The sequence below is a fragment of the Coturnix japonica genome, chromosome 1, assembly GCF_001577835.2.
Source record: "Coturnix japonica isolate 7356 chromosome 1, Coturnix japonica 2.1, whole genome shotgun sequence".
Taxonomy (NCBI): domain Eukaryota; kingdom Metazoa; phylum Chordata; class Aves; order Galliformes; family Phasianidae; genus Coturnix; species Coturnix japonica.
The window spans coordinates 23,816,739-23,888,827 of NC_029516.1; the positions used below are offsets into that span (position 1 = coordinate 23,816,739).

General features: G+C 37.8%; 1 long non-coding RNA gene across 1 annotated transcript; it reads left to right on the forward strand.

The window, feature by feature from the left end:
- The first annotated feature begins 28,912 nt into the window (after positions 1–28,912).
- LOC116653003 lies at positions 28,913–47,892 on the forward strand. The gene is made up of 3 exons (XR_004306327.1): positions 28,913–29,036; positions 43,897–44,023; positions 47,672–47,892. It is a non-coding gene; the product is annotated as an uncharacterized LOC116653003 (long non-coding RNA).
- Positions 47,893–72,089: the final 24,197 nt, after the last annotated feature.

Consider the following 72,089-nt stretch of genomic DNA (forward strand, 5'->3'; position numbering starts at 1 on the left):
AATATTTCATCTCGAATTCAAACGCTGGTGACTCCAAGAGGTGGCATTCAGCTTGCCCCTCGCTTTGTGTCTCTTTCTGGTTCAATCTGGGTGCTGCACAGATTATTTCAAAGCATCCTTTTGCACCATGACTTTCAACATATTCTAAAAGAAACTTTGGAATTTATATATTAAATTTTGAATATATTCTGAGAGTTAAACAGAACATTTAGGAGCTGTTGCAGTGCCTACTAATTTGTAGGTGCCCAGTTTCTCTTTTGGCTTTTTTAGCTGGAAGAAAATACTTTTACAGAAGTCTTGGGAAATATGTACATAGTGTGTGTTTATGGACGCTCCTGTCTCTGTCCAAACTGTCCCCAGAGCTCAGGCATTCTGTGTGCTAAGAGACTTGGATGGCTTCCAGGCCAAAGCTGTTTGTGTCTGGCTAGGCAGGTGAAACCTGTGGGCAGTCTGCACCTACTAGCATAGATATGCTTGAAGGATTTTATAGCCATCTTTATTGGATGTGCATTATAGTGAGTCTTTTACTTATAAACAAATCAACCTTTTGATACCATATTTCAGTAATCCCCAGCTGCATCTAGTCTGTTTATGGTCTTACCTGTGCTAATTATATAGCTACTTGGATCACCCAGTTCTTCTTAAAGTATCAGTTTATCATTAATGTTTTTAGTCTGTGCAATGGGATATTGATTGTCTCTGGCACAGTATTTGCCTGTTTCTCAGCTAGGTCAACACAGGTCTACCAGAAAGTTGTTGCATGGATTTTGATACCAAAGCCAACATGAACAGCCCATTCTGCACTGTGCGGTGAAGACATTTCTTTCTAAAGACATTGTTTTTAACATTCCTGACTGCAGTTATTTGGCCCTGAAGACACAGGGACATTATGTTGTTTAACATGCTCCCCCGTGACTGAGAGAATAAAAACCATGATATATAAAAAGAAGTAAATTATGAATTCATTAACCTCCTTCTTTCAGAACAGAGGAGAAATATTTATTAATAATTCTTTAGTATTCTATATGAGAATGATTTGCTAGTGAAACTCCGCCTTTTGTTCCTAACACAGTTATTCTTCTTTATTACTGAAACTGACCATATTATCTTATGCTAGTACCTTTAGCCTCCCTCTTCAGTGATCTACATTCCTTATCTTTAGATTTGTATTTTCCCCATTTTCCTTCATACTACACTCTTGGACTTGAAGTTTTCTAACAGATTTTTCATTGTCTTTGTGGATAATACAGAGCAACTCTTCCAATTATTTTGCTAGTTGAAAAGAAGAAATGCCATAAGGATATATAAATCCCATTAAAGTGTTGTGAAAATACACAAAAATAACAAAAGAATCCACAAACTGTTATAAAACTCGTGTGTTTGAGAGGAATTTTGGCCAGGTGAAAGTGGAAATATCCTTAAATCAAAATATGGACTGAGAACACGAGATATTTGTGGGTGAAGATGTACATTTCAAAAGTGGGAAGACCCTCTAAAAGGATTTCATTCTGACATTTAAATTCATGGTAAGCTGCATAAACACGTAGATAACAACCAACTGGAGCCAATCAACCAGTGGTATTTCCCAAATAACTGGTTGATCTCTTCAGTTTGTTTCCACCAGCTAGAGTGACACTGCAGACAGCTGCACATACATTAAATACTCTCCTCGTATTACTTTTCTATGTGAGACACTGCTGCAATTGCCGCAGGGATGTTATTCGCTCAGTAAAGGGAAGGGAGCTGGTCCACAAAATGTCAAGTGGGAAGCAAAGCAGCTTGTAAAGCTGCTACTGCTAAGTAAGTGGTGGCCTCCCCTGTAAAGTTCTGGAAAACTTCTCACCTACGGAGTTTGATACGTATTGTAGTTGCCACAGAAATAAACTAAGAACAAGGAGAAAGCTTTATGTAAGGTATCAATGAACATAATGAGTTTCAATCTTTTCTCTCTGAAGTTAGATTGAATTACAGCATGAAAGGCTGATTGCAAGCACTTGCTATCTGTGAGTAACTTCAATCGTATGGAAAGTCCTTGACTTCTGTGAGATGACTCTCAGTTATTTGTTTTTCTCACGTCCATCCCCTTTCAGTGTTTAGACCATTTTTGATGGCTTTACTTCCAACAGCATTTGCTTCACAGCAAAGATCAGAAACGAGTTCTATCTAAAACATTTATTTATGGCTCTGGTTCTCAAGACTCAACGTTTGTTACTATGTTTTAAATTGTGTACTTAATGATTATTTTTCCTATTGTTTTCAGCCAAGCAATAAGAATCAGCCAAATTAAGTCTCTGGAATTATTTATTTCTCTGAAATTCTTAACTAAATGAGATTTCTAGGGAGATACAATGCAAACAGAGAAATGAGCACATGAGAGATAACACTCTCTGTATAACACTTGTATAACACTCTGTGGAGAAAAATGTTGAGTACTGTAAATTAAAATAATAACAATTAAAAAGAAAAAAAAGAAAAGTAGAATCTAACTACATATCAATAAGTTGATAGCCTGCAATATATAGGTATCTCTTTTCACACATAGATTCTGATTTGCAGTTTGAACAAGAAAGGTTGTAAATACCATACAGAGCACATTATAAGCTATAGGCAAGGGTATAAAACATTTCTTGTATAAACTCACACAGACTTCCTCACTTTGGCAACCTCATGGAAGTCAATGTTAAAAAATCCAGTTTTGTGTAGCTGAATGTTAAAAACTGTGCAAACTTAACATCCTTGTGGCTTTCAACAACACAGTAAAGAGCTTCACACCAGTGAAAGCAGCTCGCTGTTGAGTTCTATTTTTTGCTGGTGCACCTGCTGATCTGGGGGATTTGTACTAGCCCACCCATGCACACAGGTGCACTATATGTCAGACTCACTGGAACCAAGGTCCGTGCAAGTTGCTCATAAAAAGCATAGCTGGTAAATGCAAACCAGATTTGCATTTCATTCTTTCACTGATTATTACCAGTCAAATTGTGTTAGGGCCATGTTCAAGTGCAGAAAACCTTACCAAACCTTTACCAAATAGTTGAATCTGTGATCACTCTCCCAAAGAAGCTTGGTGATAAGAGCTCTTTCTTACATCCCTACTAGCACTAAGGTCCTTGAAACCTTGTCACTGATTTATTGATCAATAAAATATATCTGTTAAGTACAGCAGCAACAGCAAAGCTATATTGCTCAACAACAGGGGCAAGTAATGAACCCACACAACCCTCAGGTGCATCTTTTCCAGGAGCTTTGTTCTTGAACATGTATTTTCACCAAAAAAAAAAAAAAAAAAAAATGTCTGGAATGCTCCAATGACAACAGTGTCTGTCTTTCCCATGATTTTAGCAGCCACTGGATTATATCCAGTGGGAACACTTTTTTTTTGCAAAATGAAATTGCATCAACACTTCAAGTGTTTCCATTTGATGAAGTATTAATATGGTTTCTTACACGAGATTCACTAAAGATTTTGTAAATATAAGATAAAAGGCAAATATTCTGAAGTAGGATAAGAGTAGGATGTCCTCCTAGAAATTTGCATATCTCATGTCATAGTGATAACGACATACAAACGCATAAAGAAATTGGATAAATATTAAAAAATAAATAAATCAAAAAAGATGTTGAAGAAGTTGGCAAATGATATAAAGAAAAGGGACTAAGGAATGATGAAAATAGCAATCTGACTCTTGTTGATGATATGTGTATACACAGAATAAGATGAATGATGGGTGTCAGGGGAGGTTCAGGTTGTATATATGAAAAAACTTCTCTGAAAGAGTGGTCAGGTGCTGGAACAGGAGTCACTGTTCCTGTTCAAAACATGTGTAGATGTAGTACTTAGGGACATAGTTTTGTGGGAAATATTGCTGTTAGGTGGTTGATAGGACTAGATGATTCTGGAGGTCTCTTTCAACCTTAATGATTCTATGATTCTATGTTTGTCTCATTGTCATCTAAATACATAATTTTTCCTTCCTATTTAAGATTGCTTCTGTTTTATATATATGTCTTCTTAAGCGCTATTTGTTGTTTCTTTTTTTTTCTTTATTTTTTATTTTTTAGCATGAAAATGAAAAGTGAAGATTTATGAGTTCTGCAAAACAGCATTTAAAATATCTCCATTGCTTGGCAAGTTACAGAATTTAGGCCTTTTTCATCTTTTTCTTTAAGGAGGGCATTGTTAGCTGGCTATACACCAGGAACACCAGGGCTCTTACATGGGGAACACTGAAGGAGCAGCTGAGTGTGCAGCTGTGAGTGCCTGGAAACACAGGGAAACTGGCAGCCCTTGGCATGGGCAGAGGGGAGCTTGAGATGGAGGCAGCTCATGAAGCCAGGCAGGCAGCCACTGCCTGACTGCCAAGCTGGGAACACACAAAATTACTTGATTCCCTCTTGAAATTGTTGATGGAATTGACAGGTTCCAGTAAAATGTTTCAGATCTTTTAAATTCGAACTTCATGATGAAAAAACATTTTGCTGGCAAATTTCTGTCCAACCAGCAATCTCAGCATTCTTCCAGTGATAGGTCCTTCAGAATACCTGCAATTTGGGGCCAGATTTTCTTCACCACACTCTTATGTTCAGTATCAGATCTGGTAACTCAGTGAAGATAGTTTGAAGAGAATGCTACCCAAATCAGAGATTACTTGGGATACCAACCACTATCTTCATTTTCTAATTTATATATAAATAAAACATAGGGGGATTTAGTTTTTATTTATTTTTTAATTGATAGCCAACATAAATAATAGCTTTAAAAGTTGTAGATCATTTGCAGAAGCTGCATTATAGCTCTGAATTATAAGCTTGTGTTGCATCCAGCTGTCCATCAATAGGACATCCTGCCTTCTCTCAGTAGCTGCAACTTCTCAGTGCACCTTCAGAGGGATCTATCCATGTAGCCACAGCCTGAATTAGGTAAGTGAGCTTACATATAGGCAAGTTGTTTGTTTTGGGAGCATAATTTCAGCCACCTAACAGCTATGCCACCTAACTCCATGGTTCCCTGGGTTCTGGATCAGGAGTGAGGGACAGACATGGCAGTAGCACAGACATGGACTAGCAGGCAACCAGAGTAAGTAGCCAATAATAACATCTTGGCGGTATGGGTCCAAACCTGCATGCACATGCAAATACTTCAGAAAATTCACCGTCACTGTCCAGAAAAATAAAATACTCTTCTAGAAAAAGTGACTGGTTGTATAATTTTAAATATTTGCAGCATTCTTTGTTTTTCATCTCTTGGAATGCAGTGGCACAGGTTCTTACAGTTTCTCAAACTAATGGCTGTGATTGCAGCTGGGATGATTATTTATTATTAATACTGCATTTACTATCCCACTAAATTCTTTAAGACAATGGACTGTTAAGTAGTATGAGCCTGACTGAAGTGCCTCAACCATTTACAGGTTGGCAACTAAACGGCATTATATAATTTGAGTCAATTTCTCCCAAAGATTCCAGGGAGTGAACTCATCAGGATTAGTCATTGTTAAAGGAGTGCCTCAGGGTTTAGTACTTTGACTTTATTATTTTTTCCTTTAGCTATTCAAAACCTTGGTTCGTTTGTAGGAAATGTTAATTATCCTTTCTGTGCTGATATCCCACTGCTGTTTTATAAGCAGAGCTTTGCTTGTACAACTTCAAAAGAAATCTTCAAACTCAATATTACCAAGTTTGAATATTATCTAATTAACCTCCCAGTCTGTCATGCCTTGTTGGTTATCATGAAATAATCACAGCCCCTCAGGTGTTGAAGCTCTAGATGCAGCTAAGTGCCTCTAATTCCCTAAGGGGGTGATTAGCTCATGATAACAATGCTCCCTTGAGTTGTTTTATTGCTTTTATAAAAAGACTTTATTGTGGGGGAAATGTTTATTTTTATGCAGGAGGAAGATGGAGCTGACAGTTGAGGCTGGTGAGTGACTGTAGCTGTTACTCCTGAGCTGTGGTGCAGACCTTGATACATGTGCTCATTTCTGATACTCCTCAGCTAATCACAATATACTGGCTGGTAATTAAGCTCCTGCTGAACTCACAGTGTGAAGAGAGAAAATAAATACTTCTGGTTCTGCCAGAGGTGAGCAGTTAAAACAAAACAACCGAGCCAAACAAAAGGTTCCTTCTGCTGCAGGGACCGTAACCTCAAGAGTCTGGAGTACCTCAGTGCTCTGGAGTCACCAAATGAATATCTGAGCATGATTTTCCAACAAACATCTTTCCTTCAGTACAGAAAATGGAAACTTCAAGTCAGAAACATTTCTTATAAAATCAGTATAGTTATCAAAATTTCTGAGCATTAAAGACCCAGCACAAACATTTCAATCAATATTTTGTTTGTAAGCCTATGACCACTGATTTCACAGCTTAGGTATTCTAGACTTTCCTGATCACTGTTTTTACAGTGCCTCCCAGTAGAAATCCTGGTAAGAAATGCTGTGTTTTCCTGGTAAGTTGTCCAGCTCCTTTTCATGTGAATAAAATGACTTTTCACTTGAGTCTGTAGGTGTGTACATGAAACCTGCTTGATGATAACTACATGGTTGTCGAATCGGTTCATTAATGATGAAAGGAAAAAACAAGCCATTATTTGAGTAAACAAGAGTAGAAAAAAAATGACCACAGAGAAAAGTAAGCCAATTTGCATAAAAAATACACAGTGAAGAGCTGCTTGTTATAGTCAATAATATAAAACTTTGTCAAGGATGGCTAATGTGGTCAGAATGTCTTGTTCCGGGCATCACTGTGTTGATTTTTATACATAGAGCTAAATATTCTAGCTTATTTTCCACCTCTTTTAAGTATGAAGAGTTCCTGTGAGGATTTCTAAATGCTGTTGTTGGCAACTACATTCACCATTGGCGTATGCTCTCATCCTCATTTTATGTTTTTGTTTTCGATTACTCTTTGTTCTTTTCTTATGGAGTCATAGAATCCTTAGTTGGAAGTAACCTTGAAATGTCATCTTTTCAAACTCCCCTGCAATGAACAGGGACATCCACAGCTAGACCAGGTTGCTCAGAGCCTGGTCCAGTCTGACCATGGAAGTCTCCAGGGGCAGGGCATCCTCCACAACTCTGGGCTCACTGCTCTCTCTTTAAAACACTTTTTCCTTATATCCAAACTGAATCTCCCCTCTTTAAGTTTGAAATAATTTTTCTTGTCCTGTTACCACAGACTCTACAAAAGAATCTATCTCTGTCATGTCCTTTTACGTAGCACCCCTTTAGTTACTGAAAGGTTGCTATTGGGTCACCTCGGAAACTTAGCTTCTCCAGATTGAACAGCCCCAGCTTTTTCAGCCTGTCCTTGTAGGAGAGGTTTCCACTTCTTGCATAATTTTTGTGGCCCTCCTATGGATGCAATCCAACAGGTCCGTGTTTCTCCTGTACTGAGGACTCCACATCTGACAGAGTACTTGGGGTGAGGCCTCCCAGTGCAGAGTAGAGGGGCAGGATTACCTCCCTCAACCTGGCCATGCTTTTTTCAATCCAGCCCAGGATACAGTTGTCTTTCTGGACTGCAAGGTCACATTGCTGGCTTATGTCCAGCTTCCCAGTCACCAATAACCCCAGCTCTTTTTCAGCAGGGCTGTGCTCAACAATTTCATCCTCCAACTTGTATTGGTAATGGAGTTTGCCATGACCCAGGTTCAAGACCTTGCACTTAGATTTGTTGAACCTCATGAGGGTCTCCTGAGACCACTGCTCAAGCCTGTCTAAGTCTCTCTGGATGGCATCCTGTCCCTCAGGTGTGTTGACCACACCCCACAGCTTGGTGTCATCTGCAAACTTGCTGATTGCAAGTTCGTGAATTGCACTCGACCCCACTGTCAATGTAATTGATGAAGTTCTTAAAGATTATCTTTTCTGAACTGATTCCTGCAGGATATCACTCTGTTTCTGATCTCCATCCAGACTGACCATCACTTTCTGGGTTCAATCCTTCATCCATTTCTTTGTTCATCGAATAGTCCACCTATCAAATCCATATATTTCCAATTTGGAGAGAAGAATGCTGTGGGGTACTGTGTCAAAGGCCTTACAGATGTACAGGTAGATTACATAAGTGGCTTTTCTCTTGTCCTTTGATACTGTTACACCATCATAGAAGGCCACTATGTTGATCAAACAAGAGTTACCCCTGGTGATGCCATGCTGATTCTTCCGTATTATATCCATGTCTTCCATGTGGCTTAGCGTAGCTTCCAGGATATGCTCCATGATATTTCTTAGCACAAGGGTGGCAATGACAGGTTGGTAACTCCTAGGATCATCCTTTTTACCTTTCTCAAAAATGGGTATGATGTCTTTTTCCAGTCACCAAGAACTTTCCCTGACTGCCATGACTTTTCAAATATCATAGAGAGTGGGTTGGGAACTGCATCAGCCAGTTCCCTCAGTACTCTGGAATGCATCTTATTAGGATGCGTAGATTTTTGTATTGTTCAGATTGCTTAGGTGGTCTTGAACCTGATCTGCACTTACAGTGGGAAGGACTTTGTTTCTCCAATCACCTCAAACATTTGTTTGAGGTTTGTGTGATGAGCAGTTACCAGAGAAGATCAAGGCAAAAAAAGTTGTTAAGTATTCCAGCCTTCCTCTTATCTGTTGTTACCAACTTGCTTATGTCTCTCACTAGGGAGGGTCCTCCTGGACTTTCTTTTTCTGGTTGAGGTGCCTGTAGAAGCCACATAGATGTCTAATATCTACTCATTCTACTGCTATAGGTTTGTGAAAAGCTAAGTAAAGAGAGATCAGGTCTGCATTTATTCATACTCATGTACTATTTTTTGGCCTAAGATCACACCAAACAATCTGGAAATTTCATTGCCAGATTCCCCAGTTCATTCGTGACTATTGTTTTGGTGATATGTACAGAATGGTTTAAGTGTCAAAAAAGTCTTAAAATATCTTGGAATATTAGTGGAAAAGGTAACTCTAAAGAAACTCCTACATAGCGTGTAAGCACATTTTGTTTCCTAGGTAACAGCTCTTAGTGATAAGAGTTACATATCATACATGGATGCATCAAGCACAGCATTACTAGCAGGTCATGGGAAGAGATGATCCCACTCTCCACAGCACTGTTGTGGCCTCATCTTGAGGCACTTTAGAGTGCCACAATACAAATATGACAGAAAACTATTAGTGGGTGTCCAAATGGGGTCTACAAAGATTGTAAAGTTTTTAGAGTACAGGGTATATGGGGAACAGCTGAGGTCCCTTGGTCTTTTCAGTCCAGAACAGAGGGGGCTGAGGGAAGGACTCATAGCAGCTGCAGCTTCTCATGACAGAAGCAGAGGGGCAGTGCTGATATCTGCTCTCTTATGATGGCAGCAGGGCCCAAGGGATCCACGTGTAGCAGGTCAGGGTCAGGTGGGTGTTAGGAAAAGGTTCTTCACTAGAGGCATGGAACAGGCTGCCCAGGGAAGTGGTCAAGGCCCCAAGTTGCTGGAGTTCAAGAAGCATCTGGACAATTCTCTCAGACACCTGATCAGATTTTGGGATGGTTCTATGTGGGGCTCAGAGTTGGACTCAATGATCTTAGTATGTCCCTTACAACTGGAGATATTCTATGATTCTATTATTCTATGTAAGTAGTCACATAGGGAAGCCATTTGCAGTGTACAACATTCACTGGTGAACAATACTGCCAATTTTTGAATGCTGTTATTTGGCTTATCATCTCTTAACAACAGCATAGTATCCATTTGAAACAAATGAATATTGTATCATAAAAACTATGACAGAAAATTCTGGTCTAATAAATTACATTGTATAATTTTATTCCATTTTACCATGAAGTTCTCATAGCACTGTTTCCTTAAAAATCACTTTCCTTTCCAACTACTATATTTAAAATATTTTGCACATCTTATGATCAGAATTAAGTAGTTCAAATAGTTTTTATCCTATCAATTTAAAAGAGTGCTTTACATAAGGTTTGTTTGGTTTGTTTTTGTTGGTTTTTTTTTCTCTTCCATATTTGTACTCAAGTTTGCATGTGTATCTATGCTTCTCCTCTATAAATGTAATATTATGGCTAACATTAAAAAATGGTATGCAGATATTTTTGTGATTTTTACAGTAATGAAAAAATCATCTCTTAATGAACCTTAATGAAACAGTACTTTACATATGGTGTGAAAAGTTGCCAAGAGGTGTAAAACAATTATTATGACAAAAAGCATGAGTTTTGAAGAGATATTTCTCTTGTGAAGATTGTGTGTCAGAAAGTAAAATGAAGAAGTCCTTGAGGAAAAAAATTAATTTTAAGAAGCTGTTGTGTATGCTTAAAGGTTGTATAAATCTAGGCTCCAAGTATAATGTGTAATACCATAATAATCTAGAAAGCTAACTTGAAATAGGAATCCTAAGCAATTGTCAATCCATGACAATCCAGACATTCTTGAATGATGGAATCTTCAGAATGGAGAAGGCTCAAGTGAAGGCTCCTGCCATGTTCCTCTTGCAAAGGTATGCGCTTTCTACACCAAGATCACCAAGCTTCTTTGATTTAATTATTGCTTTCATATTTCGTGGTGTGCTGTACACTGTCTTTGCCTTTTTGTCATGGTTTACCCTCAGGAAATGCAGATTCAAATAAACACAAATCCTTGTTAAAATCAGTGCATGTAATTAAGTAAAAAAATAAGAAGAAAAATCATTTCTAGAAATGCTGATGCTTTTAGTCCATAGTATGCTGTATCTTCTTTTCAGGTCCGTTACTATGCAGCATCAGCCAAAAAAAAAATTATGAGAAGAAAAAGGACATAATTGCTGGATATGGAGTTACTGGGAATTAACTGGTCTAACTAACTGTAGATGTCTCTTTTCATTGCATGGTAGTTGGACTGGATGGCCTTTGAAGATTCCTTCCAGCTCAAATGATTCTAGAATCTGTGATTCTAAGTGATATGACTGTCGTGTACCTGGCATGTTAAACTATCCCATTTGCTGATGCCTGAAGTGCCTACGTATGAACGGATACTGCAAAGAAGTTGAGATGTGTGAAGTTCAGTCCCATGAACAAATTTAAATCGTGTGCATAGTTTGGTTCATTAAAAAGTAGTTTGGGGAATTCTGACTGGAGAGTTTACTGACATAATGCTACATAATTACTACCTATTTTTTTTTGTCAGTGTATATTCCTTTCCAAACCATTGGGCAGTGGCAGAGAGCTGTTTCTTCTGAGGAACTTCTGTCTGTCTGTGCTTTTTGTAAGTTCTTTATACATTAGAAGCAGTTCCATAGCTTTACACTGATAACAAGAACAAGAAAAGCAGTCAGGTCCTTCCCTTTATACAGTCATGCAGGAGCAAAATGTCGGCATCATAATATGTAGAAAGGACACACTGGAAATACCTGAATAATTTTCCAGTTTAGTCATCAACATGGACTATTCAGTAAGTGGAAGACAAAAAGAGAGGAAAAACAAAACAAAACAAAACAAAAAAAAATAAAAAAACCACAAAAAACAGGTAAAAATCAAAATACAAATTAGTGTTCAAATCCCAATGCATTAAAAATAATAATAACATATATTTATATATTTTTAAAGTTCTGTTTCAGCACAGATCTAGACATCCACTGAGAGGAGGTCACAACACTTCTTTTTTTAATTGTTATTCAGTTCCACCATCATAATGTACTTATCTCTCTATCTGCAAAAACCCTCCTTGCAAAGCTTTAATCATTCTTTGCATAGACTGCCAGGAAGAAATATTCCCTGCTCTCTACTTATCTTCCATATATTCAGTGAGATTGATAAATTCAGAAGTAAACCATAATACACTCCTGTGTAGTGGTGAAAGGCCATACAAGTAGATCTAGTCCAGCAGTAGATTACTGTCTTAAGTAACTGCCAATTTCTTGGAGTTTCAGCTCGCAGGTTTTAAGGCACAAGGAACAGTATTGGGGAACACACTCAATATTGTTCCTTCAATTTACATAGCGCTTGAAAAGTCCTGTCTGGAGCTCAGAGAGCCTTGAAGGCAGCTGATCAAGTACATCCAGTTTATCACTAAAATTTTTAGCCTCTAATTGTAGCGCTTAATTGCCACTCACATAATTTGTGTGTTTTCTGGCCACTGTCCTGCTGCCAGGCTTCATAAAGAAGATAATTTTTTGTCTGTGTTTAATTTTCACTATCTAGTTGTACTTTTTCACTTCCCTTTAATTCATTTTCTTTAGCTTTTTTTCTCACTCCTATCTACTCATCTTGTATGTGTGACTAATTTTAATTATTGTGGTATTCCCAGCTGGGAAGCTAACAGGAGGCATGGTATTGCTTTGGAATGGTGCCCAAAAGGGCTGCAATCTCATTGGCCACTTGTGTATTTTCAAATAAGACGACAGAGCATTAGCAGTAACATAAGCAAACCCATCTGAGGAACACAACAAATTGGAGGGGAAGAGTGCCCCACACATTTCTCTCATAGTGTGTGAGCAGGATGGGAAAACTTCAGCTACTCTGCATTTAATGGGAGCAGCTCAGGAAGTGGGACAAATTCATTACAGTCCTTGACTAGGCTCTGCACAGCCATACCTTCACAAGGCTGCAGTGTCACCAAGTCCAGAGTTTGGTTAACCAGAGTGGTTAGGCCCTGGAACAGGCTGCCCAGGGAGGTTGTGGATGCCCTGTCCTTGGAGGTGTTCAAGGCCAGGTTGGATGGGGCCGTGGGCAACCTGATCTAGTAAATGTGTACGTTTGGTGGCCCTGCTAGGCAGGGGGGTTGGAACTACATGATCCTTGAGGTCTCTTCCAACCCGGGTCATTCTGTGATTCTGTGATTCTGGTTTCTCAGGCAGGGACTTCATTGCTCTGTATCATAGGATGTTGGATCCTTCTAGGAAGGCCCTTCCCTCAGTGGCATGTCTGTCACTAACTGGTAGTATCACTGCTGTTGCAAAGGAGATGAACTTACTGGCAGAGCACAGATGGCTTGTTGGGTGATTAATTTACTTGGATGGGCACATAATCCATCCTTCCAGCAAGGGTACTGGGGTAAATCTGTAGTTCACTTCAAAGGAAAAATATCTCAGAGTAACATCTGGATCAAAAAACATTGTTTTTATTTGTCTTAGCATATTTCTCATACATTCCAATAGATGCTTCACATTAAGAGCAGGAAACCTCATCTGCATACAAGAAGCACTTGAAATAATGAGAATTAAGATACACACACTGAAAAAAAAGCAGAGCGTATAATATCAGTTTTGCTATATTAAAGTGGAGAGGATTTCTGGATATGTAAGACTTAAAGGTTTGGAATAGCTGGGAAACAGGCAGATGAGGCAGCAAGTAATTAGAATGTCATAAGCAGCCATATCCTAGAATGCCATTGTCATTGCTAATCTATTACAAAAATAACTAACTTGTAGTCCTTAAGAGTCTAAATTAATATGATATACTTATTAACTGAAATAAACGTTATACAGTGGCAGCAGTGCTGGCTGATTACTTATGTAACTATCTAAGCTGTTCATGAGTGATGATTTTGTTGCTAAAGGTTTCACTGTGTTTTTTCCTTGGTCAGGTTACTCTCTAAATGATACCACGTATGTTTACTTTTTTGAGGCCAAGCTATTAATGGCCAGACTCAGAGCTGAAATGAAGCTTTGGCTCTCCTTTCTCTTTACCCTCTAGTATGCTTAAAACTTGTGTGGTATCAAAACTAAATGTCAGCATTTTCTGCAGCAGAATTTCCCAGATTATTGCTGTTCTGCTGCTGACCACAGCCAACCCCAGTTTGGTGCTATGCAACCTGACAGCTCTTTCATGCCTGGCCCATGAATGATTCTACATTCACTTTGTCCTCAGACCATCATCCAGTAGACTGTTAGATCAAATCTAATGAATCAGACTGAAAAAAATCCTGCCTGAAGTGGTCCTCCCAAAAGCTCAGTGGTTTCAGTAGTCATTTGCCATGTGGGAAACATGCACTCAGTTTTGTCTAAGGGGAGATGAGCCTACATTTCCCAAGACACTTTCATAACCACTGGATTGTCAGGTATCTTTAGGTGAAATATTCATCAGAACAGTCTTCTCTGTCCTTAATATCAGCCTCTAATGTCCTTGGGCACTTTGTGTCCTAACCACTAAGTCACACACACATGAAGTCCCACTTTCTCTTACTCCAAGAATATATAAATAGTCTGCACAGACAGAATCAAAATGTTCCTGTGCCCTCTGTCATAGCTTGATTAATATGTGCTTTCTTAGGACATGATGTGAATTTAAATTATGAATGCCAAGGTTAAAAAAAAAAAAAAAGACGTGTCACTATTTTTTCCTACGGTATTTTGAAAGAGAAATTTATCTCAATTTCTTAAGGGTTTATGTAACTAGAAAAAGTTCAGAAAATCTGGCATGAATGAATGAATTGGCATCTTCTGTCAATAGAGTTAGGTATACAATGAATGCAGTCTGAAAAACTGTCACCATCCTTCTTCAGTATTTCCCTGAGGGAGTTTTAAAATACAGAGATTTAGCAGGTGGCCCTTGTCCTAAGACGGTGCTAGGTAGCATAGACAGAAGGTGTCCATGCAAATTTGTACACCAGTGCATCCCCCGCTGTCATCATAATTCTATCTACATTAAAAATCACTCATGAGAAGACTGGATGAATCATGATTATGTCATTTGAAAAGAAGACTAGTCCAGGTATGAAAAGGGGTGCTCTGAAATACATGTAAATTTCCTTTATAAAAAGCTGACAAACTGACATTCTTAGCAAAAAACAAACGAAAAAACTCCACAACACCAAGCAACCAACAAGACAAAAAAAACAAAAGAAAACGAACAAATATCAGCAAAAACATAAACTATAAGGTAAGGACAGGATTAATTACAGATCTTAACTTAGTGTGCACCTGTGAGGAAGCTTTCCACCCAAACAAACAAACAAACAAAAAAAAAAAACAAACAAAACGGGGGGGGGGATCACAATGTAATTTATTGGTACTAAGTGTTATGAAACAAGATGTTAATAAGATGAAGTTGTCATAGAACAATCTGAGATTATGTGTGCCAAACTGCACGTGTAACCACAGAATTCCTCCTTCTTAGCAGCCTAGTCATCAGAATAGAGGTTTGGTCATTCTGTGTTGGAAATTTGAAAATGGAAATAAATAAGTACTGATTTAAAATGGTTAATAAGTAATGAAATACTGGTTGTAGAGGAGGTAGGCATGACTGTTGTTTTTTGTTGTTGTTGTTTTTTTGTTTGTTTGTTTTTTGTTGTTGTTGTTTGTTTTTTTTTGTTCAGATGCTGTGAAGCATAGTTAGCTCTTACAAAGAAACAGTGATCTCAGAATGAACGAGGGCTGTCTTCAACACTTGCATTTAATACTGAAACTGTTGAAGGATGTGGTTCATACAGAGAACTGCTGAGTACAATAAAAACTAATTTTGTCCCTGTAGGGAGGATAGGAAAAGCTGAAGAACTGCTATCTGATCTGATCCACGTTTTTTATATGTAAACTAATTTCTTCATGAAAGAAAAAGGAATGTGGGGCTTCAGGTGACACATGAACAAGCATTCTAACAAATACTTTGAAAACACAGCAAAAACCTGGTGAGATTTTATCACTTCAGTGTCACTTGAATAAATACTATTACAATAAATATATATAATATATATAAAATATATGACATATAGTATATATAAATACTTCTATTACTATCAATCATTACTGATTGTTGATTATCACCAAGCAAACATCATTGAAATACCGATTTAGTAGTCTGTTTTATGTTTTTGTGCTGAATACCCAGACACTGAAATTTATGGGAACCCATTATTACAATGATGTTTTTTGCTTTATTTCCCATGCTGTCTGTTCTAGGGGCAAAATGCCATATTTCATGCCTATTGGTTAAGCATTACTAAGAGGGCCCTGATCCAGGAGTTGAAATTATTTTTCAATTCTTATTATTGTTATTCACAATCTCATATTTGTTGCTCTTTATACTAGCTTCTTAGGTTTTCAGCACAGGAAGACAAAGTTGCCTGCATGGGATGATTCCTTCTAAGTTTTACAGTCAGTTGGCTAAGGGCTTCTGTCGGTTTTGGTCTGGATGTTCTGCTCCCACTAAAAATCCATACATTGACCTTGAGCACTCATTTGCACCACAGAATTAAATGGCTGCCTTCCAGCGATAACAGATTTTCAAATTCTGTAATTCCTTATTTGAAAATCCGCTAAAACATAAGGAAAATAAAAAGTGCTGAGTAAATGCAGCAGGATATTTCAAAAAGTCTACAACAAGATGGTGTTAATCCACACTAGTTATACATTAATTTCTGAAATGCTCATTCTCTTTTAGTCAGATTAAATTCCATGAGTCACTTTTAAAGCTGTGTGTTTTCTAGACTCATATCTCCTTATGTTTGTGGGCCTCATTTTTCCCATTGCAAAAGCCTATTTTAGGTAACCTGAACTCTCTCAGATTCAGAAGTGTCCCTGCTATTGTGTACTGGTGTAGCTGAAAGAACATTTGGATTTGTTGTGTAAATGTGAGAACATGCCATCTGTTTGGCAACGGGAAGCTAAAAACTGAGAGAAAACATTAGAGGTGTTAGAACACCTACCAGCTGGAAACTGAGGGAAAACATAGGAAGAAATAAAATATCTGCCAGTTGGAAAACAGGAAGATACAGCTGGTTGCAAAATGCCGGCTTAAGGGATGCAAATTCAGGAAGCATGCTGCAGAAAGACATGCTGGGAAAAAGTTCCTAGAGGCAGCCTTGAACTAGGAAAGTAGGAGATGTGAAGAAATTGCTGAGGAAGGTGATCTTGAAAGTGTTTCCTATTGCAGTGTAGATATGACTGTTCTGTCACGTTATACATCTGTGATGTTTACTGTTCCAGACAAAAGTGAGGAAAAATGATATTAAGGGAAGGAACAAAATAATTTCAGTTGGAAAAATTACAGTGTCATTGTGAACTCTGCAGTGATCTCTGTGTGGTTCTGCAATTAATAACTTCAGAAGCAGAGATAAAAACACTCTACTGCTCCTGTTTATTTGATGGCCTTGATTAATTAAAATACAAGTTTCCTTTAAAAACTCAAGACTGCCTTTAATTATATTAGTAAGTGTGGCACTTTGTTCTTTGGTAACATTACACAGTGTATGCAGCCAGTTTTGCTGATTGAAGAGGTTTAAAAAATAAAGCAGGCTGTGTGGACATTTAGTAGCTGACTACAGCAAAATTGGTTAATGACTAGTATCATCTAAATGAGGCAGCAAGCTGAAAGACTCATAATCTCTCCCCATGCACAAATTTTAATTAAATAATTATAATGTCCTTGTTGTAATTATTTATCAGTAACTATGCTCCTGAGTATTGTCTCTTCTGCTTTCATCTGTTCTGTCAGCTCAGCTATACAATAAAAAAAAAAATCAGTTTCAAAGATCTGATATGATTAATTCTTATTACCGAGGGTCCTATTCTGCTGCCGTTATTCAACCTGATTAGTACTTTACTGCACAATTAGTCACATTCAGTTCAGCATTTCTCTGTATGCAGTATGGTGCTGCTCAGTGCAGTAACAGAACTGGAACCCAAATAATAACAGGTTTGGAACTCATGGTCTAAAAGTTCATCTAGTTTACACTTTCATCTTTTGGATGAGTTGCCAACCAAGAAAGTATTAAGCCTTGTGAAGACTCTGGGTGTTTCCACTAGATGTGTGTCAACTCACATAGCAATACTGAACTTATATCTCCCTGCTGAAGTGCAGGTCCCATGCACATGAGTAGGACTCATTTTTCTACTTACAATTATCCATTACTACTATAAATTCTTGTTTTAAACAACAACCTGATTGTCCTCCCTGAGGACAATAGAGCCCTCACCCTAGTGGGGACCATCCACCATTTTTCCACATTACAGAACACTGTTTTGAATTATAATAATTTGGGAAGTAGGCTACCATGCTATTTACCTCTAGTGGAAATTGCTTTCAGTCACACAGGTATGAGTTCAGGTAAAGTTCCTTTTCAGGCCTCTGTGATTTCCGTCTGAACCCTCATTTCTTGACATCTCAGCAGATAGAAATAAAATATCAATTTTAAATAAATTTTTTAAAATGTCATGTTATTAAGTTGTTTTCTTTTAACAGGTGATCTTCCTTCGCACAACAGAGTGCATGAATACTCTAGTCCCAAACACACTGATGTCTCCACTTGTGACACAACACAGAAAAAATAGCTCTAATTACATATGGAAGAAAAGAATGGAGTATCTCAACAATTTACTCTTACAGCTGCCAACAACCTGGAAACATCAGCATAATAAAACTGCATGCATTTTGTAGAGAAAAAAACACAGTAACTGTGGGAGAAAATGCAGTATAATACTTTATAACCAACTGTGGTCCTGCTGCCTCTCAATTGGCTTCTTTAGCTATCATCAGCATAGCCCTACTAATGTGGCTAGGTGGTTTCAGAAACTGCACTGCCTCAGCCAAGTCGGTTTGTTCTTTCTTGTGTGGCAATTTTTTGCTAGTCTGAAAATCCAAAAGCAAGCAACAAAAGAGGCTAAATTAAAGAAAACCTAATTCTATGAGGTACTGCTTGAACCAGATATTAGTTTTTTTCAGAAAAGACATTCCTTGCTAATGTACATGTCATACTTCAGAAATATTCTGTTCTGTTGGGGATGAAATTTCTAGGCTGGGGAAGGGAGAGGGCAAGGGGTCAGGCTCTTTGTTTCCATACACAGATGAGTTAGGACACAACCTCGATACAGAAGCTACTCAGTTCCAGGCAAAATCCCAATCAGCATGCAGAATCATACTCATCTTTATCTACCAATGAATATTTAGATGGCTAGTAGAAAGCTGTTGAACAGAATGTATACTAAGCATTAATGAATAGATTTACAGTGTGATTAGTATGAGGTCAAAGATAGATATACAGAGAATAGCACAATAATGTGAAAGACTAATGGGTAAAGCAGATCAAAACTGGAATATAATAGTTTTTATAAAAGTTTTCTCTGCAATAGATATACTGCTTTTCCTTCAAGGTCAAATTTTCTTAAAAGTAAATTTCCAAATTTGAAAATTTTGTTCGATTCTTGGATATTAAATTTCTTAAGATAAATAAAAAAAACAAAATTGCAAATCTGGATTCCTGGGAAAACTAAATTTGAATATTAAAATACATCAATATCAATTTCCCTTCTTTTCATTTAAAACCATTCTCCACATCCTCTCACTATCAAACCATGTGAAAAGCCAGTATCTATCTTGTTCATAAGCACTCTTTGAGTACTGAAAGGATGCAATGTGGTCTCCCCAGAGCCTTTTCTTCTCCATGCTGAACAAGCCTGGTTGCCTCAACTTTTCTTTGTAGGAGGGGTGCTCCAGCCTTCTGATCATATTTCTGTCCTCCTCTGAAACTGCCCCAACAATTCCATGTATTTCTGATGCTGGGAGCCCTAAGCCTGGATACACGTGGGGCCTCATGAGGGCAGTGTAGAGGAGGACAATCACCTCCTTCATCTTTTTGGCCACCCCTCTTTTGATGCAGCCCAGGTCACAGTTGGCCTTCTGGGCTGTGAGAACACACTGCTGACTCATGTCCAGCTTTTCATCAATGAAAACCCCCAAGTCCTTTTCTGCAGGGCTGCTCTCAATGAGTTCTCCCAGTCTGTACACATATCTGGGATTGCCCAAACAAGGTGTGACGTTGCATTTGGCCTTGTTGAACTTTATTCAGTTCTCATGGGCCAGTTTCCTTTGAATGGCATCCCTTCTGTCTGTTGCGTCAGTGTTACCTTGGTGTCATCTACAAACTTGATGAGGGTGCACTCAATCCCAGACAGCCATTCACCTGTTCTGTTCACCTTATTCTTCCCAGGTCACAGTCTCCAGCCAGAAGGATACTATCTGTACTGCCAAACCCTTCAATATCTTTCTGAGGGACAAAAAATCTCTTCTGATGTTTTGTAGTCTTCTTGTTACAGCCTTATGTGTCTGGCTTAAAGAACAGGAATGGTTAGTACTCCTAGGGTATTATCAGGGATGGCAGTTGTTTCTTGATGTCATGAATACAAGCCCCTGGCAGGCAGCAAACCTCCCTATAGAGATTTTACAGGTGGGTGCTTCAGTCAGCAAGAAGAGCCCAGTTTCTAACACCCTTCTCCTTTATTTGGTGGCACTTGTTCTAATATAGATGCTTGGTTAGTCAGCCTTTCTGATGTTCCTGGCCCTTTCCACATCTCATTAGTTGATCTCCCAAGGGTTGGGGGTTCTTGGTAGCCCTGGTCAGCTCTGAAGGCTCGTTGATTTCAGGATCCCCTTCTCACACTGCAGTCCCTCACTCTGCTGCAGAACACATCTGCACCAGAGCTGATTGCTTCAGAGAGTCAATTTCTGAAATGCTGAAAATGATGAAGCATACACTTTCACTCAGAACACCTTGTGATAGTTAGGTGAAAAAAGAAGATATTTTACTCTCTCCATAGGCAGTTCATTTACAAAGCAAAATTGCTTTCTAAAAACCAATCAGACATGAAGATGTGGTTAGGTTTGCACAGATATCACTTGCACCATTTCCTCTGGTAAGGGGTTAGCCAATGAATCAAAGGGAGTAAAAGTTTATCACCTCTGGTTATAATACATAAACTCAGGAGAAAAGTGTTGATTCCTATGCTGCATGCAAATATTAATCAGACAGAGAAAACAGGACTGTGAAACAGAGACATGACTTACACACTGACAACAACAACATTTACAGAGAGCTCCACACGTGGTGCCTGGTGCCAACTGGGGTCCTGCACATTTCCTAATACTGGTGCCTCTTGCTGGGGATGGCAGGGACAGAGAGGATCTCATACCTACAGGTGGTTTTTGTGTTCACAGGGCCCAAAATTCTGGCTAACGCTTGTGTAAATGACAGACATGAGTGTGGGCAACATCCCTTTGTATCTACATGGTTTCCTGCTTAATGCTCCTCTTGAGAAAGTCTGCATTATGCAAAATGAAAAACAGATATAAATCTTGTTAGAAGCAGTTTGACTTCTCACAAGGAAAAGAATCATTTTTTACAGACAGAATACTTCTTTTCAGTGATTTATTTTTTTTTAAAAAGCTAATAGTCAAATCAAATTAAAACAGTTAGAAATTCTTTAATTGTATCAGGAAGAACACACTAAATAATGTGTAGGTCAACTGGACCACTAAAGTTGTAATTAAAAAGGATGAAGAGATTGTGGAGAAATTACATGAATTCTTTGTAATCAGTCTTCACTAATGAGGATGAGGCAGACATTCCTAACTCAAGGTTAATTTTTACAGATGAAGCATTTTCAGAGAGAGTGGCCTCTGAAGATGAGGCATTAGAGAAACTAGATAAAGTTAATGGCAGAAAATCCCTGGGGCTGGATAGTATTCATTTGAGAGTTTTAAAAAGGAAAAACAAAAAGTAGCTGAACCACTAACTAAAATACATAATATACCTCTAATAGCAGAAGCCATTCCTGAGGATTGATTTTTGTCTGAAGAAAGAAAGAACAAAGAATGACCTTGGAAATTATAGAAAAGGGAACAGTGCTTTAGTACCACTGAAATTGTCCAAAACCATTTCCATAACCACCCATTAAAAGACATTTTAAAACTATCCAGGTACGAGTGCTACAAATATATGATACATTTTAAATTGGTCTTCACGGCTTCTTATGGGTATAATTTTTATTTTGCAAGCTTACAGAATTCCAGGAAGAAAGCCACAGGGCTACAGCTGGAATACAAGTAGATACAATTTATCTTGGCATCCAAAAGCCTTAAAACATTGTTCCTTACTAAAGACTATTGCCAGACACTAACAGCAGCAGAGTGATAACAACAACAACAAAAATATTGTGTATCAAAAATATGGTTTGGGAAGGGATGTGTTTTGTGAGTTCTTCTCATGGCAAGCTATCCAGTAAACTCAAGGTTTAACATAAAGTAAATTCACACGTGACCTGCAAGGAGGGGTGGTCAGTTTTCCCAGGCAGCCTTTTGAAGAGGCCAGGAGATCTATTATTCCATCACATAAGAAAAAGACAACAGCAATCTGTGGGACAGTCCACCACTGCCTAGTTGCACCTCTGAGCCGTGGATCATGGGCATTTTTGGAGAGCATGAGGAGGTGATTACACAGTCCTCAGTATTCGCAGTGGGATGTGCTGTGCAGGAGGGCAGCAGAGCTGCTGCAGAATGGTGGGCTCATGGTTAAAAATAAAATGGATATAGCAAAACTAAGCCCACTGAAGGAGGGTAAAGGTCACTTTTTTAATGCGTAGAAATAGAGAAGGTTAAGATACCAGGAAACTTCTTCGAGCCAAACATCTAGGATGTTATCATTTTACCTCAACACTACGGTTAGTTAAGGGCTCATTGACTCTGTCCTTTAATTCGTGAAAGAAATAATTATTTTTGGAGAAGTTTTAATTTTCTAGGAATATTAAATTGTTGGAGGTAGTTACAGAAGGAAACAAGGGTGAAAGTCATTATGAATAATAAAGACAGGCATAAATCATTGGTGATAATACAAGATAAATGACTTGACCAAAAATATTTCAGAAATAATTCTGTATCTCAGGTTCTCTTGTAATCTATTATCACTTGTAAAAAAATAGTAGATTGATGCCAAAAAGCAGTTTCCATCCAAATCCAGCACTTTATCTATTTTTTTCTTTAGCAGAACTATAAATAAGTTTCAGCAGGCACTAACTTGCTTAGTGAATCACAGTTAAAATAGGGAATACTGTTTAGTAAAGCAGTAGCTATAGTTCTCACAATGGTTATTGACAGCAGTAAGAGTAGAGCAATACAGCTTTTGACATCCTAACAACCTCAGTGTTGACAAAAAGTGAATCATTATAGCTTCAGCTAATGTTTAAAAAGAACTTCGGCTTTGTGCCTTTCTTACATTTATGGACTATTCTTTTTGTTGCTGAGCTGGCAAGGTATAGACAACTATTCTTTAAATTGCCCTTGTAGCTATATAACTAATGAGGTGCTGCTATTTTCCAAGAGGGCAGATAAAAATAATAATTCTTAATGTAACTGTATTATATCAGGGCTTTTACCAGTTTGGCTGTTTTTGTTAAAGGCATGAGTTCTTCTTAATATGCCAGTGAAACTTTCTCAGACAGTTTGTAGACCAGGCCAGAGTGACTTTTTCATTTACATGTTAATAAAGCCAGCTCCACGTTAAGTTAATTGAAGAACATGCATAAAGATTTGTTTGCTCTGTGGACAGATGCAATGGAAAAATCTGTTTAAAGCCGTATACTATGGTATGAATATTGATGTGAATGGGAAAGTAAATTACTATGGAAGAGTCATTTTTAAATCATATGCAACATAGCTTGGATTCCAAGGAGGGAGAACATACATGCAGTTTCATACATTCCCTAGTTTCAAGTAAGACACAACAGTGATCAAAAAACTAAGATAGTCTTTGTTTCCCTATAGTGCCTCCTGCAGCACTTTTGTATTTCTAGTTCTAAATTGCTGATTTGCATCTGTCAAGGTAAACATTCTTGAGTTAACTATGAGCACAGTATATCTTCAAAGCCTAAAGAGATCTCTGTGTGTCATAGGCTTGCCCTTTCTCCTTGCATTTTCTTCTTCTCCTCTTTCAAAGTCATGTGAAGGCAGAAGGTTTCCTTTCAGGGATCACAGGCAAAGAAGGTGAAGTCCAGATTTCCTGGCGCTTGAAGATGGAGGATGCTTTCCTGGATCTCTTTGGCCACAGCCCATGGATAGGGCTGTATGTAATGCATTGAGCAGATGGAGATGCTGGTCTACTGGTTGGGACTGCAGGAATTTGATGCAGACTGGAAAAGTGTGGGCATTCATGCATTTGAGGGCATGAAGCTGTGAAAAAGGAATGTCCAAAATATTTAATTGAATAAAAGAGAGACACAAAACTAACTAACTAATTTCTTTTCAGACGTTTTTTTTTTGTAACTAAACAGCTCAGGAATCAATTCCCTTGTCTAAATATTAGTATTAGCATTTTAATACCATCTCAGTGATCCTATTATAACCTGCTTTGCCTGCAGCTGTCACTGAATGAGGATACTGATCTCTTTCACATATCCTATGTTATTTCTGCCACTCTCATCTGGACAGCTGAGATACTCCGGGACCTTTGTAATGGCAATAGACACCTAGATTTCAGAAATAAGCTGAGCTTTCAGGATGGGATTCAGTTTGAAGTAAGTCACCTGGATATAGTTACCTACATGTAGCTGTTGACACATGACCTGAATGCCTAAATCCCAGAAACAGACCATGAGATTGAACTCAACTGCCAAAACAGAGCGCCATTTGAGAGACCCTGGGGATATCTGACACATCTACATGGGGCTGGCAGACATGGCACAGATCTGAGACCTTTAAGAGTGGAAGCTGAAGGACAGGTGGAACTCCTTACACGTCGGAAATGCCAACACAGAATTTTATTTAGGCAACTGAATGGTGAATACTCTTCAGTATTTAGTGAACACTGAAATAATGCAGTTTTCCTAAAACATCATTTCGACACTTTCACAGAAAGTAATGTTTTATAACATTTTTCTTTATAATCTTTAACTTCTTAGAAAAATAATGTTACTACTCACAGTATTACTAAGAAATATTCATAAGGAAATCAAGGTATAATTGACACTGTTGTAGAAAGTGAGGGAGAAAAGCCATACATTCCTGGGTCAAATTTTATACAACTTTTATATAAAAGCAGATTAGAGGAACTCTTTTCATTAGCAGAAAACTTAAACTTGAAAAGAGGTGAATGATGACAACTGAATAACCAAACTTTTTTTTGACAGTTTGGTGGGGTGAATCAGTTCATCGTGGAGCTGGAGTGTCAAAGCCAGAACAAGAAAAGAAGGCTGAATGAACAGTAAAATCAGACACTTTTTGTGACAGATAATTTTCAGGTTGACTCCAAGGTAATCTTGTTCTCAGGTGGACGGATCTACTGTTTTTAAAGCAATTCTGGATCACCACATTGTCAACAAGATAGTTTAAATTAGATTACTCTTATCCAGTGGAAAAATACCTTGAATAATAGAGAAATAATTAATTGTATTTGTCTTCTTTTCATGTATTTTTAATGTACAATGCTTTGTGGTGAATGCATCGTGAAATGTAGGAGTGCCAGAGTATGTAAGTGGTAGAGAGAGAAGTTGAGGGGGCCCAGGCGAAAGCCCAGCAATGTTCCCTTTGTAATGGAGCTCCCTTGTCTAGCAAGACCCATCTCAAAGGTATGTGGAATGTGTCTGTCACAAACCTACTTTTATTTTGAAAAGCAGATGAAAAGCCCACAGAAAACTCTACACACAAATAAGCAGATAGGTCATCACATGCGTATTGAAGCTGTGCCTGCGTGTGCGTGTGGCAGTGTGTATCCAATTTATCATTGTGCTTCTTCATGTTAACATATAGTCAAGCTTCAATATTTGCTACACTTTGCCTTTGCACTGCTAGCAAGTTTGTACCTTTTAAATTGCTATGGATTCTCTTTTGAATGTTTATTTCATTTAGCACACAGATCTAATAAGACTGAGTCAACAGGCTCAGGGCTGCTAATCCAGCCCTGTCAGATATGACGTTATACAAACAACGTGTCTGGTTTCATTGGATAGAAGCTGGATTTGCTGGATACCAACAGTTCAGTTGCTTTATACAATCTCCTAACAGCTGAAAGAAACTGGAAACAGTTAAGGAACTTTTTGTTTAGGGGAGACAAAGATTAAAATTGCAAAAAGGAGAGAAGAAACAAGGTCAAAAACATATTACATAGCTCTCTAATGTAAATTTAGGTCTGTGGTTGACTGTGGCTTTGCTGTCCTAGTGAATACCATGGTTGCACTGGGAGCTTTGGGATATTCCCATCAGCTCAGCTGATGCACATCAAATTGCTGTCTGGAGGCATCTGTCCCTTCACAAAAGCTCCAGGGAACTCAGATCCTGAACTTGGTGCTTTCTGTCACACCTCAGCTAGATGACTGAAACAGTATTAAGTAGATGGTAAAAAACTCATCTTTGTAGCCAGTCAGTGGACCATCTGAAAATACACATTCTCACAAACCACTGGAAAGTGAAATGGAGAAGTGGGGTCATTGTAAAGCATATCATCTTGAGCATTTGCATCCAAACAACAGGGTTTCTGGTGACACAGAGTTAGAAAAACATCCTTCTATCAATGGACTATATAAAATTGATAGAAAGACATTAGCAGTAAAGAATTTTCAGATCAGGATTTAGCCTCCTGGGGATAACAAAGAAAAGCCTGAAAGATACACAACAGCATTTTGGCAATTGGGTACCATGCTTTACTAGGTTACTTAAGACATTACAAGTACCCATGTACACCGTTAAAGCTATTCCAGTGTGGCATAGACTGCAAGATGAGGTCGTAATATGCCAGCTGGAGAATATTAGGGAAAAATGTTCCTTCAATTTCTGCTTAATGTTCTGATGAAAATAAAGAAGTCAGTCACTTGTGCTGTGGATGTGTTTACTTACAGTACTTTATAACTACCTTTCCTGACTTGCATCTGCTCCTGTAATATCTGTTGCCATTCCCAATTCTTGGATTTCTCAAAGACATTTCAGAAAGACACGCTTTGTTCGTCTGATGTTTCTTTTGTGGGAATAAAAATGAAGAAATTAACTGTACCTAAATGTTACTGTAGTTGTTTGGGGCTTTTGTTTTTATAATGAAACTGTGTTAGAAAGAAAGATAAAATAAACACATAAGCCACATTTGGCATTGGTCTACATAAAAGTTTTATGGAGACAAAACCCTATAGGTTTATTTTAAAAATAATTATTCCAATATGCAAATTTAATTTGTGCATTATTCATTTTTTTTGTTAAATAATTTTCATTTGCTTTGCCGCTCTTATAATAAAAATCAGCCAACAGGGTTTCCTCTTAACTCATCTAAGGAAGGCTGTGAAGAACACTCCATATTTAACTCTCTTTTAGATCACTGTGGCTTGAGAATACTTTTAATCTCTTTTCCATTTATAACTGTACTGCTTGACCTTTTTGCAGCAAGGTGTCTTGTATATAAAATGTCAAAGAGAGGATTATAGACATGGGACAAAGATATAGTTTAATTAAAAAATGTCCTGTGAGACTGAAAAAGGTTACTGGCCCAGATCACAAATATTTAATGCCAGATTACTATTTATGATGTTAAAATAACAAAAAAGGGTTTATGGGTAACTTGTAATTGACCAACCTTTACAGGTGCATATGATAATATTAAGCTTCAAGTAATAACTTTCATATTATCTTGGAAATTAGTTTTAAAATATTTAAGAAATAGCTCCTTAATGTTTCCTATGTGTTAGAGAACTGTTTTTACAAAATGAAATAGATTGGTGGTTAAAAGTTTGTTTTTAATTCAAGATGTTACAGTGGGGGAGCACAAAATAAATTATGTGATTTTGTAATTTATTCATGTGTTCATTAGTTTATGTCTCTGACATTTAAACACAGATAAGAGAATGGTGCCAGGCCTTTGGATATCCTGGAGTGGGGACCTTGCATGTCTACCAGTGTTAGAAGTGTCCATGCAAAATAGCAGTAATTAGCGCACAGAACCTAGATAAGTACCCAGTCACTGTATTATTAAGTTATTGTCATATGGGTCAATGAATATTGATTTTAATCAGTATTTAGTAATGGGCAGTTTACACAGCTCCCAGCCTGCTTATTGACTATGGGTTATTTCATTTTTATCAGTTAACTTCTCCCATGTGGCATATGAACCTCATAGATCACTACAAGGCAGGATGCATAGCAGCTGGGCATTGCAGCACTCAGTGCTCTGGCCTCTTTGCCCATTTTGAGAATCTAACCCTAATGTGCTCCTAATGTACAATAAAATCACAGATTTATTTTATTACTACTTGTATCCTAATTTAAATCAGTATAGGCTATTAGTGCTCAGTCAAGTGTTTTTAGGTTAGGTATGGATCTGTAGGCAAACACTATGATGTTTTTACATTCTGAATTATTCAGTATGCTTGCAGTTTTTAGCTAACACTTCATATAAGCATTAAGTAGAACTCACTAGTAGAACTATTAACTTTTACTGATTGTAGCACTATTTTAAAACATGTAAAATTCTTCGTTTCTAACGAGTATACGACAGTCATGTAGTCTGGCCCTTACCTCATCCTTCTGTACTCTTTTCTTGTCTGAAATAAAAAAAATAAAATGAAATGGATTATGAGGGACAATTACCTTTAGTATCATCAACTAGTGATTTTATGGGTCATGTTAAATCCAGCCAGTGCCATCAGCTTTACACTCCAGATATGTCACAAGTAGCTTCTTGATGTTATCATTTCCAAAGAACAGGGACACCTACAACTAGATCAGGTTGCTCAAAGCCCCAACTAGCCTGACCTTGAATGTCTCCAGGGATAGGCAACACCCATATCTCTAGGCAACCTGTTCCAGTGCTTCACTATCCTTATTGTGAAAACTTTTTTCTCTTATTCAGTTTAAATCTCCTCTCTTAATATATTTTTAGAACAAATTTTCTTAGACACAGGGCCATGGCTTCTTTCTGGGTATACAGAGAATGAAAATAAAATTTTCCTTCTATTCTGACAGCCCTCTTCAGTTCTTACTTTGCTGGGTACGATTTTGAAAATATGGATCAATAAATCATCAATTAATAGGGTTTGTTTCAGTGATGCCCATTTGAACCAGCAGAAGGCTTGAGAAGCTGCCCTTATGAAGTGTGCATTGCTCATTCACTTCAAGAGTTATCATGAATGCTGCTCTTATGTAGCAGCAACCCTTAGTCAGGGTATATATACCCGGGGTATGATTTCATGTTACAGCTAAAATTAACTAAGGGCCTGGTTCCAGTAAAAGCAGGAGGTATCAGTCGCTCTCCTGCCTACTCTGTTCTTCTTCCCCTTGCCTCTGTTCTCAGCTGCTTGATCTTTTCCTCCTTTGCGTCACTGTGGCACTCATCTGTTCGTACGGTAAGCTGGGTCCATCTACTAACCTGGCAAAAATGCTGCTTTTTCTTTTGTTTTTTTTTTTTCTCTGGGGCAAGATTTGTTTTCTTAGTTTTTTGGTTTTTTCAACTAAATTTTATACTATCGGATGATCACTGAGTGGAACTGGTAGAAGTACACAAGTCTGTGTGTGTGGAGAGAGTGGGGTGCAGCAGGACCCCCACTGGGGTACTGGGGAGCCAGTGCCTTGGCTGAAGCCTCCCTCCTCCATGGTGCAGCTGAAGAAAAAGCTTTTGTGGTGATTGTGGGTCCTTCTCCCTTCTTGATTTCCCCTTGAACTTGCTTGCTGATCCCTCCAGTTTTTCATTTCGAGAGAGGGTTTATTGGAGGACAACTGGATAATCAGCATGTGCATTTGAAAAGAGGCCCGAGGGAGGGTGGTAAACATTCTGTCCTTCCTATTTTTCTGAGGCATCTGTAACTCTATCCCAAACCTTGGAAGCTGTAGTACGCAACACGCCTAGAGACCCAGATGACTTGAACTCTAGACCACACAAGGATTCTGTTCAGTGCAAAGTTTTGACCAGTGAATTTAAAAACTGAAAATATTTTCAGTCAAGTTCACACTTCCTGAGCCAAACTCATTTAAATTCTCAGAGCTAATCTTAAACTGCAAGCAGACTCACTTCATTTGTTATATGCCCAGTAGCTATTGACAAAGATATTACTCACTGTTCTTCTCTGTTTTTTGGGTTTGTTTTTTGTTTTTTTTTCCCCCTTTTTCTAGAGAAATCTTCCTTACCTTCCTGTGTCTTTCACAAGTACCATTTTCCATAATCCATCAGATTTCATATTATCGGATAGTTTGAAGATACATGTTCAGATTTCTTTTCTTGCTTAGGAGTATGTAAACACTGTAAACCACATTAGATTTATAAGACAAAGGAAGTAATGGGATCTCTCTGATGAAGCTAAGCAAGAAGTTTAAATTGTTAGTCTTCTGGATGAGGTAGTCTTAAATTATAGGTTAGGATCTATCCTTCACCAATGGCATAATGTACGCACTGAATGTTTTACCCCTACAGATAGTGTGTAAATCCAGAGAGGATCCTGCAGGTCTCAAGGTAACAGACCTCTTTGAAACCTAAAATTGATCTCTATCAAGAATTTACCCAACATTGGAGAGCTTCCTCAAGTATTTTCAGGTTTCTGTCACCTCGTAGAATACGTGACTCAAAATGGTGGCTCACCAGTTTCTTCCCCTCAGTGGGTCCCTGTCCCTTGTTCTGTGCACAATTCACTATTATAACAAGTTCTACCTTGGTACATGTACATGTATTATATATGTATATATATATAATGAACACAGAGAAAGCATTGTTAATTAAGCCATAGAGGGCTGTGGAGTTATTTTCAAGTTAATTGTTTACTTGAGATTTTTAGTTAGATAATAAATGATTTGAGAGTAGAAACAATTACGACATTCTTGTGAAGATGAAAATACAAACTGCCATGTCTCAGGGTTAGCAGATGTACAGTCCTCACAGTGGCATTTCTTCTACATACTTATGTGGGAGTTTTTTCTTGAAGCACTTTGTTACTTGCTGTGTGAGAAAAAAACACATCTCCTGCACATCACTTGACTTGGTGCCCCTGGGGACTTTAGGTTTATTGACAGCACTACTGCAGATTGGCAGTGAAAAAAAAAACAACAAAACAAAACAAAAAAAAGCCAAACATTCACAGTGCAATATCTATCTTACTGCTATTGCTATATGTATCATTATTGCCATACAGCTGGACTCTCAACACTCTCATGGAGTAGCAGTGTTTTAAAATATAAGGAAATGTATTTTTATACATGAAGTATAGCATGACAAAAACAATTTATCACAGAGGGTTTAAGATTTTCTTGGAAGTGACTTTGAAAAACATCATTAAGTCTCTTAAGAATCTTAGGTCCCAGGCTGTGGAATTTCAGAAGCCATGGAAAATGCAGGAAAGAATATAAGAATGACCACAAACTGTTGGTAAGCTGAGCCTACTGGACTGGTCAGAAAGGGTCAGAGTTGGCCACCAGAGCAGCTCTTCCATCTGCCTGCTCAGTTCTTTGCTGTTCTGACTGAAAGTGGGTGATCCTTTTATCTTTGGGGGGCGTGTGGAATGATCCTGCATGCTTGCAGGGCTGGGTCACCTCCAGCACTCTGAAGCTGCAACAGATGATAGGGCAAACCAGGAGAATTCATAAAGTCAATCTTTAACTCCTCTTCAATGAAAAGAAGTACTTTTCTTCAGGCATGGGGCATGGAGTGCAGTTAAGACATGTTCCTACTCTGAATCACATTCCAGAAGAGTTTCTCTTTTCCCAGTAAATCTGTTGGGAGCTCTGGGACAATAGATTAATTGGCTGAGGTGTGGAAGTTCTATGCTACATTGGTACTCATAATAACTACATTTAAGCTCATTTGCTGTGTGGTTTGGGATGAAATTTCTAGGCAAATGTATAAAAATCTTATTTGTCATGTTAGTTATATTTTCATGCTTAATCCTCTATTCAGTGAATAAAGGAAATATGGAGGGAGAAAGGGAGAGAGGAAAATGGAACGTAAGTTAATACTGAGGAAATGTGTCAAGCAAGGTGCTTGCAAACTCTAAGTGTCAGCAACTTGAAAAACAGTAAGGAAACGTAAACTAGCCAAGCAAAAATAACCTCATACATACAATATGCAAGATATGTTACTGTAACTTTGTATTTGCCCTACTGCCGTTTCCTTTGTTTTTGTTTTGATATATTTTCCGATACAAGATTCTTGGAGCAAGGAAGGAACATAAATTTGCACCTCCATCTATGACAGGCAACAACTGCTATGCAAAACTTAAGGGAGGATTCACACCTTGAGCATCTGAGAGCAATATTCCTAGTGGAACCTCTCAGGACTTATCAGCAGTCAGACTGAGGAAATTACTGGCAAGTATTCAGTGGCAGATTTTCTAGCAACAAAAAGCTTAATAGACAAGAACTTACTTAGCCCAGGTGTATTTAGGACTCACTGGTCAAGTAAAGGACCTTTACAACAAATAATAACATACCTTCACATAATTAAGGAACTCCAAGCTGTACAACAGTGCTGTTATAGTTTTAGCAGCGTTGCAAAGCTTATAAGATCAATTTCTAAACTATTAAAAATGAAGTGCATGGCCTCTCTTAGCACATTTTTTCATCAGCTTAAAAATTAATTGTAAAAACAGACAGAGTTTTACATTATTACTCATTAAATTTTGCATGTCTGTTTTCAAGGAAATTTTGAAAGCTTTCACAGATAGCATGACCTATATGTATCCTATATGAAAAAGATGTAAATAATCAACCTTATGTCTTTAGTGACATTGTTGGTCTTTTTCCTGTTAAAAAGAACAACACAGAAGCTGGCTGCCTCAACTGCTACAGATCTCTCAGGATACACAGACTAGAATCAACTTGAGAAAGAAAACTGTGATGAAAGGGTTGCTACAACATCTTTGCATTTGAGCTGCTGCTGTGTCTTCCGAGCCTGCTGGGCTGTTGGTACACTTCTTGACTTAAGAAGTCCTATTATCTAGTTGTAGAGATGGCAACTGAGTCTCCTTGGACACTGAGGAACACAACCCTTGGTCTCCTTCAGCAAAAAACTGTCTGGATGTCTCTTGTCTTCTGTGAGCTATGAAATAAAGATGTAGGAAGCACAGCAGGCTTCACATAGAAAGTCTGTGTATCAGAAGAGTTCTAGCAAAAGTGCACACTGTTTTACCTGTCTGTTTTTGTTTAAAAGCAACTTCCCAGAAACAAAAACATCCTGAAAGTGCTAAACAGCTCTCTGCAAGCTTGTGGCACTGCAGTCAGTCTACATTGAAACAGTGACTGAGCAGTCAGGATAAAAATAAAATCCTGACTATCCTGGTCAGATTTCATTCACACTCACAAAGGAAAATTCAGGATCTGCTGAGTAAGCCACTTTTTACCTCTTAAAGTGGCTCTTGTACCTTATTTTTTATTGAATACTCCACGTAACTAATTCGCCTACTAAATGAACGTCAGAAGCTGTCAATGCATAAGTCTATTTGTGCTTATCAAGTTCTGTGTTTCTTTTAACATCTAAGAAAAAGCAAGAACTGTTCCAGTTGCAGTAATTTGCAATTTTATCTGAATTCTAGGATCATTATAAACAAACTGTTCTGTCATACCTACTGTGGGGACTAAGTACATTTATTTTGTTGATATACTTTTCTGTGTGAGTGTGATCGGGTACTCATGCCAGTTTCATTAAGTCTTTTGGCAGTTGTTCTTGCAGATGATTATAAACTGCAACTAATTCACTTGCAACATCTAGCAGCAGTGGCAGAAATTGATTTTTTAGGCCTTTTTTTTGTTCCTGCTGGGACAACTGAAAACATAGTTGCACATTATTGGCTGTCCAGTTCAAGGATGTCCCATTAGGTCCCTTAGAGTTGCATTTTGCCATTGTCTCTTTCTCAGTGTGGCCTGAAGGGGTGTTTCATCGACACTATGAATCAGCAATCACTAGATATAATCATACCATCTGACTAACATTTGAATGTCCACATTAGTGATGATGGAGAGGTATGTCTCTGTGAGCAAACACCTATTGGAATGTCCTGTTCTCTTTAAGCCAGTGTTGCAAAGGTTAGTGCTCAGAGCTGTGGAAGGTGGGTTCAAAGTGTTTCCACCAGGTTGCACAGTAACTGCTGTGTCACAAAACACAGAACCTCTCTGGTGAAGTCTTTCATTTTCATTACTCCTGGTCTCTCTTTTCAGGCTCTGTTCCAGTCTGCCTTTTCAGACAGCAGAGAAGAGTCAGATTTTGCTTTCTTAACACTCATTAACAGCCTGAACTTGATGCCTGCTGAGCCTGCACTCTGAGGATGATAACAGCTCCCTTTGTGACAGATGCCTTTAGTGTTTTGATTTTGTTGAGAAAAATGTTTGCTCTGACCTCTCCTCTCCTTCCTGATTAAAACTATTCTCTTTCTTACCTCAGCTGCTGGTTCTTTGCCCTTGCTATTCCTTGAGTCAGGTCTTGTTTCTCTGGAGTTTCTGCCTGCACCTCTTCTCATGGGACACACCAAGCACCTCGCCATACATCAAGCAAGAAAATGGAAAAGCAAGAAACTCTCCGTTGATTTCACCTGCCTGAGTGCCCAACTACAAAGTACTCCTTACAGAATTCACCTACCCAGAGTCAGAATCCACTGAACCACCCTGCATTTTCCCATCATAATCTATCTTTTATGAGTTACAGCTCTGCTGAGAACAATTTCTATTAATCAAGAAGCTGTTTGCACCCCATTTTCATGGGGAGATGAGGTAAAACTTGACTTTTCTTTTCAGAACCCAAGGAATCAAGAGAAAACAAGTTGTGTTAGCAAGTGCAAAACCTGTTTTTTTGTTTTGTTTTGTTTTTGTTTTTTGTTTTTGAGCAGATGAAAACTATTGACAGCGACTGGACACAGGTATAATTAAACTGCAACAAAGTGATCTTTTTCTTTTTTTTCTTTTCTTTTTTTTCCATCTGTGAGAACCTGACTATCAGACAAGGAACTGCAGAGAATACAGTGACTTGGATCTGAGCAGAACATTTAAGACTTAGTCAGGAAACTCTATGGGGCTATCTTGCTCCAATTTATAGGAGAGAGAGGAGGTTCTTTGATATATGTATACCCGGCGTGAGATCAAGAAACAACAGTTCAAATGTTGGTCCAATCAGTTTATTACAAATCTTAATCAGAAAGGTGGGCGAGGGAGGACGGACGATTTAGGGTGATGAGGAAGGGAAGGCGGGTGATAGAAAAGAGGAGGCGAGAATTGCTTAAAGCAGGGATGGTCACCACTAGGATGCAGCAGAGTGGTGCTGTTGCAAGATGTTCTGATGGTCAGAGGAAAAGAGCAGGGTTGTCAGAAACCTTCTTGTTTCAGGACATGAGGAATCTCTTCTCAGAAACTTCATGCTTGCTGATCCCTCTTTTGTCCTCCCATTTCCTGCCTACATGACATCCCTGGGTGCACCCCCTGAGATGGCCATCTTCCTTGAGATAAGTCCACACAAAAGACTGCTTCACGGACATTAAGCTGCAGCTTATCTCTCTCTCGTTGACCCTGGCCTTGTCCATCTGTGTCCCTCAGACAAAGGATTTTGCAACCTTTGCTCAGGACTTGTCCATCAGTGCTCTCCAGACAAAGGATTTCTCAACCCTATCTGGTGACTTCCTTGGAATTGTTCATCAGCAAGCTTTGAGGCAATGGTGTAAAAGAATAATCTCCTGCAGGGCACATATCCAATAATTAAAGGCACTGATGGCAGAATGGGAGAGGATGTAGTATAAAGAGCCAGAAGCAGAAATAAAGACCTCTCTGGTCCTCTCTTGTACTGACTTAAGTGCAGAGATAAAGGCTGTGATTATATTAAGCAAGCAGGAGTTGTCTGGTAGGAGAACAGGTGTTGAGTACAGCAGCTGAAGGGAACAACATGACATTTTAAGATATTTCACTTTAGATGCTGGTCCTGTGCAAATAAGAATAGCTTTGAGGATCTAGCATGGATTTCTAATGAAGGGAAGGTGTTTAGTTCTTGCTCCTTAAAGCTGATGACTAGTTTTGAGAGAAGGCTGTTGGTCCATAGTCACCTTAAAATGCTTTTTTCAGGAAAAGGAAAAGGAAAAAAAAAAACAAAAAAAAAAAAAAAAAAAAAGGAAAGGAAAAGAAAAAGAAAGAAGAAAAGAGAAAGGAAAAAGAAGAGAAAAGAAAACGGAAAAGAAAAGAAAAGGAAAAAGAAAGAAGAAAAGAAAAAAAAAAAGGAAAAGATGAAAAGAAAAAGAAAAGAAAGAAAAGAAAAGAAAAGAAAAAGAAAGAAAAGAAAAGAAAAGAAAGAAAAGGAGAAAAAAAAATAAAAATGAAAAAAAAAAAAAAAAAAAAAAAAAAAAAAAAAAAAAAAAAAAAAAAAAAAGGACGCGGGGGGGGGGGGGGGGGCGGGGGCGGGGGCAGAGTGGAAGGGGGGGGGCGGGAAAAGTAGAAAAGAAAAAGAAAAGGAAAGAAAAGAAAAAGAAAAAGAAAAGAAAGGAAGGGAAAAGAAAAAGGGAAAAGAAAAAAAAAAAGGAAAAAAAAAACAACAAAGATCACAAGGAATCACTCACTGTTGAAACAATATGAAGCAATGAACACAGATAAGTCCCTAAACCTTCTTTTTCTCCATCTTGTATCACTTATCCTCTTTATCTTACAAATGCTATGATACAAAATCAAAGATTAGTCAGCAATTTTTCGCTGTGTAATTCAGATAGGGGTGTAGATAGATGTGATTAAGGCTAAATGTTAGCATTCTCATCATCACAATGACTGGGCAGTCACGGTGTAGATAAGAGAAGTCAGAAACTGTTGTTTCTTAATCCTCCTGGGATCTCCAGTTTTTTACTGTGAGTTTTTTTGCTTGTTTGTTTGTTTTTTAGTTCAATTTATGGCTTAAGCCATGATGACATTTTTCTCTTGAGTTAATTAAGTACTGACATCTCAACAATTTAATTTCTATCAGTGCTTTTCTTTCCGTATTTTCACAGCATTGGTTTATTTGTTGTCTCACAGAACAATTTATTTTTATTTTTATTTTTATTTTTATTTTTATTTTTATTTTTATTTTTATTTTTATTTTTATTTTTATTTTTATTTTTATTTTTATTTTTTTCAAAACAGTTGAAAGGAGGTCACAGAGTTGTGCAGCACAAAAATGAATGGTGGTTCATAAACAGCTGTTAAAGGGCATTTCGCTTCTACTATCCAGCAAAGGGGATACTTCCACTTCCATTCATGCAGCTTCCAGGTGGAACTTTTCCTCTTGGTGAAAAAGAGTGTTAATGATGTTGATGTTCTTCAAGCCCCTCCCTTTCAGCTCTGGATGCCCATCTGGAGTCTGTAGGAAGAAAAAGCACAGTAATGGCTGATGGCAGCCAACTGTAAGGACACAAGGTTGAGAGTCAGATGAGAGACTGTAGGCACTGGTGGCATGGCATGATCTGGAGGTATGCCCTAGGTAATGTCCTCAGGAGATGACTATACTATGTTCAGGTGTTTCATGTCCTGTTCTGAGGGCAGAACTAGAGACTTTGCCTCCATTTCACAAAGGCAAGCCACTTAAAAGATCCAACTCATCTAAACAGCTCTCCTTTTATGTGGGAAAGGCTGACACACAGTATCTATGCTATGCTATGCATCTATATTTCTGCACAGTATTTGAAATATCTTGTTGACTACTTCTGTCAGCTGTTTTCAGGAAAAAAAAAATAATAATAAGTGAACATTTCTCATGGAGAGTTCTTGCCTTGAAAATTGTCATCTCCTCTGTAGCTCAGATTTGTAGCTTAGATAACAGTCACACTCACCTACTCTAGGTTTTCATTAGCCTGGGCTAACAGCCAAAGGAAGAAAGATAGCACCAGCATGGCTTGGTTTGTGCCAGTTTTTGATAACCATTATTCTAGAGTCTTGATAACTGCTGAAGTCATGAATGACACAATGGTCAGTGCAACAATTAGAAAAAGTAAAAAGTAAGAATAATAAGCCAATTTTTAAAGATAGTTTGGTGCTGGCTCTGGGACAAAAAGCAAGTCTCACCAATGGCAACAAATGTTGCATAAAGGTTCTTAAGTGTAAATCTCTGTAAGGACTTTCCATATGGGGAAAATGTCATTTGGGAGGACCTGGGTAAGTGCCATGGATTCTGTGGAATTTAGTCATGGACTTCATTTGGTGAGCTGGATGGCTTCCCAGCTACCAGCAATTCCACCCTGGCTGAGACAAGAAACGAAAGACAGAAGTCACTATATTTGGTATATGCCAAATATAATCCCAGCCATTAGAGCAACAAGGGGTTCTTTACAGGGGTGATTTCTGTGCCCCCCAGACAAACAACGATCTTGAAATTCACCCAAAAGTGCTACCTTTGAGGTCCTCACCCTCCATGTTGGGCAAGTTTTTTAAATTATCTAACAGATAAGCTTGATTAAATGCCTCTTCCAACAGCAGATGGGCAGTCAAAGGTTGTTGGGAAACCAGTCCTCTGGCAGCAAAGAAGGATATACAGATTCTGGCTTAGAAATTATGATATAGTGTAGACGTCAATAATTATCACTGAAGAGACTGGAGGAACAAAATACAAGAACCACAATTCAGGTCAATTTTAGAGGGATAGTGGCTCTCCAAAGAATCAGTGATGTGCTTCATTTTTATTTCTTTTTATCAAACAGCCATCTGTGTCTTTTTATCTACTGCACTGTGCCTGCTCACCCCTTTACTACCATTTTGATATGGGTGGGAAGCAAGTACAATTCTATCTGATGCTCAGATCTTATCAAAGCTGTCTAAAGATCTTTGTAGAATGAGATATCAATATATAATGTATGGAGCACTTATTAAACACAGAAGTTCTCAGTTTCCAGGATGGGAAGCTTATAAAAGAATTTTATATACAGTTCTCATCAAGTTTTGTCTATTACAGATCAGCATATGCCAGTGAAATCAATATAGCTACTCCAGTTACCAGTCGTTAAGGTATATATTGCTTTTACATGGTATATTTCTCATATAAATGGTACATGCATTTTAAATCACAGTCCAGAGACATGCCTTTTTCCTGCCACTCACATGGCCCCATGTGCCATCTAGTGGAAAAGGTCGACCCTTAAAAGATACTGTCTGAATCTGAGCTAGGATGGCTTATAACGAAAAACAAAAAGGAAAAAGATACTGAGGAGGGAGGGATTTATTTTTTTTTTTCATCTGAAGAACAGCACATTACTGAATGCATATATACGTGGTATAACAAAATGTTTGACAGTTTGAAATTATTAGGAATTAATGTATTGGAATTTTCAACTTAATAGAAAGCAACGGTGTCTGGGGGATAGAATAACTTGTTATTGTAATTTTGGTTATTAGTCCTGATTCCATAAATATAATCTGGATAAGGACATAGCCACAAACATAAAAGATAAAAGCAGAACATAAGAGTCTTTCCTTTCTTCAGGATTTGCTTAGAGCTGTTCTTCCCCATCCTTTCTCCCTAACCCATTCTCACTTTCTTAGGAGTTCAGACTAAGACTGTGCTTGCAGAACTAGTTTAACTGACCAAGCAGTTTCTATGGCAATCCTCTTCAGAGGCACTGAAGTCATAGCAGCAGTTCATACTGAACTAGAAGCTTGTCGAATACCAGCAAGTCAGGCAAGTCCTCTCGGTGGAGCCAAGACACAGCAGCAGTGCCCTTTGTGTGCATCACATGCTGGGGCAGGTTTTCCATCTGGCAAAATCCTTGTGACAGAAGGCAGGAGACAATTTGTTGCTACTTAAAGCGGAATAAAAAAGATACTAAACTCCTGCAAAAGAAACTTTGGTCAAGATAACAATATCTCAGCCTAAGTTCAGCAGATCTTCTACCACCTTTTATAACTGAGTCTAAGCCTACACTGTTGGCACAGAGGAAGGGGGTATATATTTGTTGATATAGTAGAATCAGCCCCTTATTTTTTAGTCATTTACGTATTGCTTCTGCTCAACAGTCTCAATCTATTTGAATGATCAAGAAAAAAAATCAAGTAAGCAAATATAGGACCCATTTCTGCTCCCACTTGTAACACCTGTATGTACTTGCTGTACATGTAGCTACTACTTGAGTAGCAAGATCTGTTTCATTACTTGTAACATGCTATAGAGTTGATTTGGGAAATGTAGGAAGACAAAAAAGACACTAGCAACTTCTATCTCAGCAAATGCAGAGAGGATTTTGTGTCAAAGAAAGCGTGCTCCCCAGCCTAAAAGCATATCCCAGTTAAGTAAGTCTCAGAATTACTGTCAGGCTCTGAGGTGTGGGAAGAAGGCTTCACAATGGGAAGTATGAGCCAGCTGGAAGTCAGAGCCTGCTGATGCCTCTCCCCTTGTTTCTCTCTTGAAGGATAACTACTCTGGTTAGATGAAGACATATCAATTTTCACACTTCAGCATCAAACAGACATTTATAAAACAATCAAGCATTGCATTTCTTAGCTTTCTTGTTCAAAACAGGGCTTTAATCAGCAAAGAATATCATAACATGAATGAATTTTTCTGGAAGAAAAAAACAAAACACTGCTGGAAACTGTAGAATTTAAATTATTCTAATTGCTTTACTGATAGAGTTCTAAAATATTCTTTGCCTTGCCACTCAATGGTTTAAAGGCACAGTTCTCTTATGAGTATATTCAAATCTGCAATACCTGTATGGATACTGAGAACAAAATGCTGAGCTGAGAAGATGTTGTGAGCATATGTATGCATGAAGAAGTTTGTACATTAATTCATGCTAGTTGGGGAGCTGGATCTTCCTTCCTGCAGCCAACAAATTATTCAGGAGTATATTTTTCTATTTATATATACGGATTATATTTATTATATTTATTATATTTCATATATATGCATTGCCTCTCTCTGTATAATACTTACCTTGAAAAATATTTCCAGCTCATTTCAAAAGTGTGTTCCCCAAAAAACTTGTCTTTAATATACAACACATCCCTTTTTCCTTAGAAAATGCTGGTATGTTATGCCCATTTCTCATCTTAAAATCAGGGACAAAGTACTGCTACTACTGCTTTTGCTCATGAGAACAGGAATAATGCTAACCCACTCTGGGACCAAGGAAAAGCATGAAATAAATCAGAAATATAACTGGATTAATTCAGGGTAGAGTAATTAAAAGATAAAGTGCATGAATATTAGGTTATAAAATTATTGGCATGAATTTATTAAAACACACTTCAGCAGTCAGAGCAGAATAAAAGCTAATTTGCAACTGGTTGTAATGGGTTTGGAATCAGCTTTAGAAGAAAGTTCAAATACAGTAGGAAGGAAATGTAATACAATAAAGCAGTGACTCAGGGGGCTGATTGGGATAATGAAATGCATTTCAATGAATTCTGATGGGCGAAGTATTATTACAGTGGAGCTTATAAACAACACAGGAAAAGATGAAATTTGCAGCAATTGAACTATATTGTCATAGTGACTGTTATTACTATAGAAATAATTTCAAAGAGTGTAAGATGCTGAGCGTTCTAATAGCAAACCTGAAGTGACTATCTCTATTTTACCAAGCGTTGTTGTTTATCAGCATTCTAAATACAGCATCCATGTCTATTCCATGACAGAACTGCTTATGCCCTATCTGTCTTATCAGATGTGAGTCTTTCCTGCGTGCTGTGATCACACAGAAGACTGTCTGCACATCTACTTACGTGGAATCCAGGGAGGCTGTGGGAGTTTGCTTTTTGCCTGCTCTGTGGGGGCCTCCTGTGGCCTGAATTAGATGGCTGCTTCTCTTACTGTGAGGCGAAAAGATCCCGTGACTTAGACTTGTGAGAGTGGTGCGGATCATGCCAAGATCAGAAAGAAGCAGTCGCTTTCCTGTGTGTTTTGAAACGTTGTGAGTAACATTTGCTGAGCTATCTTATGTTCCTTATGAAAATGTACACTTTCCTCTTGAAACACTCAACGTTTTTAAGAGCAAAAGTTCACTTGCTGCAAAAATAGTAATTAAAAAACCTGCATTTAAAACTTGCATGACGTTTTATAGATTTCTTCTCCCCCAGACTGGATAATCAAAACTTACTAGGAACTGAGAGATCTGAAGCAGTTATGGGATTTCTTCACTTTCTCAACTCTGTGTTGATGGTGTTATCACATCCCTTTACTCTTAGAGGATACTTTTCATATGAAAGGGCTACCTTGAGTATTTTCAGTTTTTGGATGATTGGTTAAGAATTTCTTTGAATGGATTTGAGCAAAGGAGGGTAGGTGGCAAAATGATACTGAGTATATCCTTAAAATATACCATAAAATACCTTAAGGTTACTTTAAAATCATGTTGCATCTAATCAGACATAAGATTTCACAAGTGGCTTGATTAATCACAAGCAGCATCTCTTTTCCTACTGTTATTCATGTCTGTAGACTGTATCCTCTGTATTGGGGTTATGCAGTTCAGTTTCAGGATTATGTACTGTTAGCATGTGGTATGTTTCAGGCACTGCCACAGGTAAGAATATGCTTACACACTACTATCCTGTTTGCAGCATATCGGGTTTAAGATGTCTCTTCCCAGTTTCCAACTCACTGGTTATTATTTCTAGTCCTTCCCCAAGTAGTTAACATACACACACCTTCTCTGTGCTAATTGCCCTGCTTGGGTTATTTTAAAAAAACAGCTAGTTATTTTTAGAGGCACAACAGAAGTGAGGAGGAACTCTTTAAATCAGATCTGTTGCTGAAAGTAGGATCTCATTCATCATACCTGGTCTGTTTACAGTCCATAAATGTATGTAACTAATCTGTTATGAAGTATCTTCCTCCACAACATGATTAGCAACACTTAAAGATGGTTTTTCTTTTACCTGGACAGCCTGCAGAATGTGTTGAGTTCACAGCAACTGTAAGGCATTATCATCACACATCTCCTTATGCTTTTTCACTGCTGTTGTGGGCATATAACAAAAAGGGAACACAAGCACAAGGGAACACGTGAGCCTCACAGTAGGGCCCATTCCAACTGCCTGCAAAATAAGTCATACTACAGGATGTAAAAGCAAAGCATTTATGTGCTACTATGTGTTAAAAACTGTTTGCATGCATTTTCTGTGCAGGCATTTCCATGGCAGGTACTCACATCAAGGGAAAAACAGGCAGCGTAATAATGGATGTGACAGTCTGCAAAATGCTGTGTGCTGTGTCAAAATAATCCAGTCCATAACCAAGGTAAATAAATAATAGGCAATGCCTTCCCTGTATGGATTGATTAATAGGAAAAAAAGCCCCATCTTGCTCCTGCCCAAGAAATGCTATTCACACTGTGTGTGTGAGTGCGAGCAAGGCTCATCTATTTCTTAGCTACAATCAGCCTTTGGAAAGCAGCAGACTTACACAGCAGGTAGAAGGTTTCAGCAATCACTGTGCATCATGTGGGATTGACTGCCAGAGGAGCACAGGAAAGCAGAAGAAACAAGTGTACAGGAAGGTCAGCCTGCTGCCTCCATGTCTTTAGTTGCTTCTCTCCACCTGAAAAGAACTCTTTCCTGCCTGCTCAAGCACCACACCTTGAATGCCAGAGCAAACTAGTGCTGTTCAAAGGAATTCAATAAATGCAACTATCCTAACAAATGGTGGATGTTGAACAATATAATATTCCTCTAAGGCAAAATTTCACAACCTAAACAGGCTTTTGTCTTGTACATCTACTTGATATATGTGTCAAGCTAGCAGGAGCTTGTTGTGCATTGAGAAGCAATGTCTTTAGTACTCACAAAGTAGAGCTGTCTGAAGCCAATCTTTCATCCATGATGAGAAGGTCTGTATTATGTACTGAGCTCGGGGTTTATATATTTCTCTACACAAACTGGAGAGGAGCAATAGTTATGAATGTAGGCTATTGGTAGCTCAAATAAAGCATAAGGAGAATTCACAGTAAGAAGTTCCATGAACATTAACCGAATGCCTACTGACTCCATGTACCAAGATCCCCATTTCAGAAGACATACATTTGTCTCTGGGTAACACCACTCACATATTATCACTTCTGTAATTGCCTCTAACTGCACTCCATATCTTCAGACAATGAGATCTCAAGGGGCCTAAATTTCCCCTTACTACTTCTTCCACAACAGTGGATGTCAGGATCTCACTCCTTGACTCATTCACTTCTCTGTGGGACTCCAAGATACTCCTTCTTTTCTTGTCTGATCCAGCATTTACTAAAGAACAGTTTAACCAGGAATTGAATGTAACTTTTCTTCCTCCCTGCTCTTTTCCCATTGTTACAGATACCCTCTGGATGCCACCACCTCATTGGAAGACAAGGAACAGGCAGTAGAAGACATAAGAAGTGTTCTGAGAAGAGAGACACAGGATATGGCAGTATTATTGTCAACTTTAATTTCAGTATTTTTGGTACTGTCATTTACAGAATCACAGAATTGTAGGGGTTGGAAGGGACCTTTAGAGATCATCGAGTCCAATCCCCCTGCCAAAGCAGGTTCCCTACACCACGTCGCACAGGTAGGCGTCCAGGCGGGTCTTGAATATCTCCAGAGAAGGAGACTCCACCACCTCCCTGGGCAGCCTGTTGCAGTGCATTTAGATAAGCAGCAGTATCACAGTAACAGCATGAAGCCTGTCCTGAACACAGATAGGGCAAAAACGTCGTAACTCAGTGAGCGCTGGGTGAGTGCGATTTCGGATCAGCCGGCTGTGCTGGCGCTCGTCCTGCAGGGGGCGCTGTAACACAGCGCAGAGACGCGGCGCTTTCAGGCACCGCCCACGCCGCGCCCGCTGATAACGGTGCTATTAAGTGCCAGCGGTGTCCGCAGCGTGGGCCGCCGGCTGCTTTCTGCACTTCCACAATGATTTTATCTAAAGCGTGAACTGGGTAGTGAAAACCACACTGCACACAGCTGAGTCTTTCTTCAGCAGACGCACGATTGTGGTGTCAATCAGCGGGAACGCTTCTATTGTGAGTCGAAAGCCCGCGTGTTAAAGGAAACAAAGGAGTGCCACGCTTGTAAAACACAGAATCACACACACAGAATCACAGAATTACCCGGGTTGGAAGGGACCTCAAGGATCATGTAGTTCCAACCCCCCTGCCTGGCAGGGCCACCAAACATACACATTTACTAGATCAGGTTGCCCAGGGCCCCGTCCAACCTGGTCTTGAACACCTCCAAGGACGGGGCATCCACAACCTCCCTGGGCAGCCTGTTCCAGTACCTAACCACTCTCTTAGTAAAGAACTTCCCCCTAACGTCCAACCTAAATCTTCCCTCTTTTAACTTAAAACCATTTCCACACATTAATTGAATGAAGGTCAACGATTATACTGACATGAATAGTCAGGTGATATATGAAGGCTAAGGATGGGGCTTGGCATCCATAGGTAAAATGGCCAAGTAGTATTGGGGCTACCATGGCCTCCACCTGAGCCCACCATTCACCACCTAAAGTGGAAATAAAGTAACGCTTTGTGTACCTTGTAGGGGTATGTTGGGGAGGAAACTTTGTTCTTTCTAGTAGCAAATGATACGCGATTAATGAGCCTGTACAGGTTTGATCGTGTATCATAGTAAGATTGATTGATTGCATGGTGTACTCCAGAGGAGACTGAAGGACACATGTGGAGTAGTTTTGTGCACTGTGTTTGAAGAGATGCTGGGAAGCCTCTCACATATCCCCTGCTAGAAAATGAAGAGAAAAAAAAAATAAAATCCCACAGAAAAAAACAAATGTATCTCTAGATTAATAAACAGAATTACAGAGATGGTCAAAATCAAAAGAGAATCTTATTTTCTTGTCTCTAGAGAATTATACAGGTGTCTGTTTAAACAAGTTGTGATTATATTTAAAGCTTTTTTTTAAGACCCTGTTCTTAATATCTGAGAAGCATAAATTGTCAGTATTTCCTAATATTTCAGCTGTTAATGGTACTCCAAGAAAACAGCCATTGGAGAAACGTTTCCCAGCAAAGCGTAGTGATTTTTGAAGTTAAAATTTTAGTGGGGTGAGGAGGATTTAAAATGTTTTGAAGAATGAAATGAATAGCAAGAGAGTGAGGAAGGGTTCTGGCACCATAATTAATAAAGCTAAGATCTAAAGAAAATCAGAGACAACACTTCAGATACGAGAGCAGTTGCAAAAGATCCACCACCAATAAAATAAAATAAAATAAAATAAAATAAAATAAAATAAAATAAAATAAAATAAAATAAAATAAAATAAAATAAAATAAAATGGAAAGGGAATTGTTCAGTTAACAAAGATGAAAAGCGTAGATGAGTTTCGCAATCATCATCAACAACGTGAATCTGTACTGTGGGAACATACAGTAAAAACAACACTAGCATAAGGTACGCTCCTACTGCCAAATCTGCTAAGCAAATAGGAGCTTCATTTTGCACCAGCTGCAGCTTCCAAGTGGTCTACAAGTGTGACATATGGTCTACAATACGTAGATTGGTGCTCTAATTCTATGGCTGGCCTCCACTGTACCTAAGTATGTAGGACATATGTTAGATTACATTACTTAATTGTGCATTACCTTGCATCTGTAGGATTAATCTGAAAACTTCTGATTCACTTTTCAATTTGAATGATGAAGATTTCAGATTTGTCTGTGAAATTATGTTAAGATTGCAATTTAAATTCTCTTCCATTTTTATAATGAAGCTCATAAGTTATTTGAGGAGAAAAAAAGGGAATAGTGATTCTCAGAGCACTGAAACAATAAAGTATGTTTCCATTTGCATGATTTATGTGATGTTTAGAATGCTATGATGTATTTGAAGAGCCAGGCTTTCTGTTCTGAAAAGAAATCCAATCATTGAACTTAACATTTTAATCATCATAGGATTGTTTTTGACAAAGCTGTGTGCCTATTTCATATTGTAATGTACTGTAATACAACACTGCATTAAGATCTAAGGAGCCATTATTCTGGAAGGCCAACTGTATCTGTCCTTGGCTGCATCAAAAGAGGGACAGCTAGCAGGGCAAGGGAGGTGATTGTCCCCCTCTACTCTGTCCTCATGAGGCTACATCTGGAGTACTTCATTCAGACGTGGGGCCCCCAGCACAAGTAAGATGCAGAGCTGTTGGAGTGGGCCCAGAGGAGGGCCACAAATAGGACAGCTCTCCTCCTACATAAACAGACTGAGGGAGTTGGACTCAGTCTAAAAGAAGAGAAGAGACTTCTGAGACATTGCGGCTTGCCAGTAGTTAAAGGGAGCTTATGTACAAGATGGAGTCTGACTTTATACATGATTTGATAGCGATAGGACAGGAGGGGAGAGTTTTAAGCTAGAAGAGGGGAAATTTAGGTCAGATGTTAGGAAGAACTCTTTAATCAGAGGGTGGTGAGGTACTGGCACAGGCTGCCCTGAGAAGCTGAGGATGCCCCATCCCTGCAGGTCTTCAGTGCCAGCTTGGATGAGACCATAGGTAGCCTGAGCTGATGCCAGCCCTGCACAAAGCAGGGGGTTGGAGCTAGATGGTCAGTAGCATTCTTTCTAGCTCAAGTCATACTATGATTCTAAGAATAGAGCAGGATGTGTTTTATTTGCAGACAACATTGCTACCACCTCACTTATTGATTGTCTTCAGTGGAGCTTGCTAAGCTATTTTTATCTTACGGTTTGTTGTCTAATGAATTGATAGGAAGTAATGTTCTAACCTGCAGATTTGGAGGAGTCTAGACATACTTGGAAGGAAATTTCATTGCCTTCTATAACACTGAAGCTGTTACTTGGGGATGAGAATGAGGAGAGAAAACAAACTGTTGTTGGACTGGGCAACAGAATGTACATTAATCTGATCCAGTAAATGTGTTGATCAGCCTATGAATTATATTGTATCATGGCCTGACTTGAGTAAAAATCAAGAAAATGAGAGATTTCTTTCTTTTCTTTTTTTTTTTTTTTTTGATAGCCATTATTATTTTCCTGCAATATAGTAATCTATCTGAGGTTACCTAGATTATCACGAACAGAAGACAAGATTAAAAGAACAATCTCAAGATTTTCAATAATTTTCCAATTTTTTCAACAGGATTTTCATGTTCTGGTTAGCTGTTGAAGAAAATGGAGAGAACATAAGTAACCCCTAAGAAAGCATGTATTTTCAAGTCTTCAATGTGAAAACTTCATTTATGATTAATTGTGGGTAATGCAGTTGGATGGTTTGCACATGGTCAGAAAGCTTTTCTATTTAATCCCTTAGTGTGATGTTTACTTCTTTCTTTAAAAAATAAAAATAAAAAAAATAGCTTTTATGTTTGTACATTTACCTGCCTGTCTGTCTCAAACCACTGATAGTAAGTTGAAATACAGCTCTTGGAACGGAACTTCCAGTTGAAACTTTTAGAGGAGCAGTGACTGAAGTCTTAGAACTCTTTAGAAAATACAGTGGCTATACAGCACAGGTCATTTGAGGATGCAGACGCAGAAACAGGGGACTAACTCAAATTGATATTTCCCCTTAATATCCTATCAGAATAATCTTCTTATCCCATATCATTAAATCACGTAAGAACTTAAGATGACAGCTAAACACAATTAGAATTTCCTAGAGGATACAGCAGGGTATTTGAGTATGGCTTTAAATACATGTACAGGATTCATGTTCCTGTTCAAAAGGATTATTTTCTTCAAGCATCCTGCAGGGATTAAGCAATTCATACTAGAAAGCCATTGGTGTAACTCCAGTGGTCTCCTACGCATACTAGATGGTCTAGGGTAACTCAAAGGCAGTGCAGTTGAGGCCACAACTTGAAATACTATGAACATAGATATAAAATTTAAAACTGGGAAAGAAAAGTAATTTTCTACTTCCACTAAAACTGACTTAATATAAATGTGTGACTACGGAAAGGACAGGAAATAGCTGGACTTTTTCAGCCTTCTCCTTCAATAAATGCGCACTACTCTGCGCTATGCTTACACCAGCCATTTTTTGTTTAAAAAAAAGAAAGGTGAAACTTACTTCTATCTATTAAAATAAACATCATTATTGCCCTGGCTGTGTAACAAACTATCCTGCAGTCTACAGGCAGTAAATGATTTCCAGGGAATAGTTAAGGACAAATAAATGAAGTAAAAAGCAGCAAATCTTGTGATTTTTCACTAGTTCAGGCATATCACAATTTTAGCCCCTTGGTATTGTTAATTTACTTGTAATCTCCCTGCTGTTTCACTCTCTTCTCTCAGTGGCAGATCTAATAAAAATATTGCATCTCTAAAGAAGGATTCAGGAAGAATGAAGGTATCTAAGATCAAAACTTCAGTCTAAAATCCTCCTTTGCTTCACTGCCACCAAATGATGGAGGCACACCATCTCACTCAAGGTCTCACTACAGAACATCCAAGGAAAGCTCTGTTTTCTGGACTGCTTGTATGAATTACACATTTCAGAACTCACCATCTAAAGATTAATTCAGCTGCTTCCTCAGCCCTGCTTTACCAGGAAGAGTACCAATGCATTTGGCTGCTGACAAAGGTGTAGAAAAGAGAGAGCAACCAGGAGCACAGCTTGTAATCTCAGGGCTATCACAATTTTCTGTAGTGATCCCAGGATCAGTTCAGGGACCACAGCTGCATTTTATGCAATGCCTCACTGGGAAATTTCTCAGCAAGTCTTCTGCTGACTTATATATATGCTGCTTTCATTTCTTTCCCCAACCTGGAGAATCAGTTGGCTAAGCAGAGCTCTTGAAGCTCATGAAAGGAGTATTCATGGACTCATTTATTTTCTGGAGTCTCCAACTGAGAATTAATCCACTCCTAATTTTACATTATTGACTTATACTTTTTTCCACAGTAAATTTTAAAAAGACAAATAAAATGTACTTATTTATATTGCATCACTTTTGAGGCATGATGTACAAAATTACTTGATGTACAGTGATGGATATTTACTGCTGTGGGTGATTATATATGTATGATCAGCAAAGATTTAGCTCGTCTACAAAAAGGGAGCTGTATTTAGGTACTGGAAGGAAGCTGTGGGACATGTGAAATTGAGGGGAGCTAAGTGAACAAAATAATCACAGAAATGTCACCTGCCAATGGCTTTGGCAGGGACTCAGGCTCCCTGTGGAGCTTTGCAGACACTGTTCCTAGGACACTCCAGGGGCACACCTACAGCCTCTTATGACTATGGAGCCTGTATGTCAAACGTGTTTTTACAGCAGCAAGCTTTCTCCACAGCACACCGGCATGCCAGAGTATGGGCCATTAGGAAACTGTTCATTCCCTTAGAGGCTGAAACCACTTTTCTAGTCTTGCAGCCCTGGCTCAGGGGAGAGGTAGCAAGGGTTATTTATAATGAAACCTCTCTACCCTCCCTACCAGTGCAGCTCTGATGCTCATCTGTCAAATACTCCTGACAACTCGTTAGTGCTCTGTCCACCCAGAAGGTAAATTCATCCTCGTAATCAGACAGTGAGTGCCTGCCCAGGCCTCATGGGTGTTGCCCAGACAGTTGCCAGCTTCTCCTGCTTTTTCCTCTGGTTTATCAAGAGATGGCAGCAGAAAGCCATTTAACCTTTGATCTTGGTCCTCAGGGCCTCTATGCATCACAGAATCACAATGGAAATGCCCATTTGACCAAGCCATCCTGTCAGGACTGAGCTGAAAGAGCAGCCCACTTCAGGCAGAGAGATGGCTGAGTGCTTTGCCTTCCAAGTCATTTAGAAAGGTGGTGGAGATGGCAGAGAGGACACAGTGCTAACAGTAACCAAGGAGATGCAATGCAGCCTTCTCCATCAGCCTGCATCCTGCCCACCACGCCAGCTGGGTTGCTCGGGGTCAGGCCCAGCAAGGGCTGCAGCAGGCAGGAGCTGTCTGCAGCGATTATGAGGTCAGTCCAAGGAGAGAGGGAGTCAAGGTAACCCTGGGCAACCTCGGAGATACTGAATGCTATCAATGATATATTGATAGGGCTTCCTATCAGTGAGGTGCTGAGGGACATAGGACAACCACGGGTTAAACATTAGATGAAGGGGAAGATTGCTGAAAATGAGCAGAAACACAGCTAATGGACTGAAGCACTAATAAAAGGCATCCCATGAGTCTGAGTTCTTTTGGGGAATTAGCCCTTGGTTTGGGGTTTGCAGTAATGCTGGCACTTCTCTTTTAGACAGGGTCACAAAATATTTGGACTGAGTGTTGCTATCATAATGAAACATTGAAGGCGAGGGACACAGGAGGGAGTTTTCTGATTCTCTGTGACAAGCTGACAAGTCATTTGCCTACAGTGACATTTGTGAGAGAGAAAAAGTTGGTAACGTAATGTAGCAATAAAGACAGCTAGAAAAAATATTTTAAAATTAGACATGATTAGAAACATAATACCTGGCTATGTTTCAAATATTATTTAGTTTTCTTGCTAAAGAAAGAAATAATTGTCAAAATAATTGTGTTTAAACAAGATTTGTAAAAAAAATTTAGTATTCATTAGTGAATAGCAAGAGACATTCTGAAGCATTTCAGGATGCCTTCAAAAGTTGGTTTCAGGTAAACTAGAATCAGCTGCATTTAAACTCATGACAAGTTTTCAGTGTCACTCTTAAATGTCACTAAGGAGCTGCCAACAGGTAAGTAATGGCACTCAGCTGCTCAAACCCCTTACAGCTGGAGATAAAGAATGAAATGCATGTGGAAGGGAACTTGGGGCTCTAAAGAAAACCATTAGCAATGTACTCCATGAAATGGATCCACTTTTTTTTGTTTACTTTTTTTCCTGTTGCAGTCTGTTGCATTGTAATGAAAATGGGTCCAATACCATGTTTGTGCTCGTGAATGTGAATCAGGATTGCTTCTGCTGGCAAAATACAGCCTCTCCACAATATCTAGTTTTGGTTTACCCGAGATTAGAATTTAATCTCAATAGAAATAGCAAGCAACAGCAAAATGATCTCTTTTGTTACTAGGAAAGCTTAGGTGGATGCCCTGTGTTGTTATTAGAGGTATTATAAAATGTTTCTTTTGCTTATTTTCTGTTACACTGTGAAAAATTGTTCTGGATGAATAAAACTTGATATAGTCGAAGCACTGTTTCTTAGTGACTGAACTTGTCATTTTTTCAACAAATCATGAGATGTAGAGCAGCTTCCCAGATTATTTTTAATTTCTTGTATTTGCTTTCTTTCTTTCTTTCTTTTTTTTTTTTTTAATTATTTAAATCAGCTCTAATATCAATCAACAAGGTTTGATTGAGAAGACCTAATGAAAAAACAAATCGGATTAGTAACTAGAGAGATGAATAAACATACCAAAAAAAAAAAGAAAAAAGAAAAAAAAAAAGGGGGGGCCCCCCCCGCCAAAAAGGGAAAAAAAAAAAAAAAAAAAAAAAAAAAAAAAAAAAAAAGAATAGGCTACATACGAGAATTCCTTCCTGGGATATGTCTGACATTTAGCAAAAATTACATTAGCTTTTTTATTTAATAAATGACAGGGTCTTCCTGTCTGCTAGAAATCTAACAAACCTCTGTAGAAGATGTATGTGTGAACTTTGCTGTGTTGGGTCAATCTGCGAGTTTGACTCAGAACATCCACCAATGATACATTTAACTAGTTGCAGCAGTCTTAAATGCTTTGTGTCATGACATCACTAAAGAAATCAGCCCTGCAGAAAACATAATCTTGGCATCCTAGAAAATTGCCTTCAGATCTCAAATTACTGACATCACAGAGATCTGGCCATCAACAGGCTTCTTAAACTTACTGTGACAGCAAATATAAATATTAAAATAAATCATTTTGTGAAGAAGATATCGCAGCAAAATTAGCTTTCTTTCCCAACCTTTGTCAGTCTAGGTTTATTACAGCACTTAGCATGGAACGGCAACTAGCTTAATAACACTAAATCACTGCATTAAAATTCTAGCCACTGTGCCACAGTCCTGCTGTCTATGCGGGGAGACTACATAAAACCTCTCTCATCATTCAGATGCCCCTCCATTGAAATATAGTGGGCAACTGTCAATAGGTCAATTACTTCACCTAGTAAAATGATGCACGTTGCTGAAGGATATTGCTGCATAGCATTCAGCAGCTTATACAGGGTTTCATAACTTGCCAGACTAATTGGAAAAAAAAAAAAAAAGAAAAAAAAAAAAGATAATTCATATATAGTGGTTTTCTAGTATTTAAATGTGTATGGGCAAAATAAATACACCTGTGGGTCACGCACCTGAAAAGTACACAAGTGTTCTTTTCAATATTTATTTTCAATATTGTTCTTGTAAGTCTTCCAAGATTTTCATCTATGTATGCAACCAGAAATACTTACTCAATTAAAACATTGTTCTTCTATTTGTAAAATTACTATGTAGTCTTACAGTATGAGAGAACACAAGTGTTCAAAATGTCTTCTACACTGTAATCCTGGCAGTGCAGAGTCTCCCATCTGTCTCCTGGAGTCCCAGTGAGTTTTCTAGTCCATGCAGCACTTTTCCCACAAGATAAGTATTATGGAACAGCATAAAACCTCTGTGTGCAATACAATTTAGCAAAGATAACCCAGAAACCTTTAAGAAATAAGTTTTTGGTTATGTATTTTTCAGAAAAACTGTTTGAAAAATTATATCTACAGTTCAGATGGCCATGGGCTGAATACAAAAAAACTTCTGTGGACGTGGCTATTTGTGGAGTACTTTATTGTTCTCCAAAAAACGATAATCTTCCTCTACTGCTGTTGAGTTCTAACTACAAACTAGATTTAGTGAGTGCACTTGTATGAGCAATGCTGTCATATCAAGTTTCATTTGGAATTCAAACCATCTAGCAGCTGCCAGAGTACTTGCAAAGAGATCTGTCTCAACAAGTGTGACGTAATGAGAATTCACAGGAAAGTTAAGTGTAAGGTCTTGTGATAAAAGATCAGATACAGAAGATCCATAAGATGGGAAGCCTTGTTAGATGTATTTTCACATTTTCAATATTATATGTGGTCCACGTGACTTCAGAAGATGAAGCATTAAATGGGAGTTGGCATGGGAGGAGGAAATTTTCAGATGTACACATAATTATATAGTTCAAAGAATACTATGAATGCTAAACCAACAGCAAGTATTTAAGTAGCTACACATAGAAGAATACATGCTATACTAACCTGTATAGTATGTACAGAATGTCACCACTGAAAATATGGTTTAAAATGAAAAGCTAGTATATTGTAAAAGGTTTCCAAAATCACCTCAAATTGCTCTGAATTCATTCAGTACTTCACCTTACTTTATCAGACGAACTATTTTTTCTAGACTAGCAACCGTATTTCATTTCAAACAGCAATGCTGTATGATACCATCACGTGACTACAGTTCTCCTGAAATAAAGCTTTCTTGTGATTCTGCAAGCACTACTGCAGCTCCCAGTTTCTTCTTCATCTGCTACCCATACAAACCAGAGGCTTCAGCTCATTTTCCATACCATAGACCTTTGCAGTGCCAAGTTTGCACCTGCTTCTGCATTTAGTTATTTTTCTGTGTCCCTGTGGATGTGTTGTATAATTCCCTTTGGAAATTTAACAAATTGGGAATTACAGCAGCAGCAGATTTTTATTAACACAGCTGGACTTGGAGGTGTCCTACCTTTTCTGAGAATAGCAGCATCCCCCATTGGATACTGGTAATGTACAGTTTCCTCTCTTGCTGAGGAAATTTGACTTCCAGTTCCCTGAAGTGTGCATCATCTATAAGTTTATTGTATATTTTCTAAGGGAGAAGGTAATTTTTGCACTTCCAGCTGAGATTTTGCTCTTAGCAGAAAAGGATTCAGGGTTGATTAGGTCAGGAATGACTCAGGGCATTTGAAAATCCTTCAGTTTTCCAAGCATTGAACAAAATACTTATTGCTTGAAGACTGGGTCTTTGGTTTCTTATTATACATTGTGGGGCAGTGTCAAGAGGTAGAGATAAGGCCACTTTCTTTTGCCTTCAGACTCAGATATGACTATAAACATATAGGTAATAGTCATTCCTTGGAGATATGGATCTGAAAGTGTCATGGTTTTGTAATTTCGTAATTTTGCTATCAGTATTCCACATCATAACATCATGTAAAGTATGGATACTTCTATTGAATGTGCAGTCCACAGAAGAAGACTACATATCCCAGAGAACAACATGGATAGTGATAAGTCACGGGACCAGGACTCTATATAATCTCGTTCCCAGGCTGGAGGGCCCGCCTTCTTCTCTCGAACTTCTCGGAGAGTGGGAAGCATTCCAGCCGTGTCGCCTAGAGTTCACAGTAGGCCTCTCAGTTTTCAGGGACTCTCTCTCTCTGTTTCGTTAGATTTGTTAGCCTCAATTATATTATATTGTGTTATCTTGTATTTCGATATCATATTTAGTAAAATAAGTTTTTCCTCCTTAGATTGCCACTGTTTTTATCCCATTCCCCTTTTCCCCCTCCTTTCCGGGCCCCGTGGGGGGGGTGGGGGGAGGCCCTACGGGGTGGCTTTCCCTATCACAGGCATAGGTAAATCTAAGTAACCCATGACAGAAAGCCATCAGGCAGATGCATCTGAAAATAAACTCTTACAGAAAAAAAATGCAAAGGGGGAAACAAATTGTAGGAACCTTCTTGTTTCCTGTAACATAATTTTTCACATAAATAAACTAATAGATTATTTTGATATGTGCTCATTCCCCACTAAATACAGCGTCATCACCCTCTAAATACAGGATTATCACCTGCCAGGAATAGGGACCCTACTCATGGTACCCACTCAATAGAGAACCTGAGGAGATTTAGACTGAATATAAGGAAGAAGTTCTTTACAATAAGGATGGTGAGGCACTGGAACAGGTTGCCCAGAGAGGTGGTGAATGTTCTGTACCTGGAGACACTAGCTGTTAGGCTGGACCAGGCTATAAGCAACACGATCTACCTGTAGGTGTCCCAGTCCATAGCATGGAAATTGGACTACATGGACTTTAAAGGTCCCTTCCAAGTCAAAACATCTTTATTGGCAATCTTCCAGAAATCTTCTACAGAAGCCCTTGTTGATCTCCATGGTAACACAGAGATCATGAGATTTTCTACATCTAAGGATCAGTGTGGTCAGTGGTCCACCCACTACGTTGTCACCTGTACAGTGCCCTGAATTTGTCCATGGAAGCCAACATAAAGCTCATATAAATTCTATCTGCTTGCATTCTAGTTGCTTTTGTAACAGGCAGTGTTTGGGCCCTTTCAGTAAGAACCCTAAGGATACAAAGTCAAATTGACGTAACTCTGGCACAAAGATCCTTCTTCTCAGACAATGAATATCTAGTCTAGAGAAAACCTATCCCTTAAAGTGGCCCAACATGCACCGAGTCCTTGGTAAGGAGCAGCAAAGTATCAAGCTTTCCCTCACAGCATGCTGCTATTCTTGACCAAAACCCCTCTTGTGAGTTTTCACAGAAGTCCAGGATTGTCCTCACAGCCATATCCAAGCTCTCCAATGTCTTTCTCCTTTTCTCTTTCTTGTATGATCAGTTTGCTGGTATCTTTAGGAAACCTTCAAGCCATGTATAGTTAAATCTGAGGGATCACTCTGGAAAAGCATAATCATTGCAAGGTTACTATCTTCTGATGCATTTCTCTGTGCAGCTGCTCTCAGATACTGCTGGAGATAACACTTGGGACTTTGTTATGACTTAAAATGGATCTTTTTATATTATGCTTTCTACTAATTCTTACACTTACAAAGGTACAAAAATCTGTATGTCTATTTTTTCCTTATCTGTATGACTTCAGCTCCCAGAGATGAACATATTTTAAATGCAGGTTAGCAAGCTTAGATGCAACTAGCTCTACAGATATAGTATCAGTGTGGCTCAGAAATCCTGAATTTTCTGAAACATTTGTTCTCTGCTTTAACCTTCAACTTGTTGCAGGGTGAAAGTAGGTTTTATCTTGGAGGTAAGATGCTCAGCCAACAGTTAGATATTTTCAGATGTTGATAGTTTTTAACATCAGCCTGTGACAGCATTGCCCTACCTTCCGAGTAAAAGATGAATGAGGTAGAAGACAGGTGGAGTTATGTGGCACAGGAGAACAGCACCTGAAATCAAACTAGAACACACAATTACCACAGTGACAGCTCCTGAATTATTGTAACATCTCCTTGATACTAAGTATAATCCAATTTCTGTAGGTTTTCTATTATTGGTAGGTACATAGAAAAAAATACCTGAAAATAATAATTGAATTATTGCAGTTTTCCTAACAAGATACATTGGAAAAATAAGTTGTGCTAAAGATTTCATTTCCTTAATCATCTATTCAAAGTTTATTAGGAAAACAAACAAACAAACAAACAAAAAACAAAACAAAACAACAACAACAACAAAAAAAACCTGCATATTTTAAACTTTGAAGCTACCACCATATTCTTAACTTTTAAATCCATATGTATACCATAAAAATCATTAGGCTCTCTAGCAGAACTACACATTGATTGAAAACATAGAAATCTGCTTCTTTGTAAGTGTAAGTGGCACAAATATTTCAAAATTATTTATAGGCCTTATGAGGAGCGGCTGAGAGAGCTGGGATTGTTCAGCCTGGAGGAGAGGACGCTCAGGGGAGACCTTATTGCTCTCTATAACTTCCTGAAGGGAGGTTGTAGTGAGCTAGGGGTTGGCCTTTTCTCTCATGTAGACAGTGATAGAACTAGAGGCAATGGTTCCAAGCTGTGGCAGGGGAGATTCAGGCTGAACATTAGGAAGTATTACTTCTTGGAAAGATTAGTCAGGCACTGCCCAGGGAGGTGGTGGAGTCACAGACCATGGGAGTGTTCAAGAAACGTTTGGATGTTGGGTTGAGGGATATGATTTAAGTGGAAGTATTGGTGATGGTTGGACTGGATGATCTTCTAGGTCTTTTCCAACCTTGATAATTCTGTGATTCTGTGAAAATAAAGATTCTATACAAAATTTTGGGATTTTTTTTTTTTTTGAACTGATCAGTGTTAAAACTACACTTGAGGTAAAAGGCAGTTTTTAATATTGGGGTTTTTGTTTTTTGGTTTTTTGTTTATTTTTCTAAGCGTATAGGGTAAATAAGATACCAAAGAGACTTTATAAAATACTTCATGCTCCCATGTAATCAAAATCAGCCTAGAAATCTGAGATTGTATCAGAAGAACAAATAACACTACTGAGTACGAGAGAAAGTGAATTAATGAGGTAACAATTTAAACTGACAATTTATATCTCTCTGTGTTTGTTTACATCAGTGTTTCATGTTTATTTCCAACTGTGTATCACTGAGACCTATTTTGAGGACTTAAATGAGAACTCATGTGATGAATGTTCTAGAAGAAGTTATGGAATAAGTGCAGTTCTGATTGGAAGTATTTTAAGGAAGATGGACTTTTTGTTGATATGAAGGAGTTGACTTAGTTCTCAGAGGAAGTCATTCATAAAACTGCTGTTGTGCTGCATGATTGAGCGGATTGATGGAATGTGAAAGATGACCTTCTACTTTTTCTTTATGCCATTTCTTTTATTTTGCAGCACTTTTTGTTCCAGACCCTTGTTTCCCTGTGACAGAGGCCAGGTTACCCTGGCAGGGTTTGGCTGCCCCAGCTTGCTCCTGAAAGGCTTTGTCACCATGAAGAAGGCAGAATTCAGGTTAATTCAAGCAAAAACTAAAATATAGCCACTTCAGATAGAAGCAGCTTTCTTCTTGCTCAAGGACAGAGCTGTCCAGGTCACTACACTGAGCAATTCTTCTTTCTGGCCTACTTTGAAATATTGCTGAAGCCAGCCATTTGTAAGGAACTAGATTCATTAGCCAGGCCCTGGGATGCAAACTTCACAATTTGTATGCAAAATAAGGAGAAAACTTACCAGCTGTGACCTTTCAAGTACACTTTTCCCTTTCTTCTCCCCTTCTTCCCCCCAAAAATGTTTTACCATTGAGTCAGTTGGATTTTCATATAGGATGAAAGGCAATGGCCACTTGTTAACTAGGAACACTAACTCACTAGATAAAACACAGGGGGAACAGTTTGCAGATAACTTGGAAAAACTAGGGAATAAGGTGGGATGCTTTCACAGAGGAGGGATTCAACTGTCTGATCGCAAGGTTTAGTTGGTACTAGGTGTGGTACAGCAGTATTCTGTAACTTTGACTTGGTCTTACTGAAAAAACTATCTTGATCAAAATCTGTGCAAGAAAATAAACACAGAGAAGTACAATGTTTGACATGACAGAAGTCAATGGCAAGGGGTTAAATGGGGAAAAACACTGCCTTAAGATGTATAAAATCCCTAGAAATTTCAGCCACTATGATGATCAGCTCATTCCAAGGAGGACTGGAGACCAGGCCTACATGATGTGACTGATGGTTGCCTGGCCACCAAATATTCATTGAGTAAAAATGACCATCTATCCTATCATCCATAAAATGAGACAATATGGCAGGTAACTGACATGCAATGGCATCTCTGCTGTTGAACCAATAAATAATTCTAAAGAATAACCCGTAGTATGAGAAAGAATACAGTCAAAGAAAATAAAACAATGAAATAGTAAAAACTGTATCATTGGTTTACTCCTCATGTTTCTGTTCAGCATACAGAGAGCAAATATCAGTACTTCTGTAAAGATGCTTCAGGAGAAAAGACTTTCTTAGATGTGATGACCCATGTTTTGCTCTTAATTATGCCATCTCAGAACTTCAATAACTCCACCAGTTTCAATTATAAGTAAGCTGTTTACTCTAGGTCTTGAGAATAAAAGGAACAATTGACCACAACTCACATTTTCTCAAGCTTTTGCTTACCCCTCACTACTCTGAAAAAAAAAAAAAAAAAAGAAAAAAAAAAACCATAAAGAAAACTGTCCTATGAAAGAGAGTAAACTTTTTTGAAAACAGAAGACTACTCTCCATTAAAGTGTACACTTTCTTTCATAAAGTAACTCCAAGTCCAAGTGAGGGACACAAGTTACCCACAAAACATGAGGAGGAGAAAATTACATGCCTGTCAAGGAGTTTTATAAAAGAAAGAGTGAGCATAGAGTCTGTTCCAAGAACCAAGTGTAGTAAAAGACAGAAAAACTAAGTACCTAACCAAGGACAGCCCTTCCTTAAAGAAAAGGCAAAACAGACATTTATCCACAACACCATGGAGCCCGTATGGTTGGCCAGCTGTACTAGAAACAAATTGTTTGGAGGAGCATAGCTGTATTTGAAGCAATGTTTTGAAAGTATGTTTCCTGCATACTTGTAGCAGTATACTGCATAATAATTGATGGCATAGGCATAAGATGCTAACTTCTTGTCTTTCCACTGCGTTCAATTTTGAATATTGGGAAACATCTCATGGAGTAAGCCCTGTAGATAGTAGGTGGAAAATGTGTTGTCTGTGAATCCCATCACAAAGTATGTGTGTTCTGGAGCTCTGAACTGCTCAACAGCACCTGGATTTTGTGCATTCCTATATGGGAAATAATTTTCTCTGCTATCCTTTAGAAGTTGGAAAATCCAAATGACCTGGTCTTTTAATAGATCCATTTCATATTACATTGCTGTACTGTATGAAGAAGCACTCAGCACTGTTTCTCTTTCAAACAAAAATTAGCTTGGAGAGTAAACATCTCTATTTTACTTATGAATAAATTGTGTGGAACTGTTACCTTAATTACCTATATCATTATTTCCAAAATTAAGAACTAAACAAAATGTTTTCTCTGTAGCAGAATTAAATTTCCTTGAGGATTAATCTTCTTAATTTTCAAAGAAAAACCATCTTGATTTAAGTGCTTTATATAAAAGTAGACTATGCAAATACTTTTCTCAATTACTTTTTTTCTACAGAAAAGTTGCCAGAAGGATTGTCAGTTCTTGAGTATACTGAAATCCTCTTTTCTTTTCCCTAATGGAAAATGACTGTGCAATTTGTTTTATCTCTGCATTTCCTGAGTTTTGATGAACCAGGTGCATAGTCTTACATTAGAGTTTTGCTTATTGTGATTATCTGATTGCATCTCAGCAATAGTGGTAAAGGAAAGGTTAGAAAAATCTCAGTAGGCAATGGAAAAACCACAAGCATCTACTCTTAGAGCTAACTAGGGTTAAGAATGGTGCAGAACTGTTGGAATAAAAACTCTTCCATTTGGAAGACAAATTGCTTTAGTTACCATATTATTGCTAATGAAGAAGAGGTTTACAGCTCAGCTACAGTTGTATGTGACCTTACATCACATATACAAACAAAACTCATGGTACAGGCAGTGCAAATTAAATGGTGTATTGCCAGTGAAATGTAAACATGCTGAAGACAGATGCAGGCAGACTAGATAGTCATCGCTGGAGACACAACTTCCTGGAGAGTGTTGTGACCAGCGGCATAAGAAGTCTTGGACTGGAATAAGGATTCGTGCAACTAACTTCAGTGCATAAAATATGACTCCAGATCACTTAGTAAACACCTCATATTTCAGGAATAACCTAAGCATAACGTATCCACCTTTTGTTTTATTCTGTTTGCAGCTGGTAATGCTGGAAGTCTCAGATTTATGCTGTGAAGTATTTATCTAGTATACCCGCAAGTTCCTATAAAAAAGTCTATAGATGTTCTGTTTTACACATTTGCAATGCATACCAATAACTTATTTTTTCTACCAAAACACAAGTAGACTTTTGATGTATTAAAGGCAATGACAAACAAACAAACAAACAAACAAAAAACCCTATTACACTTAGAGAAACTATAAATCAAAGACCAGATAACATATTAATTGTGGTTATTAGATGTAGAAATTGTTAACAGTCATATACCTGGACAATCATAGAATGGCTTGGGTTGGGAGGGATCTCAAGGATCATCAAGCTCCAACCGGTTAACGTCCACATTTAATACTAAACTATTTAATACTTGACAGCTTTTTAAAAATAATATACTCTCTCCCCACCTCCCCTCCCTTCTCTTTCGATTCAGTCATACTTAGTACCTTTTTCAGATATTTTCAGGTCCAAACTTACAAATAATTCTCACCATAATATTTTCAAACATATGGCCTGTTTTTTGGTTGTTCCTGTGGGAAGCTAGGTGTTGGACTCAGTGTCCCTTCCAACTTGGGGCATTCTATGATTCTATAAGATCCAGAAGCATTAACAGCATTTAAATCCCATATTAATGAAAAGCTGCTAACCTAAACAATGGAGAAAAATATTCTTTTATAAATAAATAAATAAATAAATAAACAAGCCAGATTGTTAGGAAAAAGATTTGAAGGAGAAGCTAAGACTAAGAAAAAACATTCAACCCATTATGAAGATTATGGAACCTTTGTTATGGTAAAATTAAGGCATGCGTGTTATGCAACTGCTGCATGGCGGATTTATGCTTCAAACAAAATTTAAACATATCCATTAAAGTATGAACCTATAAGTTGAATTAAAATTACTCAGGGGACTCTTATGAAGTCATTTAAAGCTCAAGAAGGTAATTTTTTTGATGCAAGTGATGGAGATTCAGTGTTTTTTTCCAGAACAACCTATGCATATTTAATGCCAAAGGGCACATGAAACTTAAGACTAAATATACAAATTTGTCTAAATGTGTATTTTAAATGTTTAGTATAGAACATTTTAGTTGTCTTTTGCCCACCAGAAATACAGTAGCAAAGTCAAGTAAGCTATTTTATTTTAGTATTGGAAATATTCACATCAAACAACAAACATGCAAAATTGTAGTCAGGCTGCCTAGCAGAGGAAATTTTCTGTAGTAAAATCTCTGCAACACTGCAGAGAAAAGGGAGAAAATTCACAGGCACCATTACTTTGTTTCAGACCGGGATTCACTTTTCGTCTCTTTATTTTTTCTATGGGTACAGTCTATGCCTTTTTCGGCTCCAGAAAAGTAGGCTCAGGTAGTAGCTTTTCATTCCTCTCATTATGGAGAGATGTGTGATAGTAGTCAGCGTATGGTTTGTGAATTAGTAAAGGAAGGAAGGGATAAGATTGATTTTCAAAAGGCAATCTGTATGAGACCTCAGAGACAGATACATCAGTTTCTGCAAAGCCTGAACTCTGTGAAATGTTAAAATGAAAATGTTGGAAAGTACAGGAGTATAAATGATCTTCTGATCTTGGGCTGTACAGTCATGATTGAGGCCATCTGCAGGGGGCCTTACATCTATCACTTTCATTACTTTATGTAAGAAAAGATTTCAAACAGTTCTGATTGTTCAGGTATCATTGTAGGAATGGATAGTAAAAATTTGTAATATTTTTATCACTGAAAACTTGGTAGTATGTAAAAGCCAGACTGGTAAGGAAGTGTATGCTGATGAGAGAGTGTCCAATGACTTGACAAGATTGGCAAAAATGAATTCTGGCCCAATTTGTAACCTTAATATACTGCATTACTTCAGTTTCTGTCATTTTTATTTTTTTCATTTCAAAATCACCATTATTTAAATGCAACTCATAGCACATCTGCCTGGTATTAATTCAGTACAATGAAAAAGCATCCAGGCATGATAACTTCTCATTCAAATGTTACTATAAATTAGGATGTCATCAAAAAGAATTTATTACAGTGGTTCTCAAAATAAAGTTAGGTTCAAAAGGCCATGCTCTGGTCAGATTTGCCATTATTTCAACCCTTCCGTCTCCACACTGGGAACCATAATGATTGCTGTGGTTTAGCCTGGCAGATGGCTACGCACCACATGGTCATTTGCTCACTCCTCAGCACACAGAGGGATGGGGAAAAGAACTGAAAGCAAATAAACTATTTAGAACTTGTGAGTTGAGATAAAAGGACATAAAAACAAGTAGGATAAAGGATGGCAGTAATGACAATTATATATATGTATAAAACAAGTGATATATGTGAGATATAAGTGAGAATTATCTATATGTACAAAACAAGTGAAAAAACAATTGCTCACCACCCACCAAGTGGAGCCCAGCCAGTACCCAAACTGCACCTGCTCCCACAGACAAGTCCACACCAATTTTAAAGGGTTATTTTTGTGTGTTTTCACATTGTGTCAAATATCCTTTTGGCTGGGTTGGGTCAGCTGTCCTGGTTCTGAGCCCTCCCAATTCCTCATGCCCCTTCCCCCTCCTTCATTGACATGGCAATACAAGAAGTTGAGATACTTAAACGTCCTTGGCTCTGTATAACACCACTGAGTAACAATTAAAATGTTGTAATATCAACATTGTTTTTTCTCTGAAAACCAAGATATAGCATTGTACTGTACACTACGAAGGAAAAACAACACTTCCATCTGAAACTAGGACAAGGTCACAACTGGAGACCCAGGTGCTTTGACTCTATTAGAATTCTGGTGTGAAGAACCAAGTTCCTCGCTATAATGAAGTTCCTTAACCTATAATCTGTAAATTGAACTTTTCAGGATATGGCACTCAAGAACTCTTGTTAGTTCAGAAGTGAATTTATGGTTAGCATGAATTCACACTCCTTTTAATAAAATATTAAATATTTTAAAAATATCTTTGTTAAATTTAAAACTCCTTTGAAGAACTATTTTAAGACACTCCCATATATTCTAACCCAGTTTCTCTTGATTTTTTTACTCCCAGTTAGAATTTCAAATTATTTAATATAAACACGAGCCAGAAACCAGCTAAGCCATCATTATTTTTCTGCATTGATTGCTGGTGATAATCTCACAGATTTTAGAGTGATTTCTAATTCATGCAGTACGTAAATAAGTTTTGATTAGATGTTTTAAGACATTTTAAGATAAAAGTGAAAACTAAATATGGAGTGACAGCTTAAAAAAAAGCAGTCCTGTTAAATGCAGGTACACTGAAATGGGCATCAGTTTTTCGTGTTTCAATTGCTCTTTGCTGTGCATTGGGGTCTTCACTCAGTAAACCCTTGTTGAAGAATTGTGAAAGGTTTGACAGATGAGTTGCTAAGGTAATTACTTATGTCCTTTCCATCTCACTAGCTTGTTGGTTGATAAATGAAGGCTTAAATTCTGAATTCTACAATTCTAATCTCAGTAGCACAATCAATTTCGGTAAAATGCCAATACATTTTTTTTCCAGAGTCTGGCTGAGCTAAAATTCATTCCTTCCAGTTGTTCATTGTTTAGGTCAAAGGATGTACGATAAATTTATCCAGTCAGAGATGAAAAGGAAATATAACTTCTAGTGACAGACACAGTTTTGGCTGATGCCGATGCATCTACCAAACAGTACTTTAATTCTCTTCTAAAGAAGCTGTTACGTATAAAATGAAATATAAGACAGCAAATTATTTATCTGCACAAATATTTCACAAACAACAGCAAGGAGAGAGAAGGCATTCATTCATGAGAAAAAAGTAATGGACAGTGTTGCCACGTGAAAATATATAATCATAGACCTTAAAGATCATCAAGTCCAACCACAACCTCAGCATACTACCCTAACTCTATTCCTCTTCAATATCTTTATTGATGACCTGGATGAGGGCATCGAGGTTGTCATTTCCGGTTGTGAAAGATTTCACTGCATTTGATTATCTGCACTCTCGTCTTATATTCTTTCTGCCCAAACATGTTCAGTAAATAAAGGATTTGCTGCAAAATGGGTGATTGTTTTTGGCTATGTACTATAGCTTGAGTGTACATGCTTAGATGATTTGTGCAGATGATCACAATTGTACATTTAAATTTGGATCTCAGTTTTACTTCCCACTGATATATAACTGAGCAGAAGCATGCCAGGGAAAATACTTTCAGAGCTGAAGTCCAGTGTGTGCTATCTTTAAATGTTATGACTTTTGCTATGAAGCAAGTGTAATAATTATTTAATTTTTTTTAGCAAAATGCACTAATCCATGAAATAATACCAAAATCTTCTTGGTATTTATTACCATTTATCTAGATTTAAAGGTATTATTGATATTAACCAAACTTTGAGTCTCCCATATATTATGTCAGTGGGTATGACTGTGATAGTACATATTTCATACATATCTACAAATAGGTGTATGACAAATGTCTACACAGGTAAAGCAGAAATATTGTTGACGTTCTGTATAAGAAAAAGGCAACAAGTAGAAAAAGAAACATTGGAGGATGTCACATCTCCAGTGTGCTGTGTATTCATACTTTCTAGTCCCAAACAAATTACTTCATCTGTGCTATCTCCTTTCTTAGTCTCATTTGTCAGTTCTCAGTTTCAGAAGGATGTCATGTCTTGCACTCTGCTTCTTATGGTTCCATTCTCCAAAAAACACGGGTTGTTCCATTAAAAGACTTCACGATAAGCAAGTTCTAAACTAATATAAAAATAAGTATAGTTGCTCAAAATTAGTATAACAATATAATTTCTTAAATGGTACATATTTGATCTCCTAACACTTTTATTTTAGAAGTTAATTTAGTTTAGTCCTTGAGGTTACTGAATTTTTTTCACTTGAAGAAATAGATTGTGTTATAGTCTGAAATAAACAAAAGAATAGTGTAGGTGTGTTTCATTACACACTGGGCACTACAGTGGGTCAAATTCATTGCCTATTTTTATTTTAAAGATGAAGAGATTTTGATATATAGGTATTAAAATATTGTTCTGTTCTTCCAAACAGTAACCACTGTTAAAAGTGTCTGTTGAATTTTTTCATATGGGCTGCTATCTATCTATTCATTTATTTATTTTAAAGATGTGTTATGAAAAGGCAACAGCTCTTGTCCTTTCCTGTCCCTGAACTCAAGTGGCAGATAGTTGGATTATGACTGCTATTCTCTGTCACAGAGAACACAAAAGGAACACCCCTTCCTGTTTGGTTTTGAGGACGTGGAGAAACAATAATCAAATCAAGCTAATAAACTGAGGTAATCATCTTATCAATTACACTATGGGTACGCAACACAGTGATGTCATCTAATGCTTGTAACAGAGATATCTGCCATTGCTTGTAACATAAATGGAAGCTCAAGTAAATTGAGAGAGCAGTAGTCACTTCTAAAGATCACCAAAATTATGTTCTAATCCATTCTTACTCTAGGCTTCTTAAATGTACAGTAAAATTTGGTATGACTAGGATGCACAGTGTGTTCTTTGGCAGTGAGGATCTGGGAGGTGGACTGGTAGAAGGCAGTGAGACTCTCCAGTAAAAGGGGAGAGAAGAGAGACCTGACATGAAAAAAATTCTCCTTGTGCAACAAAGATCATCCCTATGTAACTGTATCTGACCATATTGTAAATAGTCAGAATGCATAAAATCTTCAGAAGGCTGTGTATGTTATGCTTTAGAATAAATGGCTGTCTGCTGTCTATAGCCATTGAAATATTTAAATATAACTAGATTTGGGGAAAATAAATACATTGATACTTGCCAAATTCTTGTTTTAGTCACCACAGTGAGTTCAATTAGAATTAATTCTGTTTTTTTGTTCGATGAAGTGTGCTGTTTTCTTTCAAATCTCCACATATGAGTAATGCCAGCTACAAAATAATTTTGAAGGGTCAGAAAAGTAATTAATTGTTTTTACACTGTTTTAAAACTCGATACTGATTTGTTATTGGTTGAAGTGATTCATAAATTCCCTCAGTTCCTCATCAGCTTTCCCTTTGGGAACAGTGTCCACCATGGCTATTGAGGACAGAGCCAGAACCAAGCATGCTGAACTCTGATTGCATCACAGGTGTGTTGGAGTAGCAAATATACAAACCTTGTGAATTATTAGAGGTAGGCTACAGACTGACTTGAGCCATCTGTAGCGACTTATCAGTGCAAAATTTCCTCTAGATTTTGCATTAATGAATTTTGATTGTGAACCATATGTTTACAGAAAGCACTGGGTAGCCATGCAATAAAATGCACATAAATAGTTTGCAAAAGCATAGCCCTCCTCCCTTCCATGTCTCTTACCACAATATCATTAAGACTGGAATTGTAGCCATTACTGTATGTCAATCATATGACACTGCTGTGTGGTAATTCATTGCTCTGCTGAAGGCTACTGTGCTTCACTGCTTCCTGGGATTGCCTGTGGAATTTAACTTCCTTCTTTGAGCATGTCTGCATGTGCTTAATATATTGCTGTCATTTGCACTGTAATATCAAAACAGTCTCCTAAGCAGAGGATGTAATCACAATGTAGATGCTCAGTTTGATGTTTAAGGTACCCAAACTAAAATCTTAGCCTCACAGAGTCTTCATACAAGCAGTGCAGCGGGAAAGACTCATAAATATCAGTCAGGACAGAATTCCAATTTAGATAGAATCTCTTGCTCTGACTGCAGCCACAGCATTGTCCTTAGGATTAGATGGTACCAATACCTCATTTTTAGTTCTGTGTTACACAAAAAGTAACTTAAAACTTTTTGTTGCACATGCTGTTCCGGTGAAAGGCTTTATTTCCTTTGGAGCTGCTTTGGAGGTTCAAGCTTCATGACGGACCAGTCTGGAAGTAGGAAGGTCTCTGGGGTTTGGTTATGAATCAACATCTGTCTTTACAGAGAGGACACTTTTTATGTCAGGCAAAGCATTCATCTCAGTATCAAACTTGACATTCTTCCTTTCATAGTTTCATAGTTTCGTGCGGGTTGGAAGGGACCTTAGAGATCATCGAGTCCAGCCCCCGGCATTCGAGCTTCTGTGTAGCAGAGCGGCACTTCTACCACTTGTGCCACAGGGGGGATTTCGAACTCCGGGCCCCAATGTTGCAAGGCGGCGTCTTTAACCACTGTGCCACCGGTGCACACTAGCCCTTTGACATGTTAAATATCACAGAAATCAGCGTGTAGAGTGTCTTTTAAATTTCCTTTGCATAACTGTTTTATCTTCTATCTTATAACCAAAATGATCCTGGAAATCCACATGGTCTTCTAAATCTCAGCTGCAATTGTCACAACAAAAATTCAAAACTAATAGAGAATATATGGTAATACCCAGTGAGAATGCTGTTAATGTTCACCTTTTACTTCTTTCATAACCATAAATGCGAAGCAAAATGTCAGAATGCACGTCAGAAAAAGACATACATCATATAGCATCATAATCGCTTAGAAAATAGGTATTTGTGGAAGCAGTCCTTGATCCACCTCATTTAGTAAAAGAAACAAAAGAGGAAAAGATTCATATTCCACTGCAATTAAAGTAATGAGTATGCTGTACATTTCCGCAGTCATACATGGAAAAGTCTGTATTAGGACTGAGGAGGATAAAAAGTAAAGGGAAGTGAGAGATTTTCTCACACACTCCCTCACAGCCTTAAGACAATGTGAATATTCCAAATCTTAGAAATTAATTGATTGCTTTTTTCCTAAGGGATTTGAGACTCTTTCTATACTAATTGTCTCTGCCTAATGTACTTGAGGCTAGCATAGTAATGCAGGGAAAGAAAATAACTCTTCTGAACTCTACTAGCTACAGAACTTCAGAGGCACAATTTCAAGGCAAGTAGATATTGTTTACAGTGGCTGATTTTGTATTATTACCGATAGTCTCCATAGACAAAGAAACAGAAAACATAGATTGAATTTAATAACAATTTTCCATTGTTTCCAATGAATCTGAGGGCTTCTTACATAGAAGCTGCTGTTATTTCACTAAAATTTAACATTTTTTGAGATGGTAATATTTTCTGACGTTTCTTTAACGAGGATGCTATTTTTCATTATTTATCATTGTTTTTCTTAAATTATAACACTCCCGGTGTAGCATGAGAATCTGCACTGTAATTGTAATTTCAGCATATTTGTCATGCTTTTTCTTAGTTATATGATACCATAGCTCAAGCTAAGCACTGTATCAGACTAGGCTACTCAATCCTTTCTTGACCTTGCAAACAAAAGGTAGTTTTTTTTTAAAGTGAAGATTGCTGCTGTTAATGGAAAATAATTACTTTGACATGAAAGTTATCTAAAAAGTGTCTCATAGATGATTATCATGGTCCTTTTCAACCCAGGTCCATGATTCCATGATTCTATGATTCTATGATTCTATGATAATCTTATAACTAACATACCCAGCAACAATCTCAGTATTCTCTGATAAATATTACATTGCCTTAAGTTGGAAGAGTTTTGAGAGTGTGTGTTTGAAAGCATATAACACTCCACCTTTCAATGAACAAGACATCATGAGCTTAGGAAGCCTTAAGATTACTTTAATACTTTAATATGCTAATTTAATAAATGTATTAACATTAAAATGTATGTTTCCAATCTGCTAGTTTTATGTTTCAGTTGCTTTCTTTTTTATGTTTTAATAAATACTATTTTTTAAAAAGATGTTCTGTTACTGATATTTATAATATATTATATATTTTATATGTGACCCATGACAATTCCTCTTCATTCAATGTGGCCTATGCAAACCAAATGTTGGGCATCCACATATTAAAGCATAAAAAACACTGTTAGTTTTGTCTACCATTGGGATCATTCAGTAATTAGATCATTATAATGATCTAATAAATAAATAAAGTATCAACATTTGAAAACTCAGGATAGACAGATTAAATTATTTTTTAAAAGAAATTATATAATAATGTTTAATAAAATAATAATATTTAATAAAATCACTTGAATTCAATATAATCAAATACTATGGGCAATTTAGTTTTCTGATGGACATACTTCTCTCTGCAATTTTAAGATCAAATAAGCAGGAAGTCCTGATAAAAAAACTGAGTAATATTTAAAGTGCACAAGAAAAATTATACTAATGTTTAAGCAGGTTGCAGAGTATGCAAGAAGAAATAATAAGAAAGAAACAGGGGAGTCATCAGATCCATCTTTATTTCTCAAGAAAATATCCATTACTGCTGAAATTCCACAACAAAGTCCTTTGTGTTACAGGACTAACCCTTTCTGCCCTCTTCCTATTAGCCACCTTAGTTACTGTACTTGGTCAAGGAATGAACTTGGGGAATGGTTATAGAATCAGAAACTGATGAATTTCTGCAGTATAGTTTTTGAGGTATGTAAATTTTGAGGTTTCTTTGGTGGATACTAAAAAGTAATAATAATAAAATCTGCAACACTAATCACAATACCACTGCCATATTATTTATGCTGTAGTAATTCCACACGGTCCAACCTTGACATCTGGAAGGGGAAGATACAGTGCTGAAGCTCCTTCATGGCCTGGATTTCACACACTATCCCAGTAATAATCCTCTGTGTTTAGCAAGATGCTTTCTGAGAATGTCTCTTACCAGCTACTGGACAAAGAGCAGTCTCCCTTTGGTCTGTCTTTGAACAGAATAGCATTTGTTCAGACTAATTTTGCTGCTTGACCAATTTTTCCTCTTTTTTTTTTTTTTTTTTTTTTTCCCTTTCTTTGAGAAAAGGTAACTAGTTATATAAAACTTCTTACAGGCCAAATGCAGCTGGTAGCCTGAAAAGCACTGACATCACTACATACATGAGTCTTTGTTTTCATTGAAGCAGAGAAGTGCTGAAGCTTGTGCTTCCCTTCTACAGATAATCTTGAATTTCACCCACGTTAGTATTTCAACAGTGACAGGAAACTATAAAAGAAAGAAGATACACCATTTTAATGTAATAAAGCATTTCTGTGGTTGTGTCTAATGCTTTTTTAATTAGAAGTATTGGGTATGTGAAAAAAAAGAAACAAAATGTATATGCATGCACACGTACTGAGAGATTAATTCTGAAATACATAGCTGTCATAGGATGATGTTTTCATTTTCTCCTTTGCAGAATTAATTTTTTATTCTATTTTTTCTGGAAACAATTTATTTGAAAGGATTGGCTTTTCTTTAAATTATTCTTAAAATTCACTTTGTAATCTAAAGCCTATTTTAAAACCTAGTGATGAGTCTACATTTATAAAAAGCCTTTCTGTAGAAACACAGAAAGAATTTTCTTATTAAAATATCCTATTATTAATCTCTTTGTTTTACAAATTATAAAAGTATCTGAGCCTTGTGTCTATTATATTTAAAGTCTTGAATTTAAAACATTAAGTCTGAAAACGTGAAATAGTTGCACTGGTTTAATGTAATGGAGGTAGGCACAAAATGCCTAAAGGAATTTAAATGTGGGAGAACTTCATTTTGCAATTACAGCTGTACCAGTTCCTTGTTGTCATTTCCCACTGATGTGGGGAGAGTGTGAAAGATGTCCCAAAGGTTTCTCTTTAAGTGGGACCTGTAAAAATGCCGCTCCAGATTTTTCATTCTCTATATAAGCAGAAAGTTACCTTCCTGTTTTTCTTCTTCCAGACTGGGACTGTACCAGAAGAGACAGAAAGAAATAACAGAATGAGAAAAGTTATCTTGCAGAATGTAAAATAATATTGGAATATTTTGACCAGCTGCATGCAGAGGCCTTAGCTTTGAAATCATAACCATGCATGCTACAACTTCTATACTTTATTCCACTTACACCAGTTTTCTTAGGAGTTTTTACCACTTATCAGAGTCAGAGGATTCAGTTGTAAAATTCTGACACTTGTCAATCTGATTTCTGATGGAGAACACTAAACATGCTAAGAATTTGCTGCAGTCTGTAA